We start from the raw sequence: 57,804 nt of genomic DNA on the forward strand, positions 1-57,804 counted from the left end.
CCAGCTCCTGCCCCTCATCCCAGCTCCTGCCCACTAATCCCAGCTCCACTCCCTCATTCCAGCTCCTTCCCCCTCATCCCAACTCCCCTCATGCCAGCTCCCCTCTATCTCAACTCCACTCCCCCGCTATCCCAGCTCCCGCCCCCTCATCCCAGCTCCCGCCCCCTCATCCCAGCTCCTTCCCCCTCATCCCAGCTCCTTCCCCCTCATCCCAGCGCCCACCCCCTCATCCCAGCGCCTACCCCCTCATCCCAGCTCATCCCTCATCCCAGCTCCTTCCCCCTCATCCCAGCTCCTTCCCCCTCATCCCAGCTCCCGCCCCCTCATCCCAGCTCCCACCCCCTCATCCCAGCTCCTACCCCTTCATCCCAGCTCCTACCCCCTCATCCCAGCTCGTCCCTCATCCCAGCTCCAGTCCCTCATCCCAGCTCCTACCCCCTCATCCCAGCTCCTACCCCCTCATCCCAGCTCATGCCCCACATCCCAGCTCTCCTGCCCCTCAGCCCAGCTCCACTTCCTCAACCCAGCTCCTGCCAGCTTGACGCTGGATCACGATGTCCCGTTCCCTCCACCGGCATCAGCTTCATCGGAACGTGCGCCGCGCGCAGTCATAACCCTGTTGGGATGTTATTAGCGGGCCCACCTGCGATGCACAGCCCCCATGGGCAGAGTTCCTGATGGCAGGGCCACGCGTTGTCGGGAGCCTGGCGTGCCGGCTGCAGAGAGAGAGCAGGCATGCGGACAGTGTCCAGCGCCACCATACTCAGCCAAGATCTGTACCACTGGCCAAGGGGGAGGGGGTGGGGGGGCTACTGCCAGTGCTGGAGTGGTGGGGGGGGTGACCAGGAGGTGGGCGGTACGTGGTCCACCACGTCCAGTGCCATCTTCTCCAGCGCGATCTGTGCATGTGTGGGGGTGTAGGCATATGCAAGGCTGCAGCTGGTCAGCCCTGCGCATGAGCAGCACAGGACCCATTGATTCCCCAACCATTTTCCGTGGGTTTTTAATGCAACGCCGGTGCTAGCCCCTCATGGCAGTTTCCCGTCGTGAAACACCACGGGCGAGATTCTCCGCAAATGCGGAGAATCGTAAAGGCTGCCGTGGGACAGGCCCTGACCCACGGCAGACTTCACGCCCACTTCCGGGGCCGATTCTCCCCCCCGGGTGGGGCTAGGATCACGGCGGTCGTCAAGGCCGCACGTCAAGCGTCGCGCTGGCTGACGTGGCCGATGACGTCGGCCGCGCATGCGCAAGTTGGACGCCAACCTGCGCATGCGCAGTTTGCGTCTTTTCCCTCAGCCCGCAAGACGTGGCGGTTTGATCTTGCGGGACGGTGGAGGGAAAAAGAGCGCGTCCGTTATGGACGCACGGCCCCCTTGGCACGGCCGTGGTACTGCCATGCCAATCGGGCCCCCAGATGCCCCAAACGAGCATCTGCCACCCGTTTCACAACAGCAGCGAGCAGGTGTGTTTGCTGCCGTGTTGAAACGGGCGTGATGGGCCAGCCCATCGGCCTCGGAGAATCGTCGCTCGCCGTTAAAAAACGGCGAGCGGCGATTCGTGGCGTGGGTTGGGCGTGGAATTGCACCCTTTGGATTGGCGTCAGCCCTTAGCCTCAGTATGGAGAATCCAGTCCCTTCTGTTTTGGTTCTGGTGATGTAAGAATATCAGGGCATTATCTGGCTAAGATGTGAATAAAAGGCATACATTAAAGATGTAGCAACTGTGTTTTCTTCTGTTACTTTAGAATTCTATTTATAAATAACATGCTTTTATTTAAATCGAAAGCCCGCGGTGTTATGGGTTCAGTTAACCTTCAATGTAGTTATGAAACAGACCAGCAGAAATGATCTACTTCGCAAAACCAATTGCAGTGCATTATTGCAATAAAGTACAGTATTTATTTGCTGAAGAAAATAAATAACCCATTTCACATGGACAGATATTTGTTCAGTCCCGCTGAAAAAGTGCAAACGATTTAATTATGGACATCTGTGGGATTAGGCACATATGGTTTGAAAATTAAATACTAAAACTAGATAATAATTGACATCACAATTCACCAAATCTGGATAAAAATCATGAGAAGATTTGATTAACTTTTCACAACATGTAAATACCTCCTTAACTGTAAATACCTGTCCCTGATTAAAATGGCAGTGTTGAAGATTTAAAAGACCAAACATTGATTCTGTGCAACTGGAAGGTTCCAGAAATAGGGACAACCAAAATCTGTTAAAACCCTTAGATTGGAGTATTCTTTTGTCTGCTTTCAAAAAAGTGTGCCTCAAGCAATACTGTTTCTGAGTCTAATGGAAATGGTGTTTTATTTAAAGCAAATGAGAAACTTGCCCATCGTTGAATGTGCTTGAAGGCATTCCCACCAGTATAGTGGTAATGTGTGAAAGAAAACGGATATTCACAAAGTTTCTATGTACTTCATTAGCTAGCAAAAATGCTAGCTCAATTCAAAATTTACCTGGCCGTTTACCTGCTAAATTTCACATTTTTAAATTAAAAAGTAATTCAAGCAAAACTCCAGTTAATGATTTTTACACCAAATGCTAAAATGTATTTCCACCCCCAAAATGTATTTTATACCCACTCGCGACTGCCAACTGAAAAATCAGAACTTTGACACAAATTTTAGTTTCAAGCATGCATCTTGCATCTTCCCACACCTCCCCAAAATAAATGTATGTAAACAAAAGTAGATTTAAAAAAGAAATGTTCCTTGCATTAAAACAGACAAAAAGCATTGGTAGATGACACAAGTAAAATTATAAACACATTTTGACTCCATTCAAATTTTAAAAATATTTCCTGTGCGGCAATTATGTACACTCCAATGATGAACTTAACTCTCTCTAAAAATAAATTGCTCAGTATTTGCTTATTTGGGATTGGTTACTTGGTTTATCCATGGGTTAGGGCTGTAACGCAAATTCAGTAATCAAGTCCCTGCAAATATACCAAGGGGAGCTGTGCAATTTAGCCTAATTTTTTTTTTTTTTGTTTCAAAAATAAAAGCATTTTGTCCATACACAATTGTACTATTTTCAATGGAATGGTGCAATATTGTTGAGGGGAGAAAATGGTCAGACAAGATCCTGGAAGTAGGACAGTGAGGGATAAATTGTCCAGCATTGAGAGGATAATTCCAAGTCACGAGTCATTTAATGCTGGGCCATACTGGTGTACTAAAAATCAGTTCTCATATGAAGCAATACTCTGACATTAGACCGATTTCCATTTGTTCTAACACAACTTTGTTCTAAAAACAGAAAATGCTGGAAATCCTCAGCAGTTCTGGCAGTTTTGGAGAGAGAGAGAGAGAGAGAGAGAGAAAGTGACAGAGTTAAAGGGAAGTGTCCTTTCACTAGAATATTCTGTCGAGTCTCAGGCCAAACAGCTCCGCTTAAAAAAAAAATCAAGGCCAGGATTTTGCTTTCGTATTAAGAGTCTGTGGCCAATTTCATTAAATCTTATATGGTACAGTACAGAATGTCCCATTAAGTTTATACCAGCCACATAAGCCATCTTGTCTGAAGCCAACCTTCAAAATTGGTAATGGTGAGACGGTTTCAGAATTTGCCTTAATTGGATCAATTCAGACTAAGTGCCGGAGCTGGACATACAAGTGCGAAGATGCTCCTCGACAAATCCGGGAAAGTAGCCTCCTTATTCGCACCCTAACTTAGTACCTTGTGCAAGACCAAAGTGAAGCCAGATAGATGCAATACTTTATTCAATGTCTCCTCACTTTGGTTTTTCAAATGGCTCCTTTCTAAACAGAAGGGTTACTTCACACGTTTCCTCTCATCACTGTTTGCAGCAGAATCATTTTAATTTATATAATTAAAAAATACCAAGAGAAAATATATCCTTAATAGTACCAAGGCACCAGTACAATGAAAGCAGCATTGTTGGGAGATGTTCAGTTTTCTGATATTTCAACCCAGCCATCTTGCACAGTGTTTTATGCTTTTTCCTCCAACTGTGTGAACTTGTGTGCCAAGAAACCAAAGATAATACTTTAATCTTCTTCCTGACATTACAGGAACAGGCAGCAAGTCCACCAGCTCCACAGCTGTGCTTCTGCAATGTGGTGATGGTTCTACACATTTCCTCTTCATCGGTGAAGATACCGTGGCTTTAATGCAACTTTTGGCTTTAAACCAACCTAGCAAGAACAAGATTATATTGTTGTTTAGTCATGTTAACCCCCATGTCAGACTGACTGCTATTAAAACAGAGTGAGACATATTTTGCAAAATATTTCGAAATGACAATCTTACCCTGTGCATCCCCCATCCCCAAGAGTTATGAATCTATGCAAATTGGGTTCATTTGCAACCTCCCCCTCTGTCTCCCACCCTCTTTCATCTTCCTGTCAGGTGGCCTGGTCTCTGGGGGAACCCAATGCTGGCTGGCCCACACTGGGCACCTGTTCGGAGTGTGCAGCAAACTGGCAACATGTTAATACGGTTCTGCTTTCAAATGGACCTGCCTTCATGCTGAAGGCATTGGCCTGTGCTAACTGCATGAATTAAAATTCCCCCAAGACTTTTAACGTTGCAAACAAGTGAATACAGTACACTCTTGGAAGTTGCTATTTAGCTCCTTGAAAGCAAACACTGTATTTCCTAATTGCTGTTTGTTGTACATTGGATTTATCCAGTGATTGTTTTCATCATTTTCACCATTGTGGGAACAATGTATGAAGTTTCCAAACCAGTCCTCACAGATTTAAACAGCTCTCCTTACTTAAAAGCACAAAATAGTTGAAAACATTTTAAATTTAAAAACAGTGATAAATCGATCAGTAAGGGAGCTTCCAAATCAGACATACAAAGAACTAAATAACAGCGTTGGTTATTCATAGAAATCCATAGAATGTACAGTGCAGAAGGAGGCCTTTCAGCCCATCGAGTCTTCACCGGCCCTTGGAACGAGCACCCTACTTAAGGCCACGCCTCCACCCTATCCCTGTAACTCAGTAACCTGATCTAACCTTTTGGACACTAAGGGGCAATTCATCATGGCTAAATCCACCTAACCGGCACATTTTTGGACTGTGGGAGGAAACCAGAGCACCCAGAGGAAACATTTGATGTTCTTCAAAACATTAATTTCCGAGATTCACTCGGAGCGCATGTTAAAGAATACTGAATCTCTTCAGGCTTATGAACTGTCGCCTCTACTTTTCATCACAGCACCAAGAACCCGGGTTCAATTCCGGCCTCGGGTGACTGTGTAGAGTTTGTACTTCCTGTGTCTGCGTGGGTTTCCTCCGGGTGCTCCAGTTTCCTCCCACAGTCCAAAGATGTGTAGGTTAAGTGGGGCAGGTTAGGTGGGGTTACAGGGATAGGGTGGCCGAGTGGTCCTAGGTTGGGTGCTCTTTCAGAGGGTCGGCGCAGACTCAATGGGCCGAATGGCCTCCATCTGCATTATAGGAATGCCATGGTTTAATGAGGTGGTACAGGCAGTGATTTTCATAACTGGAGGTTTACCTGTGCTTGTTTGGAGGATGTAGCTGGAAAACCTGGTTTGACAGGAGGTAGCGGAGGTTGAATTGTTGGTTTTACCACCTGCAAAATAAACAACTTGTTTTTGTCACAAACCACAATCGCTTCCTTTTCTGCTGATCACATCCGCTTCATTCATAGAAAGAATTTAATTGAACACATTTTTTAAAAAAATTAAAATTCAATTAATTGGTATTGAAACTGCAGCATTTTAAACTTTAAATTATTGATTCAGTACAAAATGAATTTTAAGTGTATACTTTGCCTGGCTTGGCTGTGAATGTTACAGACTGCTGACAGGCAATTAAACTGTGTGCATTGTGCAATGTGTGTATGCTGATGAGTTCAACAAGGTCAAGTGCACAAAATTATGCACTAGTTTCACGTGTGAATAGACATAGGGATGCACAAATGCAAAGGGAAAGGTAGAAAGTGGAAGCTAGAGTAGACCATTCGGCCCCTTGAGTCTGCACCGCCATTCAATATGCTCATAACTGAACATCATACCACCCAGGGCTGGATTCTCCGGCCCGCCGCCGGCATTCTCCGTTATGCCAGCCGGTCAATGGGGTTTTCCCATTGTGGGGCAGACCCAGGGCGCCGGCAAAACGGAGCATCACGCCGGCAGAGAATCCAGCCCCCATTCTCTCTCCCCCCATACCCCTCGACACCCCAGTGTCTAGAAATCGATTCCCTTCTGCGCATATGTGCACAGTTTAGATTTAGATTTAGAACAGTACAGCACAGAACAGGCCCTTCGGCCCTCGATGTTGTGCCGAGCAATGATCACCCTACTCAAACTCACGTATCCACCCTATACCCGTAACCCAACAACTCCCCCTTAACCTTACTTTTTAGGACACTACGGGCAATTTAGCATGGCCAATCCACCTAACCCGCACATCTTTGGACTGTGGGAGGAAACCGGAGCACCCGGAGAAACCCACGCACACACGGGGAGGACGTGCAGACTCCGCACAGACAGTGACCCAGCCGGGAACCGAACCTGGGACCCTGGAGCTGTGAAGCATTGATGCTAACCACTATGCTACCGTGCTGCACACAGTTTACTTTTCTTTTGAAGTGTTATCGAATGCACTCGAGCAAAGGGCATTCTGAAAATCTGACGAGACGGAAAATTGACATCTAATTTGAACAACGAATGATTGTCAGCTTGAGACCACTACTGAGGAAACATCACTTGATGGATTTGGGTGTTTGTCAGTTTGACTCTATTTTTGAGGTGATCGTAACCACCTTGAGAATTGTCATTTAAAAAAATAAAATAAACAGGTGACTACATTCAGTTCTCTTTCTGCAGTCCCAGTTTCACAGTGCAATCCTGTGAACAAGCAAACCCGAAGGGAGGAAGCACAGACGATCATTACACATCAGCTTTATAGTTCGAAATGCCTGGCGATAAACCTACCTGTTTATTCTTCTGTTCTGGTGATGGCTTTACTGGAGGAGGCGGAGGTCTGACCTGGAAACAAAAGTCAAACGCATTTAAACACAGGAAGATGACTTGGTTTTAACTGCATAAATGCAACTTGTCTTCCCATCTTAATTTAATTACTTGTTTTGCAGTAGCAAAATTATGACTACAGCTCTTCAGCACTATAATAAATGTTACACCAAAATAAAGAGGCATATAAAGGTTAGACATTGTATTACAGGGTGTGCCCACAGTTTGTAATAGTTCAAGAAAGTGGCTCATAACCACTTTAACAAATGCAATTAGAAGTGTGCTTGCCTCAACACACATTTCCCAAGAATTCATTTCTAAAACTTCAAATGCGTTTTGAAGAATGATGGACAGGAAATGCAGATATACACACAAGGTTATCTTATCATGGATATATGACAGTATACATTTTAATTGTCAGATGTACATCCTGGTATTATTTCCAAGTTTCACTTTTCTTGCGTCTAAAGCAAAATACCAATTTTGAGTTAATTTACTTCAATCCCTGACTAAATGAGAAGGAGAGGCTATACTTTGTAACCAGATACAAGGGGCAGCACGGTGGTTAGCACTGTTGCTTCACAGCGCCAGGGTCCCAGGTTCGATTCCCATCTTGGGTCACTGTCTGTGCAGAGTCTGCACGTTCTCCCAGTGTCTGCGTGGGTTTCCTCCGGGTGCTCCGGTTTCCTCTCACAAGTCCCGAAAGACGGGCTTGTTAGGTAATTTGGACACTCTTAATTCTCCTTCTGTGTATGCGAACAGGCGCGGAGTGTGGCGACTAGGGGAGTTTCACAGTAACCTCATTGCAATGTTAAAGTAAGCCTACTTGTGACAATAATAAAGATTACTATTACTACAAGGAAGTATACCAAAGCATCCTGGCATTATTTGTCCCTCACCCTCGTCTCTTCCTGGCATATTCCCCAACTGGCACAGTGGTTAGCACTGCTGCCTCAACGCCAGGGACCCGGGTTCGATTCCGACTGTGTGGAGTTTGCACGTTCTCCCAGTATTTGCGTGGGTTTCCTCCGGCTGTTCAAGTTTCCTCCCATAGTCCAAAGATGCGCTTAGGTGGATTGGCCATGCTAAAATGCCCCTTAGTGTCCAAAGGTTCAGTGGGCTTATGGGGATAGGGCAGGAGAGTGGGCCTGCGGAGGGCACTCTTCCAGAGAGTCTGTACGGACTCGATGGGACCAATAGCTTCCATCTGAACTAGAGGGATTCTATAAAATTCACCCGTTGGGAAATTTTAGGTTTAAATTCGCGACAATTTTGTGGACAATGCATTGATACACAAGGACACTTGAGAAAAGGTCACATTGAAAGCAAGCAAAAAAAATCACAAGTTAACAATTGTGAATCAGAACTGTTTAATGGAATACCAGGATGTGGTTCATCCCCTGAACTTTGACCTAAACGCAAGGAGCCCAAAATGATTGTGACACTGTCACAATGTAAGAGAGAAAAGCCACCAAAGCGAACACTAATTGGAAACTCTTGTGTTTGAACAAGAAACTGAACGTGTTTTGAGAACGGAATATCATTTTCCCAACCAAGAAATATAGAGGGCGGGATTCTCTCAGCCCGGGGTTGGGCTGGAGAATCTCTGTGACCGGCACCAATCGCACCACGCCGCACCGGCGGAGGCACGCGATTCTCCACAGAATGGTAAATCGGCGCCATTGGCGCAGCACCGGTCGGGGGCCTCTCTACACGGCCCCCCTGTCGATTCTCGGCCGGGGATGGACCGAGCAGCCGTCGGGGAAAAAGCCGAGTCCCACCAGCACCGTCCACATCTGCTCTCAGCTGGCGGGAACTCGGCATGGAAGGGTCGGGGAGCGGCCTGTCAGGGTGGGGCAGGGGAGGCTCCGATGGGGCCTGGCCCGCGATCGGGGCCCACCGATCGGCGGGCCGGCCTCTTTGGCTGGGGGCCTCCTTCCTTCCGCGCCGGCCCCTGCAGCCCTACGCCATGTTGCGCCGGGGCCGGCGTGTTGAAGGGAGCCACTGCGCATGCACGTGTTGTCGCCGGTGCCACTGCGCATGTGCGAATCCCGCAGTGCCCAGTTGGCGTCGGGATCAGCAGCTGGAGCGGCGTGGGTCACTCCAGTGCCGTATTGGTCCCCTGTAGGGGCCAGAATTGCTGATCTTGAGACCTTGTTGACGCCATCGAGAAACGCGACAGCGTTTCCGACGGCGTCAACACTTAGCCTCAGGATCACAGAATCCCGCCCAGAATGTTTAAATGCTTCAAAAATAATTGCAAAGCTGAAAATTGATCATTTATTATAAAAAAAATATAATTTCAGTAAGGTATTGATCAAAGTGATGCAATGAGCCATCATCGTCCAAGGAAGGGATCCATTTGCATCTACCATGAGATACATGTTTATGTTTTCAACGTTTTAGATGACCAGTCACTAAGAGTGAGAGCTGATAACGATAAGAGTGAAGTTAGCTTAAATCTGACTAAAGCGGCAAACAATTTTATATCCCCTTAATCAATTGGGAAGAACTTAATGGAGGAAGGACGGAGAAAGATGTGCAAATTATAATGGGCAAATTCAATGTCAAATTAGTTACAGAAACAAAGAAACCTTCGATTCAGAGAGCAAGAGAAAAAGATAGAAAGGAAAAGGGTGACCAGAGAGGTTAAGTGTCAGTAATAAACAGATATCGTTAGAAGTATTTAGATTGAAATTGGCCCAGCTTAATTTTATGTGGCTCATTTAGGAACGCCACCCTGTTCAAAATATATTTCACTGATCTTGCCACGGGCAAGATGCCCTTTTTGTAAAGCAAGAAGGGGAGAGGCACAATTATGAAAGGAAATTCTGGATTTCTGCTTTTCACCACACATCTGGGTAGCATTTCGGTAGGATTAGTATTGAGTGCTGTTGTCTCAATGCTATTTCATAACAAATCATGAGCCAATATTTTAATTTGAGTTTGTAAAAACATGGAGCTATTTCTTGCCACACAAGTCTGTCATGTTTAAACACACATGACGACATAATTACATTGCCTGTCTGAAAAGGTATTCCGTCTGTTAACTTATTCTGCTGATACTTCACTCATGCACAAGGGACCAAATATTTACAATTTCCTCATTTCTCCCCCCTAATCAGGCCGTGAAACAAGTGGAAGATACATTTAAAACACTCACCGGTACTCGTAGAGGTGGAAATAGTTTGGAAGGAGGGACTGGAGGCGATGCACTCTGTTTCTCCATTTTGTACTAGGGTCAAAAAGAACATTTTAGTTTTCTATTCTAATTTGTACAGAAGATTTTGTTTGACAGAAATTATTGCAATAAACTTGCAAACAAAGTACGATTATGGTCATCAGGAGTCCTCAACTTTGCTGGATTGGGGAGTTTCTACACAGGCAACGTGAATATATGTGCTTGGGGAGTTTCTACACAGGCAACGTGAATAAACGTGCTGATGAATGGATTCTCATGAACCTTCTCCACGAGAGAACGGAGAGTCAGTAGGGAATAGTAAAATTAGAGCTTATTCTAATTGTTTAAACCAGTGTTGAATCCAGGATGCATGATTATCTAGACAAGAGGAAATGTATGTTCACTTAATCTTATTAAATAGACAATACAGATAGCCAAGTGGCCATATGGCAGTAATCTCATTGAGGGATCTAGTTCGTAACAAACTGACAAGAGCAATACACATAATCCAAAAATATTAGGCACTGCGTAGGATAAACGGGACCTCCTCTTATGCAAGGATGAGCCTGATACAGTTTAAGGTGGTGCACAGGGGGCATATGACTTCTTTCAGGGGGTAGCAGATGAGTGCGAGAGGTGTGGATGGGCATCAGCGGCTCACACAGACATGTTTTGGGGTTGTGAAAAATTGGGAAGATTCTGGGCGGGAGTGTTCATGGTCCTAGCCAGGATAGTGGAGGAGTGGACCCGGACCCTTTGGTGGCGATATTTAGGGTTTCAGAGAAGCTGGAGATCATGGAGAGGAGGAAGGCCGATGTCTTGGCCTTCGCCTCTCTTATTGCCCGGCTCCGAATTTTGCTGGAGCGGTGGTCAGCATCGCCACCTGGGGTAACAGCATGGTTGGGTGACCTGTATGACTTCCTGTGGTTAGAGAAGATAAAGTATGAGTTAAGGGGCTCTTTGAGGGGTTTGAGGAAAGGTGGGGATGTTTGTGACCATGTTTGAAGGGCTGTTTGTGGCGGGGGAGGGGGTGAAAAAGGGGAAAATTCTGTACAGACTGGATAGTTGATTGTTGGGAAGTATTTTTCCCAGGTTGTTTATTTGCTGTAACCTGTTTTGATACATGTTTGTAATAAAACAGATTTTTTAACAAACACTATAGATTTGAAATTTGTCAAAATAATTTCTTAATAATGCTGTAAAATTCCTTGGCGATGACTTTGGGCCTTTTGATATTGGCATAAGCGATGATGCTAGAAATCGGAAATAAATTCTGATGAAAGGCCATTCAACCTGAAGCATCAATTCTTTACCCGCAGGTACTGCCTTATCGGTCAAGTATTTCCACCATTTTCTGTTGTTATTGTCGTAAGTTTATGATGATGATGCAATAATGACAGGTTTATATCAAGCAATAGATCATCAACTACTTATCCCTAAAATGAGCCAGTACATACAGAAGGTCGTGCAGGAGAATTTATTATATGTAACATGATCGTACCTGCAGAGGATTTGCTGTAATGTTTGGAGAAAAACTCTTGAGAGGAGCTGGTTTTGGAGGCTACAAGGAAGTAAAGTGAAACAAAAACAATTCAAAGCCCTTTGTTTATATCATCTTCAATATTATCCCACCTTTATTCAGTAGTATTATATCCGACTTATTGAGGCTTCCTTTTCTTGCAATTCTTCTCCCCTCAAATACTTCACTGGTTCCAAAAGCATAGAATCGCTACAGTGTAGGAGGCCATTCAGCCCATCTACACCAATCCTCTGAAAGAGTACCCTTTTTATAAATAAATTTAGAGTACACAATTGATTTTTTTTTTCCAATTAAAGGGGCAATTTAGCTTGGCCAATCCACCTACCCTGCACATCTTTGGGTTGTGGGGGCGAGACCCACACAAATGCGGGGAGAATGTGCAAATTCCACACAGACAGTGACCCAGAGCCGGGATGGAACCTGGGACCTCGGCGCCGTGAGGCAGCAGTGCTAACCACTGCGCCACTGTCCTGACCAAGAGTACCCTTATTTAGGACCACTCCCTTGCTCTATCCCCATAACTCCACCTAACCTGCACCTCTTTGGACACTTAAGGGGCACTTTAGCATGGCCAATCCACCTAACCCATACATTTGGACTGTGGGAGGAAACCGGAGCACCCGGAGGAAACCCACGCACACACGGGGAGGATGTGCAGACCCCACAGAGTTACCCGAGGCCGGAAATGAACCTGGGTCCCCGGTGCTGTGAGGATGTAGTGTTAACCACTGTGCCGCCCCTTTAGATTGTGAAACTAAGTATGCACATACAAACAGTTGTTGTGCTACTACTTTATCGAAGAATGAGCAGAGACAGCTTAATGTTGTCGTTCCAAGATCCATTCACCGGTTCTCGAGAAGCAACTTAAATGACTACACCGACAACACTTAAAAGGGCCCTGTAATCATAGGCAGGATAACAGCCTTAAACCAACAAGTCTTTGCACTAAACTATCCTATTACTCTCATTATTTTCTAATCCAAGCAATAAAATTTATTGTTCTGTGTATTAACCGAAAGCATGATGAAAAATGAAAATCGCTTATTGTCACGAGTAGGCTTCAATGAAGTTACTGTGAAAAGCCCCTAGTCGCCACATTCCGGCGCCTGTTTGGGGAGGCTGGTACGGGAATCGAACCATGCTGCTGGCCTGCTTGAAAAGCCAGCGATTTAGCCCAGTGAGCTAAACCAGCCCCTGATAGAGACTCACGAGACATTTTTATCCCAGGGACTGACTTGTCACCAGAAAACTATAGCTGTGTGACAATGCTACTATCTCAAGATAAATATAGTAAGTAACTGAATGGACATTGCCCTCACTTTCATTTTGTAGAAAACAACATTAGAATATAGCAGGATCGTGACTTAAGTAACATTCTAAAGCAAGAAATGAGAAGAGGGCCCTTTGGCCTATATCTGTTCCTTCTACAGATTCAATATTTCTCCGTGATAAGGTACACGTGTGGCACAATGGACCCGGACCAGGGTAACACCAATTCTGGAAAGAAAATTAGGTGATGGCAAGTTTGCAAATTAAAAGCTCCAGAATTAGAGGATTAAAAGGACAGAAGAAAGTAAAGAATTTGATGACCACTAATTCCATCCCCATCTCTTGCCTTCAGGTGAAATCAGGCGGTTTACTACCTCAATTCCCTATCTGAACGTGATCAGAGCTTCCAACTCTCTGTCCATGTTCAGAAATGCCCCCCCCCCCCCCCCCCCCCCCAATGTTCAGAACTGCCTAATTTCATCCCCTGTATTATCACCTGCCTCCGACCATCTGCTACTGAATCCCTCGTCCAAGTGGACACGATGATGCCAACCTTCTATCTGGCTCCCCATCTTTCCCTCACCATACACTTCACCGAACATTTTGCTGTCCGTATCCTGGATCGCACCATTTCACCCACTGCCCTTGTGCTCTTAGCAACGTTCCAAAATTCTAAATCCTCATCCTGATGTCCAAATCTCACATAGCTTTACGTCCCTGCTCCTTTCGGCCTTCCTCCTATTCTGGACCCGTGTGCATTTGCCTCTTGTTGGAAGCTGTGCAGGCCTCAAACTTTGAAATTCCTTCCCAACACCTTTCTACCTCTCGCTCTCCTCCTGAAGACCCCCCTGAAAACCCACCTCCTTGATCCCCGAAAAGCCTCGGGACGTTTGATTAGATCAAAAGGTACAAAAGAAAAGTTGTTCAAGGTGCTGAATGTAATATCTTGATTTCTATGGTCGAGTGACAGGGGTGGGGGGGGTGTTGTCTTGGCATCTTTGAAACTTGAAGCAAAGAAAGTTCAGAAGAGCAATGCCCAAAATTGAAAGCAGTCGGCAAACAACAGGCTTGAAGAGGTCAAAAAAAGATTGCCCATCAGTAAACAAGTTTTCTCATTTCTTAGGCAGGAATATTTATTTTTTAAAAATACATTTTTATTTATTTTTTTTAAAAGCTTCCTTAGATTTGGAAAAAGTTTTGAGGTACTTGGAAGGGCAACTGAAGGAAGATGTAGAAGAATACGCCATTATAATTAATGCATGTTGTAACTGTGTCATGGAAGTAGATTGACTAAATCTACACGGGCAGCACAAGTGGATAGCACTGTGGCTTCACAGCGCCAGGGTCCCAGGTTTGATTCCCCGCTGGTTCACAGTCTGTGGGGAGTCTGCACATTCTCCCCGTGTCTGCGTGGGTTTCCTCCGGTTTCCTCCCACAGTCCAAAGACGTGTAGGTTAGGTGGATTGGCCATGATAAATTGCCCTCAGTTGCAGGGATAGGGTGGAAGTGAGAGCTTAAGTAGGTCGGTGCAGACTGGATGGGCCGAATGGCCTCCTTCTGCACTGCATGTTCTTTGTTTAAATATGACAAGAGATAGTGACACCAGCCAGATAGGGTTGAAAATATCAAGGTGATGGATTTACCTGAGGTGGTGGCCGGTTGGGTATTACTTTAATCTGCAATCGCTGATCGTTGTCTGAGGTAACAAGTAGTGAATGTTTTACACGTGGGCTCCTGTTGCTAGGATACACGGCTTTAGAGTTGCTTCTGTCCTTTCGTTCAAATATCGGATTCGACAAGCCGTGCGATGATCTAGATTTTGTTGGTCTACAATGAAATTGCAATGAAAAATTCATGACATGACATTTAAATCCAAATTAATCTGAGAGCAGATGGTGAAATTGGAATTCAATTTTTTTTTAAATCTGAAATTAAAATTCTAATGATGACCACTGTTGATTGTTATAAAAACCCATCTGGTTCACGAATGGGAAGGAAATCTGCCGCCCTCACCCGGTCTGGCCTACATGTGACTCCAGATCCATAGCAATGTTGGTTGACTCTTAACTACGCTCTGAAATGGCCAAGCCAGTCACTCAGTTCAAGGACAGTTAGAGATGGGCAATCAATCCTGGCCCATCCAGCGACGCCCACAACTCATGAATGAATTTAAAAAAAAAGAGAATCAACTTTAACTTCCCTCCCCACTACTTTGGGAATGTTGCCATAGCCTAGGCATTTTTGTTGTTGGTTGACTACACTCGCAGGGAGAATCAGCAAGATGTGGGATGCAATTCCAATGGCTGTTTCTTTCAAACAAAGGCATTATTTGTATAATGTATACAAGTTAATACTTTATTTAAAATAGTGGCCAGGTGAATTGATCACGTGCTTACGTCACTGGACATTAACCAACCATCAAATTTATTTTGGTGTTCAAAATATTGTCACGGAAGATCTAGCGTTGTTTAAAACTAGAGGCCACAGCCTCAGAGTGAAGGACGATCCTTTAAAACGGAGATGAGGAGGATTCTTTCCAGCTAGGGGGTGGTGAATCTGTGGAACTCTTTGCCGCAGAAGGCTCTGGAGGCCAATTCACTGAGTGTCTTTAAGACAGAGAAAGATAGGCTCTTGATTAATAAGGGGATCAGGGGTTATGAGGAGAAGGCAGGAGAATGGGGATGAGAAACATATCAGCCATGATTAAGGGCGGAGCAGACTTGATGGGCTGAATGGCCTAATTCTGCTCCTATGTCTTATGGTTTAATATGTCAGCCACATTGGGAAGCCAGATCTGAATAATTGTACGATGAATTGGCAGAAGAATAATTAATAATAGACAACATTCTTGGGCATGCAATCACAATGGTTATCGATGAAAAAAAATTGTGCAGCACAGTTGACTATCGCACAAAGAGGGGAGATCTGATTGTGGTCGGCTAAAACTATTTGAAATAGTCATGACAGGCCAACAGAAAAATAGCAGTAAAGAGCGCCCAATTCATAATTGCCAATTAAGGGGCAATTAAGCATGGACAATCCATCTACCCTGCACATCTTTGGGTTGTGGGGGTGAAACCCACTCAAACGCGGGGAGAATGTGCAAACTCCACACGGACAGGGACCCAGAGCCGGGATCGAAACTGGGACCGAGACGCAGTAAGACAGCAAGCCACCGTGCTGCCCCACCGTGTCAGGATTATAGAGCCCCGCAGAGCCCTGTCAGGGTTATACAGTCTCTCAGAGCCCTGTCAGGGTTATAGAGTCTCTCAGAGCCGTGTCAGGGTTATAGAGTCTCTCAGAGCCGTGTCAGGGTTATAGAGTGTCTCGGAGCCGTGTCAGGGTTATAGAGTCTCTCAGAGCCCTGTCAGGGTTATAGAGTCTCTCCGAGCCGTGTCAGGGTTATAGAGTCTCAGAGCCGTGTCAGGGTTATAGAGTCTCTCCGAGCCCTGTCAGGGTTATAGAGTCTCTCAGAGCCCTGTCAGGGTTATAGAGTCTCTCAGAGCCCTGTCAGGGTTATAGAGTCTCTCAGAGCCCTGTCAGGGTTATAGAGTCTCTCAGAGCCCTGTCAGGGTTATAGAGTCTCTCAGAGCCCTGTCAGGGTTATAGAGTCTCTCAGAGCCCTGTCAGGGTTATAGAGTCTCTCCGAGCCCTGTCAGGGTTATAGAGTCTCTCCGAGCCCTGTCAGGGTTATAGAGTGTCTCAGAGCCCTGTCAGGGTTATAGAGTCTCTCAGAGCCCTGTCAGGGTTATAGAGTCTCTCAGAGCCCTGTCAGGGTTATAGAGTCTCTCAGAGCCCTGTCAGGGTTATAGAGTCTCTCAGAGCCCTGTCAGGGTTATAGAGTCTCTCTGAGCCCTGTCAGGGTTATAGAGTCTCTCCGAGCCCTGTCAGGGTTATAGAGTCTCTCCGAGCCCTGTCAGGGTTATAGAGTCTCTCAGAGCCCTGTCAGGGTTATAGAGTGTCTCAGAGCCGTGTCAGGGTTATAGAGTCTCTCAGAGCCCTGTCAGGGTTAGAGTGTCTCGGAGCCGTGTCAGGGTTATAGAGTCTCTCAGAGCCCTGTCAGGGTTATTTTGTAAATAATTCAAGGCCAATTCTAATAAATCAAAATTTAAATATTGCATTGTTCTTGAATCACAAGAATCTTGTGCTTAGCTCGTTGTGTATGCATTTGACAAAGTACTCACGTTAATGAAAAATGTTACTGCTTTATATTTCTTGGAATTGCCTGAAAGGACAAATCTGGGCAGTTTTAACCACACCTAACTAACTCCTGTGCATTGAATAGAGAGAGGCCCTTGGACAATAAGAGGTGGGATTTACATCAGCAACGTGGCAGGACCCTTTACCTGATAATGTTAGTAACAGCGACTGGTGCAGGGAAATCATCTCATTTAATACTTACATCTTGTTTATATATTTCTTCATTAAGCATCTTTTATAGTACAGGAGTCCAACACTTATTAGGACAAGTAAAATGATGAAAGGAAGGATCAGTGAAAGAATAATGGTTCTGGCAGCACTTCCCACTGAAAGAGAAAAGTGTAAATTAATTAATTTCTGCAGGTACGCAGTCACAGGTTCTGCCGTTTGTGCCGTACAAAGTACTTCAATAACTCTAAACTGATACGAATTGACAAAATCGCTGGAATTCAGGATCGCTTTTTAGCAAATTTGTATACTGGAGTGAGACAGCTAGTCTCACTCTAATAAGCACTCCGATGATCTGCCCAAGGCGTTGGGATCTAACCTCTCTCGCCTTCGAAGATCTCAGACGAGCGCCGTTCAGTACTGGTCAACTTGCTGATCATCCAGTGCAAAGAATTGTCCTCGACTGAGTGTTGCGGACTGGCACATTCCAAGGTCCAGGACTACGTGCTGAGGGACGCACTCAAGCTTGGGGCAGCTGCCGCCAAGGCGCAATGGGGAAAGGCCACTGTGTAAGGTCTTACCAACAAATGTACACCGAGGGGTTGGTAACAGTGTAAAACCCCTCGGTCTGTGTCACTAACACTCCAATGTATAAAAGAAACATGATGATGTAAATATTTAAGAAAGAATTGTAACGTAAAGAGGGATGTGTGTGTAACATCATCCCAATTGAACGGAAGAAAGTCAAGTGAATGTGTAACTTTGATGGAAATGTACAGTCAAGACAATTCGAAATGTTCTGTAATGTTTATTAGAGATTTTATGAATAAAGTATATTTTTTGAAAAAAAGACCGGTCTCCACAAACGGAACAGCACTCGTGGGGGTCTCCCAAGGGATTGGGGGCCCCCCCGGTGCTTGCCCTCTGGGCACAGTGGCATCCTGGCACTGCTGGTGGCAGCCTGGCAATGCCAGCCTGGCCAGCCAGGAACACCCAACTAATCGCACACGCCACGGGACTCTGTTCCCATTTGGGTACTCAATCTTTTAGCCTATAATACATTTTGTTATCGTTAATAATAATTATTATTGCCACAGCAGGCTTACATTAAAACAGCAATGAAGATTAACGCTGCAAATTAAGTTTCTGTGAAAAGACAGAATTATAGACTGGTTACAACAGGAGGCCGCCACTTGGCCCACTGCGTACCAACTAGCTCGGTGAAGGAACCAAGCTGTGAGGAACAAATAATTGGCCGATCGGATAAAATAAATTCAATAATCTCTAGGTGTACAAGTGACTTCTTCAAAATCAAAGATTGCAGTTCGCAGTGGAATGGCAACTAAATGCTGAAAAATAATAACCCTACAACAATATTCACCTAAAAGTAATAGCTTTTACTTTTAGAAGACACCTATTCGGTTTGTCATAGTTTTTAACTGCACGGAGGCCCTTTAGGGCATAAAGCATCTATTTACTCTAATCCAATTTTCCAGCACAGCCTGTAGCTGCTCAAATAAATGTTTCTTAACGTTGCGAGGTTTCCTGCCTCTACCACTCTTTCTGGCAGGGAGTTCCAGATTTCAACCACCCTCTGGGTATAAAAGGTTTTTCTTCAAATCCCCTCTTGCCATGCACCTTAAATCTATGCCCCCCTGGTTATTAACCCCTCCACTAATGGGAAAACGGTCCTTCCTGCCCACCATATCCATTTTATACATCTCAACCTGCACACACACACACCCCCCCCCCCCCCTCCCCCCCCAAGCCTTCTCTGCCTCCCGTCACCTGATAGGTTGGATTCTTACCTGTTGGAAAGCTACCGCTTCGAGAGAGGCAATATGGCGGTTCCCAACCTGGATCACAGTGACATTCTCTTTTGTGGTTACACACCTGAAAAAAATAATTCAAAACGTTACCAACAATCGGGATCTCATCCGAAACAGAACAAATTCATGAAAGTAACTGGCAGCTCAATGTAATACACAAACTCATTAAATGGTGTTCTGTGCAACTTCTCCACGCTTTTCCCGTACAAATCCGTTCCGTCTCAAGTGAATCCCAGATCACAAGTACTCGTGTGAAATAAAACCTCGGAGTGATAGAATGATAACCATGCAGAAAGGAGGCCATTCATCCCATCGGGTCTCTGCTGGCTCAGAGCGGCTGGTACCCACCATCTCCCCCACCCCACCTCCTCTCCCTTGGGCCCCTCATCTTTCCTCCGCACATTTTGCCAATTATCTTACAGCCGTGTCCTCGGTTTCCTTACCCTCTTGCCAGTGGAAATAATTTCTCCTCAACTTCTTTATCCAAACCCCTCTTTATTTTGAACACCTCCATTAAACATCCCCATTAGGCAGTTAATGCGAATCAGCAGCTTGCACGGAAAACACAACAAAGAATTCTACATGAGTCGTACCCCGTGGTTACTGCATTTCCCTGAACAGTTTCTTGATCCATAAAGCTGAACGCTCTGGCAATAGCCACTGTAGCAAACCTGTAAAAAGACAAATCAAATATAGTTTGTACTTAAAACCATGCAAGATCTGAAGAGTCTCAGGCTCAATATCATAAATGAGGTGCCTCAACACTAGAAGGCTTACATTATAACGTAGCAAGAATCACATTTTATCTATATTTTATTAAAACTTTATTTCGCCAAGTTAATGGGGGAAAGTAGAGGTCACGGATAAACCTCCTCCATTTTCTGTAAAGCTTTGTTCTCGGGAAGCTCTGAAGCATTTTACAGAAGTGCAGTAACCGTTGTGATGTAGGCAAATGGGGCAGCCAATGGGCCAAGTGCCAGGCACACTGAATGAATGATCGAATTAATAAACAACCAGTTAAAAGAATTTCTACTGGTGTTGGTTGAGGGAGGAATGTTGGCTAACACACCAGGAGAGTTCCCTGCTCTTCAATTAGTGTCCGCAGCAGGCAGACATGGCCTTGGTTTGAGAGGCCCTTTGAAAGGTGGCACATTGGAATGTGGTGACCACCAGTCTCATTTAAGAGTGTGTCGAGACCCAATCTCGACCAGCGCCCATCTGCCAGGATTGTTCCCCGATCCCACTGCTTTCCTAGTTCTAGGACAAGAAATTCTCTCGGAAAGATCATTCCTGCTCGCATTTCTTACCATCCCATCTCCGCATTTGGTTCCTGAAGAGACCAGTCCAGGGTCAGCAATAAATTCGCTATTTTCACTCGATGTTGCAACCCTACACAATTTGTTCCGGAACAGTGTCAGCTCGTACTTTGCTTGAGTGATGGGAAACAGGTTTCCTCCGACGCAGTGCATTTTACCACATCTGACGTCCCTGCAAAAAAGAACACGTTTGTCATGGAGAATTGAATGGAAAAAGGATGACATCCGAAACTAGAGATAAACGGTCAGAGGGTCCCAGGAGAGATTCCATGACACATGGAAGAAATTCACAAAACCTCTTTGAGGACCTGTTCACGACCAGCAACTAGGGGTGGAGGTGGTGATGGCAGTGGGGGGTGGGGGGAGAGAGAAAGAGATAGGGGCAAACAGGAAGGAGAAGTACTGCCAGGATGAAAGGGAGCTTACGTACAGCAGATGAGAGATGGGGAGGAAGGCTGTTCACCAGAGTGGTCATAGGTAAAACCGAGCAGGCGGACCACCTTAACCTCCCTCAAAAATTCAATTGGTGAACAGGACCTCCCCTCCCCCAATTAAAACAAGTGTAAACATAAAGAATTATAAAGAGTTCTGGCATTGGTTATAAATACAAATGTAAGATAATGTGAGCATGAATCTACCCAATAATATCGAAGATTGTTCAGGTATATCCTAGCCACAATGAATGTAACCTAGCCAAGTACTGTACCATCACCACAAGCAATTGTTGGGCGTCGTCATTAATAACAACATCAAGTGACACCTACTCACTAATTACGAGGTTAGTTTGGTTTCCCATCACATGCAATTATATGTTGCCTATTATGTAATAAAATGCTCCAAGGCACTTCAGAGCAATGTATCAGACAAGGTTTGGCACAGAATTACACAGAGCTTAGGACATGGGAACCTGGGAATGAGGAGCAGAAATAGGCAATTCAGCCCTTTGAGTCTGCTTCGTCATTAAATCAGATTGTGGCTGATCTCAAATCCACCTCCCGACCTGTTCCCCATATCCCTTTTCTGATCAGAAATATATCTATCTTCTTTGTGAAACCATTTAATGACCCTGATTTCACTGCACTATGGGGCAGCAAGTTCCACAAATTCACCACCCTCTGCGAGAAGTCGTCCCTCCTCATTTCAGTTCCAAATCTACCGCCTCACAACCTAGATCTATATACAGAGTGGCAAAAAGTTTGTTTGAAGGCTAGTTTCCAAGAAGCAACTTAAAAGTGTGGGAGAGGCGGTTGGTTTAGGGAAGGAATTCCATGCCTTGGGACCCAAGTAGCCAAAGGCACAGCTACCATTTGCTCCCCCCGTGAAAAGAGTTTGTACTTACTTTCTCCGACAGGCCTCATAACCAGTTTTAGTTGCTTTGCAGTGAACGTATTTATCTCCTCTCATATTCTGTTGGAAGCAGTCATCATGTGCCACCGTTGCACCTGCAGAATATTAGAGAAAAGATTTCTCTCAACTCAGGAGGCATGTTCAGTTTAATCAACGCACCCATAGAAAAAATGTTACAGGAGTTGGCAACTACTGGAAATTATGCAAAGCAGTAAATAACTTAATGAGCAATGGGCATATTATCTCAACGTCTCCACGTTGGCAGCATCTCCATCAGCTTGCTCGAGTCCTTGAATATGGCGCTGGTGAAGGGGTTGTATTACTGCAAACATTAGAATACATTTGATTCACATCACTCTTTGCTATTGTTAATCCGGTTTCAGACTAATTTCATGCTATGGTTTGGAATTTCCTTGAAGATGCTCCCGCTCTGCTGGTGTAATGGCTCCACTGTGCAGGAACAGTGTGAGGTTTCCTCTGCATTCGCAGTGAAATCGTAGCAATAGAGTAGGAGCAATTCAGAGGGCGTTCCACATCTGTGCCGAGTTTGCTTTAGCACTTCCATCTCATTTCAGTGCTTCAACTTTCTTGGTTAAAAATTGTCATTTGAATCCTCTTTAAAAAGTTGCATCTTGTTCAATCATGCCAGAAACGTGTAGGTACACTGTCTAAAACCAACAACTCGGGATCAAGGCCAATTTCAGATCTTGCCAGATTTTGGGTAGGGGATTCAGGGCAAGTGTGGAGTCAAGGGTTGCTCAAAGTACAGGAACGGCAAGCAAATGGAAAAGGATAAACCAGGAAACTAGTCAGGCACTAATGCATAGACTCGCCAAACTGTTATCTCGCAGTTAAAATTGATGCAGGAACATTCTAAAAAGTTAGGTTTTTGGACAATTCCGGTTCTTGGGACAGGCTGATTCGAGATGCTGTATTTGCATACACACCCGGAAAGTATCGGCAGCCATGTCTCTTTTCTCTTGATTAAAGCCATGATGTGGAGATGCCGGCGTTGGACTGGGGTGAGCACATTAAGAAGTCTTACAACACCAGGTTAAAGTCCAACATGATTGTTTCAAGCCTGTGAACCTGAGGAAGGAGCAGTGCTCCAAAAGCTAGTGTTTGAAACAATCATGTTGGACTTTAACCTGGTGTTGTAAGACTTCTTACTGTGTTCTTGATTAAAGGCAGCCGAGGGGGCATCCTAGGGGTATTTAACGATTAACAAAGGTTTTGATAGAGGGGATACGGAGACAATATTTCCTCTTGTGGGGACCAGCATTAACTGGAGATCGTCAATACAAGACGTCTTGTACCCATTGGATAAACAAAGTTCCCTAAAGAGTGGTGATAATGTGGAACTTGCTACCACAGGGATTGGGTGAAGACAATAGTTTAGATGTGCTGGACAAACATAGGAGGGAGAAGGGAATAGACGTTTATGATGATAAAATTAGAGGAGGAAAAATGTGAAAAGGCTCCAGTGGAGCATAAACACCAGCATGGACTGGTCGAGCCGAATGGCGGAGTTCGGTGCCATATATCTGGTGTAATTCCTTTTAACGCTACCTTAGCAACTATCAAGACTGGTTAAATTCTTGAACAACTGTAATAATGTAATCCTTTCTTTTCTAATTGGTCTTTGCAGTTTTCAGAACCTATACATATTCCCACTATTTATACTTAGTAACAAGGTGATTCAATCTTATGGCATTTACAATCTAATGTGCATAAAATTTTAATGCTGGATTAGGGATATTAGAAAGGGATATACAAAATAATGAGGTGCAGAACGGTGAAACTATGGCTGTAGCAACAGGATTTTTGTTCATGTCTGTATGCAATGGCAAATCAGCAACTCCCCAAATAATAAATGAAGGGATGTTGGACCTCAGTTTTTCTTAAAAGAAGTCGATAAGGATGCTAAAGTGAATTATACTATAATTAAAATGGAAAATAAGTGGATGGCATCACAATCTCAGCGAACAATAGGCTGATTTTTCCTTTGAGGACTGACAGGTGGCTCTTTAACGCGAGGGTCACCATACCTCAGGCAAGGGTCAAGGTTGAGAAGGCGGGGGGGAGGCGGGGGCCATTCATGAATAACCTCGACTAGTACGGGAATTGAACCCATGCAGTTGGTGTCACTACGCATCACAAACCAGCTGTCCGGCAAATTGAGCAACCTACCCCATTATATTTAAACATAGTGGGTTGAAATAGCACAATTGTAATGTGACCTCAAACACCAAATTTACTTGGAATAAAAACAGAAAATGCTGGAGACACTCAACGGGTCTGGCAGCATCAGAGGAGCGAGACACGGAGTTCGTGCTTCGAGTCCATGTGGCTCTGCTTCAGAGGTCCATTTATTTGAACCAAATTTATTGGTTTAACAGAAGCAAATATAAAACATTAAAACCACATTAAAAAAAAGTTTAAAATATTTCTCAAAAATCAAACATTTAATTGCTTCCTGATTAGAATTTGTAATCGATGATGGAATGATTAAAATTAGATTTACAAAAAAATAATGCACTTGAGCAGATACATCATGCGCTGCAGCATCATGTGCTGCATCTCAAGTTGGATCATAATGGTCATGGTGTTCAGGCCGGAACGTGGAGCCGAGTCCACAAAAGATCAGCCATGATCTCATTGAATGGCGGAGCAGGCTCGAAGGGCCAGATGGTCTACTCCTGCTCCTAGTTCTTATGTTCTTATAACAGCCAATGTGATGGCTCAGCTACTGGGCTCCAGTGCAGCCTCCTGCACAACGAAAGCTGTCTGCCAAAAAATTATTTAGTCAGGAGCTGTCACATCAAAATATGGAAACAGAACATGGGATCTGAACTGGAGCAGAACATGCCGGGTACTTTTGAGCGTCCGTTTTGGTGATGTCCGATGGAGTGAATTCTTTGTAAAAAGGAAATACCTGCTCCCCATAGGGTAACACAGTGCCGTTGAGGAGTGGGACACTCTCCATTGTAGCAGTAGCCTTGCCCGTTGCTGCAGGGAGAACCATTCATCCTGAAGGCGTCCTCTGAACACTGAGCGCGCACACCATCGCAGTAGTCGGACAGATCACAGTCGTGCTGTGCGGCCCTACATATTTGACCTGCTGGTTTGATCTGAATTAAAACAAGCAAATCGATCACCTTAAGCGCCAATTCACAAACGAAAGGATAAAATCATTAAGTTGAAACACGACAATTATTAAAAAACGGTCAAGATGTAGTAACCTTGCCACAGATTACAAGATCCCGAATCAGAAAAACAATTCTGACATGCTAATGATTCATAAACAAAGAATAATAGACAGCCACCAAAAGCTGTTTGTCTGTTCCATAGACTCTCGCCAATACCCCAGCAGGTTATCCTCATATTAATAAAACTGCATCAAGTTAACACTTACAATCGGTGAATAATCTTAATGCAAATATTGTTTCAGAAACGTGTTCTAAAATCTGCCTTGAGGCCCTGTACATTCACTAATTCATCAAGAAAAAACCTATTAAAAATAGCACAATTTGCACCTGGATCACCGATTGCACTCCGTAGAAACTCGTAGCAATCAATGGTAAAACATTAGAAGGACTCCCTGCTCTTTCTAATTGTGCTAATGCAATCTTCATTCTTCATCTGAACAGGCGGGAGCTGCCTTTAGTTCATGGCTCATCAGAAACAGGGAAACTCCAACTTGCTCAGGTGCTGTGCTAGAACGTCAGTCTGGATTACAGCCTCAAATGTATGGATCAATACTATTACCACGAGCAAGGATAAACATCTGGGACACTTGTATTTATACCTTGCAGTTCTGGCAACATTCTCCACCAGCACATTCCACTCCTTCCTTCAATCTGCAGGTTGTAGCATTACAACAAGGATTGGTACATTCCTGCAAGGGTAAAGATCAGTCACTATTTATACACGTTAATAATCCAAACAAACCTTTCAAACAATTTACTGCCTCTTTGTGCACTTCCAAACCAGAAATCCACTGCGGACATCATGGAAACCCAAAGATTAAAACCAGCCTTCACTTTCTGGCAATTGAAACTGGATCGTTGAAAAAGAGGATTCTCACATTTGGGTGCAACAAACACCATCCAAAATTAGTCCCTTTTCCTTGCGTCATTCTAGTAGGCTGGCTAATTAGGAGTTTCATAGAACATACAGTGCAGAAGGAGGCCATTTGGCCCATCGAGTCTGCACCGACCCACTTAAGCCCTCAATTCCACCCTATCGCTGTAACCAATAACCCCTCCTAAACTTTTTTGGTCTCTAAGCTCAATTTATCATGGCCAATCCACCTAACCTGCACGTCTTTGGACTGTGGGAGGAAACCGGAGCACCCGGATGAAACCCACGCAGACACGGGGAGAACATGCAGACTCCGCACAGACAGTGACCCAGCGGGGAATCGAACCTGGGACCTTGGGTGCTGCGAAGCCTCAGTGCCATCCACTTGTGCTACCGTGCTGCCAGAGTTGGGGAATAGGAGCCCTGCTGCTGATTCTCAATGTTTGATTTTCATTCCACTGATGTTCACAGAACAATCAGTCAAAGTCTTTTTTGAAGACTTATAAACCCTCAAGTTTAAAATGGAAAACCTTGGCAGAATTCCAAGTAGATGGAAAATAAAAACAGTTGCGATGTATAACAGGCTGCCGACCAGCTAGGAGCCTGCTTCACACATTGGCGTGGATCGGTTTCACTCCCATAATGCTTCCAGTATCGTCCAGTCCATTTCAATAGAAGCAGCGCGGAAACATGAGGGTCAGGGGTCTACCTGATTTCTAAGGGACGATCGTCTGGATGGACTCCAACAACCACCTCAACCAGAAACATCTGCTGAAAGTCAGCTGATTCACAGCCCACGTGTCTCTGCCTCTACTGATGGATGGAAAATGGTCGGAGACAGCCTGAAATTTCCCTAAGTGCCTCTCTTGTGGGAGCAGTCTCCTTACCAGGAACATGCTCCTGAAAATCAGCCCTTTATTCTTTCAGCATCCTATTAATTTCTCCATCTAACTCCATTGCAAGGCAATGGAGCAATCAGTCATTTAAAAAGGTCTGGAGACTAAAAGGCTTAATAAATAGAAGTGGGTGGCAGAGAGAAAATTAACTCCAGGAGTACAACAAATTCACAAAGCAGATATATATCTTTTGCATTCAAATTGTACATATGTCACTATTTCAAACAGCAAATGGATCTGACACCAATAAATAGCCATGCGCAAGTTTTTCTATTAATTTCACTCTGCCAAGCGTTTGGATAAGGACAGCTACAGATCTCCCATTTGGAAGCTGGTATTTGAAGAACCGCTGGGAGCTGTGCCGTTTAGATCGATGAGCAACATTTCAAACTCTTCCCCCTAATTAAATAGAGGAGCAACTTTACATTTTGGCGGTCGTGGTCAGGGTGAATTTCGTAAGAAGTCTTACAACACCAGGTTAAAGTCCAACAGGTTTGTTTCAAACACGAGCTTTCGGAGCACGGCTCCTTCTTCTTCACCTGAAGAAGGAGCCGTGCTCCGAAAGCTCGTGTTTGAAACAAACCTGTTGGACTTTAACCTGGTGTTGTAAGACTTCTTACTGTGCTCACCCCAGTCCAACGCCGGCATCTCCACATCATGGGTGAATTTCGGACATGGTATGTTCAGGCCTGAAGCGTAAAGTAGTCTGCTTGCAAACAGCTGGCTTTCCACCCCTCGCACATAATTTTGCTGCATGTGGGAGGGTGTGCATTAGCATCTAGCTTTGGGCATGTGTGCGTTTAGTACCTTGGACCTCATTCTTTAGCAACGCTGCTCTGAAACTGACAGCAAAGTGCTGACTTTTGTTTGTTTCACCAACTGATTTCAATTCCCTTTGAGAAAGTGCCGTTACAGCCAACGGCAGAAGCTTGCCTTAAGAGGCGTTGTGTGGACAAAACCTCTGTGCCATACATCACGTCGATTTGGCAATAGTGGGCTGCTGCTCCCAAAGTTTCCTTCACAGAAAGTTAACTTACCATCTATTACAACAGGGCAAATATTTTAACACTATTTTGCTACAACAAGTAAACCTCCAGGTTAATGAAGAAATTCCCTATTACCGCAACGGTGCCACAGTCGCATTCCTCTCCTCGCTCAAGAAACTGATTTCCACAGACCGGGCTTCCATACAATTCGTCTGCTCCGGGACTGTTCCAAAGGCATTCCGTCATTCCCGATGCCAAGAACTTCTGCAACTCCTGATGACTGCAGCTGCTGAAGCTTTTAGGAAACACAAGCCTAAAAAACAAATAAAGATGCGAGCGGCCAGTAAGATTTTGAGGCTAGATTTACATTACATTTAAAACTTGGCAAATTAGAACCAAAATGAAACTTGGATTGTCACCAGATATGTAGGAGCAGAAGGAGGCCATTTGGCCCATCGAGTCTTCACCGACCCACTTAAGCCCTCACTTCCACCCTATCCCCATAACCCAATAATCCTTTTTGGACACCAAGGGCAATTTAGCATGTCCCACCCACCTAAGCTGCACATCATTGGACTGTGCGGGGAAACCGGAGCACCTGGAGGAAACCCACGCAGACACGAGGAGAACGTGCAGGCTCCACACAGACAGTGACCCAGCGGGGAATCGAACCTAGGACCCTGGCGCTGTGAAGTCGCAGTGCTAACCACTGTGCTACCGTGCTGTCCACTAAATGCAATCATGGCTGATCCTCAACCACTTTCCCGGTTTATCCCCATAACCCTCAATTTTCTTACGGATTAAAAATCCGTCCATCTCAACCTTGAACATAGTTAACGACCCAGCCTTTGCAGCCCTCTGGTAAAATCAGAGCATTCAAATCTATGTCCACCAATGTGAAAACAGCATTTGAGAGAAGATTTATATTACTTCAGAATAACCAAAAGTTAAAGTTTACTATAAGAGTCCAAAAAGTGCATTATTGCTGCTAATCGATGTGACAAACAGCCTGTATAATTGGGGTTTCCTTCTCAAGTTCTCCCTCAGAAAACAAATTTCAAATTGAGCCAACAAAAAATGTCCAGCCTAGAACTTGAAAAACAGTTAGAGAACATGCTGGAACAGCCTCATGTTTGCTGATTATATTGGTGGCAATAATTACTTGATGCTGTTCGGGCACAAAACAGTCCAAACATTTCTATTCTCTCAACCTGATTTAAATCTTGAAATCAAACTTTTGTTTCCTCCAAATATTCATGTCACCCACCACCACCATCACGCTGACTGTGAGGCAACAGGTTCCTTTGTCTGGACTTGTTGTAGCCAGTTACTATCCTTACCCGGTTTTCTCTGCCATGATACAGCCACCATTGTGTTTGCTTGCTCCGCTGCAGCTACATGCGCTGTGATCCTCATCATGGGACATCCCCAAATTGTGACCCATCTCATGGGCAATCGTGGATGCTAATCCTATTGGGTTCCTATTGTGGTCCTATTAGAATGATTAAATCATTACCATCACATCCATGAGTCCAAGTAATGCGATTCGATTAAGGCTACAGGTATTATAGCACTGAATAACAGGTGTTACAAAGATTATATATTCCCAAAAGGTTATCGAAAATGCTGACTAACTAAAACCAGGACAGAAACAGGCCGTTTGGTCCAACAGGTCTATGTTGGTATGTCTACCGCACACTTACTGCTCTAACACTCATTTCCTCTCTCCCACATGTACTCCTCTTCAAATGCTTGTTTTAAAAAAAATAAATTTAGAGTACCCAATTCATTTTTCCAATTAAGGGGCAATTTAGCTTGGCCAATCCACCCAGCCTGTACATCTTTGGGTTGTGGGGGCAAAACCCACGCAGACACGGGGAGAATGTTCAAACTCCATACAGAGAGATCTTTAAATGCTTCTGTATAATCCCTTCAACCACTCCCTGTGGTAGCAAGTTCAACATTTTAACCTCTCTCCGGGTAACAACGTTTCTCCTGAACGTCTTCTTGAATTTATTAGGAACTCTCACATATTCATAACTCCACCGTTCTACTTCCCCCACAAGACTGATGTAGAGATCATCCAACCGGCTAATCTTTTATTGCCCATCATAAAAATCATGCATTCCATCGTGAGGGTCCATTATTACTTAATTCCACTTCATTTTACCCTTAAATGATGTTCTAAAATTACAACTTCGAGGGGGTGGGGGGAAAGAGGGACTTCTCATTCTTTGAAACTGTACTAGGTGGCACAAAAGCAGCAGCATCTATAACTCACCTCATTCACACCACCAGACTGATAGGAACACATGGCAGACTTTGTTGCTAATCCAACAGTTGACCCGTCAAAGCCCATTCCACTGAAAAGATACATGTTCAATGTTAGCCAGAAGAGTTCTTTTGCAAATATTATAGCATTGTGATAACAACAGTTCATTTTTGACGACACAAAAGAGAGCCCAACACATTCTCAGACCCCATGCAACTAATTGAATTATATTACGATCTGCGAACTCAACACTTAAAGCCATCCTCTTCACTGTGAGGACTGAAAACAGAGGCTGTTTAATCAATGGGTAATTTTACTATATGTGCTGCCGAAGTGAGCACTCATAGGTAATTTTAGGCCACAACTATTTTATAAATCAATTCTCGGGGCATGGACAAAACTGGCAAAAAGGGGCATTCGTTACCCCTCCAGAGTTTCGCCTTTCTCCGTGAACCACTGCAGTGACGGGCAGTGTTTGAAAGGGAATTCTACTATTAGCCAGCAATGATAAAAGGGACGGCGCGTCCAAATTGGGAGGCTGTGTGTCTTTGGAAGAGAACTCTGAGCAATACTGTTCCGATGACATTAACACTTTTCCCCTCTCGACAGGGAAGATACTGTTGAAGTTAACTTCGAGTGAATGGATTACAAACTGTAGATCAAACATGGAGGGAGTGCATATTTGAGTGTGGTGACAGAAAGCGCTAATAGCCTGGTCCTGATTTTTCACAAAGTGGTGGTGGATGCACCTATCCAGCAAGTGCTGCGCATTCCATCAACTCCAGCCCTGTAGATGGATGGACAGGCTTTGGGGGATTTCCCCCCCCCCCCCTGCTCTTGTAGATTTTGCTTTGAAATGGCTTATCCAGTGAAACACCTGGTCAACATTGGTCTCTAAAACATTCATAGAGGAAGGGATTCAGCAATGCCAGTGCCTATGAAAATGAAGAGGAAGTGGTTGAGTTTTCCCTTTCAGCTGGCCATCGCTGGTGCTGATACAGAGTGAACGTTAGCTATAACACATCAAACCCATGCCTGGATGGTATCCAAGTCCATCAAACCCATGCCTGGATGGTATCCAAGTCCATCAAACCCATGCCTGGGTGGTATCCAAGTCCATCAAACCAATGCCTGGATGGTATCCAAGTCCATCAAACCAATGCCTGGATGGTATCCAAGTCCATCAAACCAATGCCTGGGTGGTATCCAAGTCCATCAAACCAATGCCTGGATGGTATCCAGGTGCTGCCATAGGTTGGCATAATGGTGCCTCATTATCAAAGGAGTAGAGAGTTGACCTGAAATGTTACTGTGGTATAATCAATGAATAGACCCCTGGCATTAATTCAAGTACAGGGGACCGGTCGGAGTCACTGATGAAGCAATTGAAGATGTGTGGACAGAGGACAGTTCCCCATGGAATATTACACAGGTATGATATGAACCATCGATTGACTAAATCGTTACAATTTGTGGTAGCATGGCCCCTTTAAGAGAGGTGTCACAGACCTCGCCACCAGCTCGGGGGCAATTGCGCACGCGTGTGTGAACCCCAGCCAAAGGAGAGTTTGATCTGGATGAAAGGGCCATTCAAAGTTTCAAGAATGCCTGAAAAAGCAATTTGATAAACCACTTCGCCAGAGGTTGGCTAATTTATTTATTGTATAACTGAACGCAATTGGGCGGCATAGTGGCGCAGTGCTTAGCGCTGCTGTCTCACGGCGCTGAGGTCCCAGGTTCGATTTCGGCCCCGGGTCACTGCCCATGTGGTGTTTGCACCTTCTCCCCGTGTCTGCATGGGTCTCACCCCCACAACCCAAAATGACATGCAGATAGATGAATTGGTCACACTAAATTGTCCCTTCATTGGAAAACCCGATTGGATCTTGTATTCCCAAATTTGGCGGGGAGGCTGGAGGCAAGCCAGGCTGCCCAGTAGAGAGTCAGTTTTCACAGCAAAGAGGTGACAGGTTGTCCTGGGCGGGAGCCCCAGTTTTGGTCAGAAACTTCTGTCAGTTCGCCTTGGTTGGAAGGATGGGTTGTGGCCCAATCAGGGTTGATGTCTTATGGGTCAATGTTAACCGGAAGACCATCAAAAAGGACGTTAGCCAACTGGAGAGTTTAGGGGTGGCGACCCCCAAGATGGAGTCGACAAGTCCAGTGAGCACTGTGAATACTCCTGTAACTCGGTCCAGCTGAGGGGAGCCATGGACTCCCATTTCTATCCTAAGGCGGCATCAACTGTGGAGCACTCGATCCCGAAGAGAGAATGCGGAGCCTGTGGCTGGGCTAGGCGATTCGGGAGGACCCGGAGGTCTCCAAACCGAACAGGCTTTTTGATGGATTATTTCCTTGGTGGCCCCTGTTAAACATTGTACTTTTGTACAGAGTTTTGGGTTGTGTGTTGAGGGACTTAATGGGGGAGGGATATAGGAGCGTGGTCCCTTTAAGGGGGAGGGCCAGGCTACATGGACCACATGACTGTCTTGTGGCCAATCGCGCAGGGAGATGCAAACCTCGGCCAAATGGGAGTTTGCACAGGGCCCTGGGTGCAGGCGGTGTGGATCAGGGTGCTGAAGTATAAAGACCTGTTGTATATTGTTCTGTGCCGGTTATCCAACTGTGATGTGGAGATGCCGGCGTTGGACTGGGGTGAGTACAGTAAGAAGTCTTACAACACCAGGTTAAAGTCCAACAGGTTTGTTTCAAACACGAGTTTTCGGAGCGAGGAAGGAGCTGCGCTCCGAAAGCTCGTGTTTGAAACAAACCTGTTGGACTTTAACCTGGTGTTGTAAGACTTCTTACGGTTATCCAACTGCCTTTGATCAATAAACCCCTGTGTTTATTACTGGAAGCCTCCAGTGTCTGTCTCGAGACATCATGATTTCCAAAGGGATCTCAGAAATACATTACACGAACAAACATTTCTTCCTCGGAGTTTGGTGTTCCCGACAGGTACGTACGTGACAAACTGTGCATTATCGTGCTTCTTCTTCAACAGGAGCTCCTTTCCACGCCATTTAAGGAAGTTATCCAGAGTTGTATCAGGATTTGAGCTGACGGCAATCTTATCTGAACGTGTCCACACATCTAACCCGACCAACGCGACGCGGATATTTAACGATTTGTACAACTGACAAAAAAAAAAAGTGTAAAACAAAAATCAGAATGGACAGATTTTAAAAGAGACCATCAAATTTACTGAAGTTTTTGTTCTTCTGAATAAAACATATACATATGAATTAGAAGCAGTGGCAAGGCCATTCTGTCCCTCTAGTTTGCTCCGGCATTCAATAAGATCACAGCTAATTTGATGGGTGTCCTCAACTCCACATTCCGCCTACACACAATAACCTCTTGACTCCTCAGTCAAGAATCTCTTCTCTTGAACTAGTCACTGACCCTACCTCTACCACTCAATGGGAATGAGTTCCAAAGATTCACAACCCTCAAAAAGTGTCTTCCCATCTCTTGTCTTAAATGGGAAACCCCCCTTTTAAAAAAAAACCGGTGCCCCCTAATCCATCCTGTCAAGTACCCTCAGAATCTTCCCTGTGTCAATAAGATCTCCTCTCAATGTTCTAAACTCCAATGGATACAGACAAAAAAAATAAAAGTTTCTTAGTATCTTTTAATTACATGGGATTCAGAGTCAAAGAGTTACATTCCATTAATTTCACGTTATGAAACAGGCTCCTCTTCCCAGTCCAACATTGGGCCTCAGCCTCAAGAGAAGTCAAAGAGTTAAAGATGCCGACATCACCACCAAGTTCTTCTCTTTCCTGAAGCCAACGATCAGTAATACAGGTGGTCTATCTGAGTGACGCTATCCACTTTATACCGCGTTGCAACCACTTTTAACTGGATCAAAATCGTCTAAATGTGTTTCACATGAAAGCCTTGCAGTCAAAAAGGGTAGATTTTCATTTATCGTTTCCAATTCTTTTTAGATGCCCAACGTGATCTTCATAGATAAGCACCACTTATCCATTTATGGGTGACTTACTCCATTATTTGCCTTTTCATGAAATGTTAGCATATTTGAAATCAAACTATCTTCTCTTCCTTGATCTTCTCTGAAAAGGATCAGAAGTTTCCTAAGGGGTCCCGCCCCACCCAATCAGTAACCTACATTGCTCTTTCAGACAATGGGCCGTATTTTCCTGCCTCTCACAACATATTTTTCAGCGGCAGAGGCAACCCGCCATTGGCCACTGGTGGGACCGTCCAATGCCACCCAGGCTTCACCATCGGCGGGCCCGGAAAACCCCACTGGCGGCCAATGGCGGGAAAATTCCTCCCAGTGATCAGACTGGCATATTTACAGTATTCAATCCCCCTTTTCAGACTTCACCATGTGCAAGAGCATCTCGTTTCTCTTTGACTTCGCTTTTCATGCCCCAGAAAATAAAACAAACATTAATTACCTTGTCTACATGGTTCACTACCTCCATCATGCGCTGGCGTATTGTTAGGAAATTTCTGTTGAATCTCTCATACTGAAATGAAAAATATTCAAATGATTAACAGCTATATAAACCAAATTGTTGCTCAAGCCTACCTGTGAAAAGAATACCCATCGGGACCCACACGTAGTCTAAAATTGGATTATCTTTTCTTCCCACCAATTAATATAAACGCTTACTGACATATGACCCTTTTGTCTCTGCTTTCATGATCCCAGGGAGATCGGGTGCGATCTAACATAAAAACAGAGTCCATTCTGGGCGGGTTTGAGGGGACAAGGACCAGAAACAACCTGCTATCCAACAGCAATCTGCTTTGTTTTCCAGCCCTCAGCAGGAGTCCCCACCCCCCATGCTCGTCAGTGCAGGACACCATTTTGAAATGGCACCCCAGTCTCGAGGCCCCCCAGCCCTACCCCAGACCTCACCCCAGTCTCAAGGCCCCCAACCCTACCACCAGGCCTCACCCCGGTCTCGAGGCCCCCCAACCCTACCACCAGACCTCACCCCAGTCTCGAGGCCCCCCCAACCCTACCCCCAGATCCCACCCCAATTTCAAGGCCCCCCAACCCTACCCCCAGGCCTCTCCAACACTTGTTTAAAGGGGTCCTTCAGCTTCCCCCACCTCACAAGGGCAGGGCACCTTGGGCTTGATCCCCAGCATGGACAAAATGGCACCCTGTCCCCCTGCCCAGAAGCCCCCCCCCCCCTCCCCCCAAAGAGCCATTCGGCCTGGTCCACATTCATGGAGACCTATGCTAAATTACGCTCACCTGGGGTCTTCGAGGAAAAGGCATTCAACTCCAACGCTTTGGGTAGATCTGGCAAGTGCATATTAAAGAGGGACTAGCTGCTCACTTTAAAATGCAAATTTGCCAAATACAGATCCCGCCCATCGTTGATGGGATCCAGATTGCGACATTGCATGAGATCTCGTTAGATCTTGAGAGCGTAACGAGCTGGGTGAAAAATTACCGGCTGCTTCACGCCCAGAGTCGGGCATGGCGTGGCCGAATAGGTTGCGCCCAGAGTCTGTGAGTGCTTATAGCCAAGGAGCAGGTTTAATATAATACGATTTTCCAAGTCAACAATATACATATGTACAACACATACAAATAGGAAAACTCGAAACACAGCCAACCCTGGGACTCAAACTAATAATAGCTGCTTCAGAGGGTTGTAACATTATGTGAGGTTATTGAGTGGTCTTCAATATGGATTGACAGATTTTATAACCAGTTGTTATATTACACCAAGGTTAAAACCCACCGATGTGCAACTGTTTATGTGCCACTATTTGATCATTAGAAATATAATACAACAGAGAAAACTAAGACACGCACAGTAATGTGTCTGCTCTTTGAAATCAGATATTAAACAATTTGGCGAGTTAATAAAATTCAAAGCAACTTGTAAAAAAAAAAGTAACTCGTTGAAGAAACATCTTATTTCATTTTAAGGTTGGGCCTACCTCAGCATTGTCAACAACCAAGTAAAGTTCCACAAATCGGGAGCTTTGTGAAGCTTGTGCAAATCTCTAAAAAGGGGAAGGAATAGACAATTTGAATGTAGTTATTAACATGGAATGCAAGAACCAACACGTTAACATGTATCCAAATGTTTAAATATTTAAAAGCATCACAAACGTTCACAGGAGTGTTATACCCTGACAGGAGGTTGGTAAACTGCAGCCATTTTGGGTCCATTGTCATAAAGTGTAAAGTTGCGCGCGCTGCACGATCCCCGTTTAAGTCTCAGGTGCTGCTGTCTGTACAACGCGTGTTCTCCAGTTTGAGTTCCTTCCAGTGGTTCAATTAAGTAGACATTACTCCCAGCTGTGAGGACGCCCCTGGAAAGCAACATTAACAAACACATTAATCCCAACTCAAAGATTGCTTGCCTTGATCCATAAAGGATGTTCAAATTTCACAGATGTTCGAGAGGGAGTTGGGGGGGGGGGGGGAGAAATCCAGGAGGAATACTTTTTATTCACAATGCTGCCCCCTTTTTTTCTTCTACAAAAGTAAGAAATCAGTAATTTACCTGGCATGGGAACGTTAAGTCTCCCTCTCTTCTTTCACATGCTGTGGGCCATGCAGCTAGGCCAGAACTTATTCCCCATCCCGAATTACCCTCGAGACCCAGAAGGAAAAACAGTGAAACGGAGAGAGAAGAATACTGGTTCTAACTGTTTATTCCATCTGGGGGAAGTGGTGACGAGCTGCCTGCTTGAACCGCTGCAGTTCACGTGGTGTCGGTACATCCACCGTGCTCTCAGGGAGGAAGTTCCAAGGTTTTGGCCCAGCGACAGCGAAGGAACGGGGATATAATTCCAAGTCGGGATGGCGTGTGACGCGGAGGGGAACTCGCAGGAGGTGGCGTTCCCAAGCGTCAGCTGCCCATCTCCGTCTAGGTGCAAGAGGTCATGGATTTGGAAGATGCTGAAGTAGCCTTCGTGAGCTGCTGTAGTGCATCTTGCAGACGGTATACACGGCTGCCACTGTGCGTGGGTGGTGGAGGGAGTGAATATTGAAGGTGTTGGATGGATGGATGGATGGATGGATGGAAGGGGTGCCCACCCCTCCTTGAGAAAGACAACTGGTAAATCCGGACCTGGGCCCTCGGGAGGCCATATTCGGTGTGTTGGACCAGCCGTGGTTGGAAATGGGCATGGAGGCAGATGCTGTAGCCTTCGCCCCATTGAGCCCAAAGGCAGATCCTGTTAGGGTGGAGATCAACCTCTTCACCCTGTGCCCTGGCTTGGCGGGGGGGACCTGCTGGAATTCTTGATTTATTTATTATGCACTTTTGAGAATTGGATCTTATTGAACATTAGCGGGGGGGGGGGGGGGGACTGCATGTGTTAATGGTGAGATTGTATGTGTTATGGGCGATTCCTTTTTGTCATTTGTTCATGTTAACATGCGGGCTTACGTCCGGGGTTTGGTGGGAGGATGGGACCGTTGTTATTGATATGGAGATTGACATTACATTCGTTACTGATTATTGTTTATTGTTGGGTGTAAATTTGGGAGCAAATGTGAAAAAGGAGAATTTAAAAATATTTAAGAGAAAGACAACTGATGAAAAATAATATTTGGTGCATGTTTTTCAACCTGAAAGCAACATTTTAAGCAGACATTTCTTATTTAAAACTATTTTCAGGTTCCCCCTCATCCAGTCACGCTGCGGAGTCACAATTCTTATGCCCGCTTAGTGCAAGATCATTGGAAAATTCTCTTCAGCACAGCTGCCAATCACTGGTTTTATGACAACTTTGACATAGATTCATCCAGACTCGAAAGGTTCGCTCTGTCTCTCTTCACCGATGCTGTCAGACCTGCTGAGATTGTCCAGCATTTTCAGTTTTTGTGCAACTAAATATAGCTTAAATCCAAATGAATTATAGCTTCTTTTGTGGGTGCTAATTCATTATTTCGCTGCCTTCCTCGAGCAGTTTTATTGTTCAGTCTGCAGTGTTGTGAATCAATGATTCTTTTCAGACAATTTCCATTGTTCACTGTCGAATGGCTTTGGCCAAGTTCCACATTTGGTGGCCATTTCCTCGTGCTAAATGTACTGTACCTTGTACAGACTGATCCATTACTCCATGTATATTAATCCATCATTTCTCAACTGTAAATCGGAGGTTGTTAATCTACACCATTTCACAATGTTTAAAAAAGAGAATCAAGCCGCTTTGTACTTTTACCTCAAGACTTTCCTCCCCACAGATTATACAAGTGTCAGTTCAGCTCCCACTGATCGTCTGTCATTAATTACATTTAACTACCACTGTTGGAAGTGGATCTCATGGTTCTTGGCCTGCCTTTAAGACGGAGCATCCTTTTGGTTAGATCTTTCCATTAGAGACGGGGAACACCCATCTTAACTCACTATCGCAAGTGGGCCCAAGGCTCTGCTAACATGCGCTGAATGGAAAGCTATGAGGGAAATGATGGATGGGCTGAACAAGATTTCTGGTGTCAACTCGGTTCTTGGGAGGAAGTAGTAGAGGGATAATTAATGGTCTCTTATCTCAGGAAAGATATACTGGCATTGGACGCTGTCCAGAGAAGGTAAACTTGGTTGATCTTGGGTACGGAGGGGCTTTCTTTTGAGGGGAGATTGGGTCTGTACTCATTACAGTTAAGAACAATGGGAGGCGACCTTATTGAGATATATAGGATCCTCAGGGAACTTGAGCTGTACTGTTCTTTGTTGGTCCTTTGTTGTTGTTGACAGGGTAGATGCGGAGAGATTATTTCCCCTTGTAGGAAAGTCAAAGATCTATGGCACCAGAGGGCATACGAGTAAGAGGTTGTCCATTTTAAACAGATGAGCAGGAATTTCTTCTCCGAGGGGATTGAATCTGTGGAATCCTTTACCGCAGAGGGTTATAGAGACTTGGCATGCAAGTACGTTCAAGGCAGAGATAGACAAATTGTTAATCACTCAAGGAATTAAGAGCGATGGGGATCAGACGGGGAAGTGAAATTATCATAGAATTTACAGTGCAGAAGGAGGCCATTCGGCCCATCGAGTCTGCACCGGCTCTTGGAAAGAGCACCCTACCCAAGGTCAACACCTCCACCTTATCCCCATAACCCAGTAACCCCACCCACTAAGGGCAATTTATCATGGCCAATATATATCAGTCATGATCTCATTGAATAGCGGAGCAGGCTCGATGGGCCGAATGGCCTACTTCTGCTCCTACATCCTGTGGTCTCATAATTATCAATAATAAAGGCAGATTAAAGGAAGGAGAGAGCTATTACATACCTGAGTCCAGTACAGGTGCTGATACTAGCAGAGGAATCATTGATGCCTTCAATCACACCATGATAATTACAATGATCCTGTGACAAATCACACCATTTCAAATTAAAATAACAGAATGTCGAGATATAAAACACTTTAATTACACAAACCATTTTTTTTATTAAATAGATGGCAGACAAATACCAGAAATGGTGTTTCCACTACTTCCGTTCCATTTTCCAAGTAATGGGTTTCAGAATAATGCTTGACCAGTAGACCCCTGTTGAAGCAGAAAATAAATGAATTGGAGCTGGACTGAGGGGTGTCAACAAGAGCTTGAGAGTTGATGCAGCTCGACACAACCTCGCACCCGTACCATTGTGAAATGAAGCCTCGTTGACTTCTACACTAACTCAATTCTGTAAAATCCTTCCTCCCGCCAGGCATCGCCTAATCACTAGCCTTTATTCTCATCGACTTTACAATTCAGAAGGAGGCCATTCAGCCCATCGGGTCTGCACCGGCCCTTGGAAAGAGCACCCTACCCAAGCCCACACTTCCACCCTATCCCCGTAACCCAGCAACCCCACCCAACCTTTTTGTTCAGTAAGGGCAATTTATCATGGCCAATCCACCTAATTCGCACATCTTGGAACTGCGGGAGGAAACCGGAGCATCCGGAGGAAACCCACGCACACATGGGGAGAACGTGCAGACTCCGCACAGAGTGACCCAAGCGGGAATCGAACCTGGGACCCTGGAGCTGTGAAGCAACTGTGCTGACCACTATGCTACCGTGCTGCCAATTTTTACATAATTGAATGCAACCAATCTACTTAGCAGACCCAGGCACATTAAAAATTTAGAAGCTTAATTCCATTCTTAATTATTATAGGAACTGCACTCTTTCTGGCTATCTGATCAGCTCAAAGAATTAAACTTTATTAATTCAGCTTGAGCAGGTTAAAACTTGTGCATAAAGTTTATTCATCTATTAGCAGAGTCTGTGGAATTTGCATTGCAGACTCAGGCAATGGTAGCGGGCGACTCGAGACGGGTGGAACAGTTTTATGTGAGCAGAGGATCGGAGGGTGGACCAGATAGTCAGGCCTGAAGATGACAGATAAGGCCCAGATAAGGACTTCCACAGCAGATGAAATGAGGGAAGGATGGGGGTGAGAAATGCTGAAGAGGTGGAATTAGGTGGTCTCAATAATGGAGAGCCTACAGTGGGTTGTAAAGTTGGCTCAGAGCCGAATAAGACGCCATGGTGGTGAACAATCAACCGGAGACTTAACCCAGGAAGGGTGATGGATTCTGCAGCAAGGGTATGGAGTTTCTGGTGGAAGCCAAATTGATGATTTCGGACACCTCGCTGTTTGAGTGGAGAGAGAAACCTACACGACAAAAGTCTGACAACGTGGATTGGAGGAGTGAGGAGCACTGGATGTGCTCTCTGCATCTTTTTGTGCCCCATTCTCCCAGTGATCCCATGCTTTTTCATCCCCTCGCCATAGGTTTGCCTCGCTCCATTTCTTCCCAATTGGCTGAATATTTATGGGAGTCAGTATGTCCTGTGTCTCAAGTGTCATTTTCCCAATCTCCTGCTGTCATTGCTCTGTACAAATTTCATTGTCTGTGTTCCACCCTTTCCTGACATTATATTGCGAGATACAGGCACTTCATGCAGTCAGAGGTTCCTCCTTCTCTGTTACTTTAACAGAAGTGTTTAAAGTGAATGAGTTAATGACACTGCTGAGAAATAGCCTCAGGGCCTCGGGTCTTGTTCTCAGAATCACTCCCAATTAGTTTACCATCATCACATTTCCTGTGGTTTTATAAAAAAAAACTGCCTTCCTTTATACAAGACTGCTATCTCCGAAAAACATTACAGTCAACTAACAAAAATTGTTTTGCACTTTCCATATTTAACAAGCATGTATTTTTTGACAAGCCCAGAGATATATTTGCGCTGGAATAGGTCACAAAAAATAAAATTAAGTAAGACATTAGTAACATGGTCGAGACCAGCATGATCTTTTACTTGTTGCATTCTCCCCAAGCTGTTTCACAAGGACCTGGTATACTATCTAGCCAGTGCAAAAGCCGTTAATTTAAACGGTACATAACCGTGGTCATATTCATTTCATTCATGCACTACATCCCGGAGTTAAAGCAGTGGTTTGCAGTCGCATGCGCTACCACCAGTGGAGTCAAGTCGCCAGAACTGAGAATAGGACTAGTTTATATTTAAATGCAATCTTTATTTCAAAAGTTATGCTGCGCCACTTCATGTTTGAGATTAAAATGGCTGCTCCATTAATCCACACTGCCGAGTAGGAACCAACAGAAAGTTGAAGTGGAAAATTAATTTAATTACGGAACACCAGTACACAATGGGAGGACAGGGGTTTCCACACAAGACAGCTTTGAGCCCATGACCACGGTGCGTACACCAATGTGCTCTCCCTAGTTTTTACAGTTCCTTAAACACCGGCCGTGACTACATTGCAATCCCAGTGCTGGACATACCTCAATACAAACAAAATCTCTGGCTTGCAAAGGGATGACACTGACCCTTTTAAAACAGTAACACAATAAAGTGACTTTATAGCAATAATTTTTTTTAAAAAAGGCCTGCTCTCCAAAATCAACTGGAGAAGAAAGCGGTACTGTTTTTAAAAAAGGAAGTCACAACCTTACCCATTTTTTTCGAGATGAACAATGAGTTCCTTCCCTTCCACATTTACGGAATAGGTGATTTTTTCTGGATGGACGATCTGAATAATGGGGAGGGGGGGGGAAAAGAGAGAAAACCAATATTGTTCTGATAATCAAGACCACGTTGGGCAAGAGGTTCTCTGGAATACCTACACCAAGCAGAGGCTTCCTCTGTTCAATATTTATAATGTAACACAGAGAGAAAGGGTATGTCTAAGTAACTACAAAAATAGGTTATCTCAAATGCTTTCACAACATAAATAATTACTTACTTCAAGATCACCTGGCCCATTTCATTTCAGTGTGAGGTTGTCCTTTAATATCTTTTTTAAGGTTAAAGCACAATCTAACTTGGCTGAATTTTATTTATGAACTCATTGAAACTGTTTCACAACCACATCAGGTGTGAATGGACAGTACCGCCTTTTTCAGACAGCTCTGGGAATACACCATCAGAACTTAATAGTTTTCAGCATTCAACCGCGCCCCTGCCATTTCCCAGCATCTTGAGTCAGCCTGGCTCAGTGGTAATGTTCTTGGAGCCAGAAGGTCACAGGTTCAGGTCCTGCTCCAGATGTTGACATCAATGGCCGACGCTTGGCAGTGCTGAGGGAATCCTGCATTGTCTTTCAGATGACGGACTGCCCGGCCGGTTTTGTTTATGGTTCACCCATTCTCGGGATGTGGGCATCGCTGTCAAAGGTGGCATTGGTCAGACAACCCAGTTTCCTGCCACGGATTAACGAGCGGTTTGCCAGCTCACTTCAGAACCACACTGGTGTGGGGCTGGAGTTAGGGTCGCCAGTCCGAGCCAAGATGGCAGCTTGCCTTCCCCCAAGTGTCAACAGTGAGGCAGTCGGGGGGGGGGGGGGGGGGGGGGGGGGTGCTTAACGACAATCCAAAACCTTCATGGTCACTTATATTGATAGCAGATGTTAAAAGGAAAATTGAATTCAATGCCTAAACCCGTATTCAGAGCATAGTCCAGGGCTTCAGCTGAGCTGCTTAACTGGGGCCTGTCAGCTCTCTCAAGCGATCAGAAAAAGTCCTACGGTACTAATTTGACGAAAAGTGTTTATCCAATTGCACTGCCCCATGTTTACGCCTCAAATGACATCACAAGAAAAACACATGGTCACGTGACTCATTGCCAACTATGGGATCTTGCTCCGTGCAGATTGGCTTCTATGTTTCCGAAATTAGATTATAAGAAATAGGAGGAATATGGGCAGCATGGTGGCACAGTGGTTAGCACCGCTGCCTCACAGCGCCGAGGAACTGGGTTCAATCCCGGCTCTGGGTCACTGTCCGTATGGAGTTTGCACATTCTCGCTGTGTCTGCGTGGGTTTCACCCCCACAACCCAAATATGCGCAGGGTAGGTGGATTGGCCACGCTAAATTGCCCCTTAAATTGGGTACTAAATTTATTGTCAAAAAGAAATAGGAGGAATAGCCATTCAGCCCATCCAAGACCGTTCAGCCATCCAATAAGATGACAGCCTTTTGACTCTTACCTTCAATGACGTAGCGTCCATTCCAACAATGATGCTTCAAAACTACTTCATTGGTTTTAAGGCACCTTTGGGATGTTCTTAGATGATGAAGAGCCCAAGTCAATCTCAGTGCCCCGACCCAAAGCCCGGCCCTTTGATCAGGCACTGTGCCTTTGAATGAGACCGCCTACCCTGCGAGTACACAAGCAACCTCGCACAGGCTTGCTTGCTGTGCTCCCTGCATGGTGTGCCACCCACCACTGGGTCAATACCAGCATTGGTGGAAGGAAACCCTGAAGTGGGCATTAATTGGTGGCGGGGGTAGGGAGGCTGCCCACAGGGTTTCCCGGACTTGGATCTGGATAGAGGCAGAAATGTGACCGGGGTTCCCAGCTGCCCACTCTCCCATCAGATTAATAACCCCCCCCCCCCCCAATCAAACTCGCCATGGTGGTGGGCCGGGGGGGGGGGGGGCGCTACAAAATTCTGCCCCATATTTATTTGCTTTAAAATTCATAGGGTCTCTACACTGCAGAAGGAAGCCATTTGGCCCATCGGGTCTGTACCAACCATCGGAAAGAGAACCCGACCTCGGCCCACTCCCCCACCCCATCTCCGCAACCCGACCTAACCTACTGGACACCAGAGGGCAATTTAGTATGGTCAATCCACCTTATCTGCACATCTATGGAGGAAACCAGAGCACCCGGAGGAAACCCACACAGACACGGGGGAGAAAGTGCAAACTCCACAGTCACCCGAGGCCGGAATTAAATCCTGGTCCCTGGTTATGTGAGGCAGCAGTGCTAACCATTGTGCCGTTTAACATGATCATCTGTCTGCATTGCCCTGAAGATTCATATTTTAATGCCATTTGCAATTTTCTGACTTTGCATCCATGACACACACCTTTTCTATATTTATAAAAACAGTGGTTCCAATAGTGACCCCTGTGGGACACCACTCTTTACAACGCTTCAGACACACCACATTTGTGAACCATTATTCATTCTGCCCTTTGGCCAACCTCCCATTTACTTTTTAAACTCATTCATAGGATGTGGGCATTGCTGGCAAAGCCAACAATGATTGGTCATCCATGGTTGCCAAAAGAGAAGCAGGTCCTTGTGGAGAAGGTCCTCCCACAGCTTCTCCTCCAGCAGCTTTGGTACAGCGGAGTGGTTTTTGCTAGGCCACTTCCAAGGGTAAAGATTCACCCACATTGCTAGTGGTCTGGACTGTCAGTGGTCGGACACGATAAGGATGTTACATTTCCTTCCTCAAAAGCCATCAGCGAATCTAATGATTTTTAATGACATCCCCATAGTTACATGGTCACTATTGCTGATGCCAGCATTTTAGTCTAAATTTAACAAAATGTAATGGACTGAATGAGGTAGGGTTTGAACAAATCCCCAGATCGTTAGCCCAGGCCCCGGGATGACTAGTCTGGGAATATATAAACTTACTTTCATTTCATCAACAAGCCTCATGAACAGTACTTTATTAAGTTACTTTATTTCCTATAACATTTGTCAAGGGATTTGGGGTTACTTGTGCATGAAACATAAAGCAGCAGGTAATCAGGAAGGCTAATGGAACGTTGCTCCTTATTTCAAGGGACTTGGAATACAAGAACTGTGCAAGGTACTGGTGAGATCATATCTGGAATACTAAGAGCAGTTTTGGTCCCTTAAGGAAAGATATTATTTCATGAGTTCAGTGAAGGTTCACTAGAACGATACCTGATATGGAGGTATGGTTTTATAAGCAAATGTTAAACAGGTTGGCACTCTACTCATTGAAATTTAGATGATTGAGCAGTCATCTAATTGAAACATAGAGCATTTGTAAGGGGATTGACGGGGTAAATGCTGGGGGGGGGGGGGGGGGAGATAGTCTAGGACTAGAAGTCACAGTCTCAGATTAAAGGGGTGCCCATTTCAGACTGAGATGAAGAGGAATTTCTTCTTCCAGAGGGTTGTGTCTCTTTGGAACTCCTTGTCAGAAGAGAGCTGTCGGGGCAGAATCCTTGTGTACATTGAAGGCTATTGGTAGATTCTGGATCAGGAAGGGAATCAAGGGTTACAGGGAAAGGGCAGGAGATTGGACACGAGGAACGTCGGACACGAGGAACGTCAGATCAGCCATAATCCTAATTAATGGCAGAATGGACGAGAGGGGCTGAAGGGCTATCTCCTATTTTTTTTTTTTTAAAACAGTCTTTATAAGTCTGGTGTTGGATGCCTAAAGCCCTGTTTTTCCAGGTAAATGTATATTTGACTCTATTATGGATTCTTTACCAGCATGGTTCATTGTTACATTTTGAGTGCCTCCGCTACACTGGTAACTTTCCTGGCCCCCAGCAAAACTTCCATATAGATACATAGAAGATGGAGCAAGAGGAGGCCTTTTGGCCCTTCAAGCCTGCTCCACCATGACCTTGACTTATCATCCAACTCAATAGCCTAATCCTGCTTTCTCCCCATAACCTTTGATCCCATTTGCCCCGTGCTATATGCAGCCGCCTCTTGAATATATTCAAAGTTTTAGCATCAACTATTTCCTGTGGTAATGAATTCCACAGGCTCACCACTCTTTGGGTGAAGAAATGTCTCCTTATCCCGGTCCAAAATGGTTTATCCTGAATCCTCAGGCTGTGACCCCTGGTTCTGGACACAGCCATCATTGGGAACATCTTCCCTTCATCTACCCTGTCTAGTGCTGTTAGAATTTTATAAAGACTATGAGAGTCCCCATTCATTCTTCAGAACTCCAGCGAGAACAATCCTAACCTAGTCGATCTCTCCTCATATGACAGTCCCACCATCCCTGGAATCAGTCTGGTAAACCTTTGCTGCACTCTCTCGAGAGCAAGAACATCCTTCCTCAGAGAAGGAGACCAAAACTGCTCACAATACTCCAAGTGTGTCCTCACCAAGGCCCTGTACAATTGCAGCAACACATCCCTGCTTCTATACTCGAAACCTCATGCAATGAAGGCCAACATACCATTAACCTTCTTCACCTGCATGCTTGTCTTCAGTGACTGGTGCACAAGGACACCCAGGTCCCGCTGCACACTCCCGCCTCCTAATTTACAACCGTTCAGGTAGTAATCTGCCTTCCTGATTTTGCTTCCAAATTATGCTGCATCTGCCATTGATTTTCCCACTCGCCCAACCTGCCAAGATCATGCTGAAGGATCTCTGCATCCTTGTCCCAGTTTACCCTCCCACCCAACTTGGTGTCATCTGTAAACTTTGAGATGTTATATTTTGTTCCCTCATCCAAATCATTAATATCCAAAGGTATTATAACGATTGTGGTCGAAACCCTCTTATTTGCCTGGCCACTTCACGGCTATTGGGGCTGCTATCTGTCCACTTGCAATTCAACCAATTCTGTGTTATCCAAGTGTAGGAAATTTCATGGTATCAACATGTATTTTACTGAGAGTTCAATGCTGTACAACTGAATGGCCCAGACAGCAATGTTTGGATACATGTAACCTCAACAGCAGAGTTATCAGCACCTTCCCCGCCCCCGCCAAACTCAGGACACCAGAGGGCATTTACATTGAGAAAAGCTAACAGCACAGACCGCAAGTCAAACTCGAGATTTAGTCTCCATGTCTTGGCTACTCAATGCCTTAACCAGCTGCTCCATACTCTATTAGCTAACAGTGTTAATGCCTGCCCAGTTCTACCCAGTAAGAAGTCTTACAACACCAGGTTAAAGTCCAACAGGTTTGTTTCAAACACAAGCTTTCGGAGCACTGCTCCTTCCTCATTTCTACCCACACACTGCTGTTATTATTCCAGCCCCTCGCTAACTCTGGAATTCCCCTAATCGATTCACTGGGGCCAAACCATTTCCTATTCTGTAATCAATCACTTGAACATTTCCCACTTGCTTATAACCCAGTCGTTCAGGAAAAAAAAAAGCACACATTTGCTGTAAACAGGGTGATGTACTCTGCTCCCACCTTCGATGGAGACAAGTCTCTCTTGTTGAGAATGGTGCTCATTAAACGAGGTTTCACTACTTCATATTTCTCTACTTCAGGAAGCGAGTTAGACCAGAGAGGATAGGCAGCTGTTGGGATAAAGCAAGTCAGCAAGGTTAAAGCAAGTCAGCAAGGTTAAAGCAAATCAGCAAGGTTAGGAACAAGCACAGACTTTGTCATTTCAAATAACCAACACTGACAATGTCCATTGAAAAGGAACAAGACGTTATTACCACCGGGGTTTACTTAACAATTAAGATCTGTGCAGATGTGCAATTGTCATTACAGCCTGTGGATTTAAAACTATAACATCAGTATAAAATTCTGAAACAAGATAAAACGGGCAGTTGTGTGTGTCCCATTAACTTGCCCGCCCTCCAATAAAGTTTGGAGCATTTTAAAACATTCAATTGATAAGCTAACAGATATGCCAAAGGCATGTTTAATTGGGAGTTGGTCAAAGATAGTGCGTTCATTGTTTCGAATTCCAATAGGTTTGGTTTTTTTTTAAAGTGAGAGGTATTCGGGATATGTTGGAGGAATCCGAGTAAAGGATGGAGTCGAGATTTGTTGTCTCAATCCTGTCAACCAAATGGTAAAAGGGTTTTAAAAAGAAAAAAATCTGAACTCTATCTATGTTCAATGCACTGCACTCGTGAATAAGGCGAGGATGTAAACTTACCACACGTTCTGCCTACAATCAACAAGCCAAATGTAACAGAAATCCAGTGCATTCTGTCCTGGGGGCTCGCCCTGTCGGATGCAGTCCTCTGTATCAGTGACCAGCAAGCAGGCTGTGCTGAATGTAGTCACTACACTGAGAGTGACTCATTATCACAAACCCCGCCTGTTACTGCCATTGCACAAGCCTCCAGCCAATCGACACCAATTAGTCACAAAATAGGGGGAAGTTAGAGTTAAAACTGCGTAGCTTCGCCTTTTGGAAGATGCACCTCTTGAATTATTACCTTTCATCTGAAACATGCTCAGGGATAATGGCTTTGAATTGTGGGAGGGGAGCCTCCGGGAGATGTGTCTGGAGGATGGAGCAGTTCAGCCAGGTTAGATTTGGGCTGGGAGAGGAGAAGGGCAAGGACCCGGAAGTCTGAGTCAAGAATGAAACAGCAGCAACAAGACCGTGACGCCACCCCCTTTCCTGAAACAGCATCCTCAGTATCGAGAAAGTCAGGGAATAGGAATCTCTGTCCACTTTCCTTCCTGATCAACTCCATCGATCTTGCAGGGGGAGGGGGGGGGAGGGGGGGAAGGTGCAATACATTCTTCTGGTCAGTAAGCTGTTGTGCCAATCCTGATTTATTAGAATGAACAGGTTTTCCTTCTGCACAATCTCTTTCATTGCTTTCAGTTTGAGAACATCACTAAAAAATAATTTTAAAATCGACCCCCTTTGAGCTTGCACTCAGATTGGAAAGTATGGGAGGTATGGCTCATTGTTAGAGGGGTCCCACAGATTCAAGAGCCCCAGAACACTCATGATCGCTGGATGTGTAACTTCCCAAGAATGAGAGCAGGTTTTAAATCTTAGTTTGACTCTCGCGCGCCTCCTAGTGGCGGTGGGTTATAGGACAATCTGAGAACAGTTTTGCTGACAGTGTGATAGCAGCATTGCCTCCACCCCGGATAGGGCATTGTAGACAGGTCACAAATCCACCCCAGCCAGAACAGGGATCAAACCTCCTGCTGGTGACACCAGTCCCATTCATTCCAGCCATCCCCTGGAGCTCTGTTAGTCCGAGAACTATGGACAGTGATGCCGGAGGCTCCAGTTTTCGTTCCGGGGCTGAACGGGCGTCACGGTGGCACAGTGGTTATTAGCACTGCTGCCTCACAGCATCAGGGACCGACCTTGGCTGACTGTGTGGAGTTTGCCCTTTCTCCCCGTGTCTGCGTGGGTTTCCTCCGGGTGCTCCGGTTTCCTCCCACAGTCCAAAGATGAGCAGGTTGGATGGATTAGCCATGCTTAAATTACCCCTTAGTGTCCAAAGGTTAGATGGGGTTGCGGGATAGGGTGGGGGAGTGGGCCGAGGTGTGGTGCTCTTTCGGAGGGTCGGTGCAGACTCGATGGGCCGAATAGCCTCCTTCTGCACTGTATGGATTCTATGACCAAGTATGGAGTATTAACTGTTGACTATGATGACAGAGTGCTCTTTTGGCAGGTCGATACAAACTTGATGGGCCGAATTGCCTCCTTCTGCACTGTAGGGATTCTACCACCTGCACTATTGGCATGCATATTAGAAGGATTGACAAGCTGATAATCAGCCTAAAATAAAAACAGAAAATGCTGGATAAACTCCGCAGATCTGGGAGCAACAGTTAATGTTTTGAGTCCGATATGACTCTTCTACTGATTATCAGCCTGTTGGGCCACATTATGAATACTCCTTACTTGGTCATCAGATCTACCCTGGGCTTATGGCTCAGAGACATGGACAATACCACAGCTCCGTAAGAGCTCCTATGGACAAAGCATGAGAAAGATAAAATAGAGAAATGGAATAAATGACTAATAAAACAGCTGGAAATGGCAGATAGAACTGACTGAAAAATTGAGTCTTGGCATAAAAACAGGAAATTCAGGAAACAGTCCACGAATCAGTGAGGAGCGAGTTTCTCTCTCCATAGATGCTGCCTGGCCTGCTGAGTGTTCCCAGCATTTTCCTGCTTTTATTCCAAGAGTTCCAGCATCCACAGTCTCCTGCTTTTCCAGGACGATGCCGGTTATATACCTACGTGCCGTCTGTCCACTCAGCTCTAAGTCACTTTGCCAAGAGGGTGGGACAAGCGGAGACAATCAATCATTTCAAAAGGAAATTGGATAGATACAGGATGGGGGAAGAAAGTCAGGGCTACAGCGATCGAGCAGGGTGGCATCATGCCAGTCTTGGCAGAAACAGCTGAGAATGATCCTTTGAATGCGGAGGCTGGTGCAGTGGAAAGTGAAGACAAGGGGTTCATGGTTCTGGAAGGGAGGGGATGGTGTGAGGGTAGAGGTGTGGGAGATGGGTCGGGAATGGGTCGGACACAGTTGAGTGCCCGTCAACCACAATTGGTGGGAGGAATCCTCGGTTCAAGAAAAAAAGATCATCCTCCACCATTTTGGACAACTGATGTCACCACTAAACAGATCTTCCACTCACCCCATTACGGTCAGCATTCTGCAGGGACCACTCCCTCTGTCACTCCCTGGTCCACTACTCCATTGTCCCCAACTCCACCCCCTTCCCATGACACCTTCCCTTGCAAATGCAGAAGGTGCCCCTTTGCCTTCTCCCTCTTCCATTGTCCAAGACCCTTAAACAGTCCTTCCAGGTGAAGTAGCAGTTCACTTGCACCTCCTTCAATTTGTTCTACTGTATTGCCTGTTCCCAATGCGGGCTCCTCCACAGCAGGGAGTCTAATCGCAGATTAGGTGACCATTCTGCGGAACACCTTCGCTCAGTCTGCAAGCATGATCCTGGCCTCCCTGTCGCTTGCCATTTAAACTCACCATCTTGCTCTCATACCCACAGGTCCATCCTTAGCCAACTGCGATGCTCCAGTGAAGCCCATTGCAAACTGGAGGAGCGGTACCTCATTGTCCGATATGGCGCTTTACAGCCTTCTGGACTTAACATTGAGTTCAGACCATGAACTCTCTCCTCCATCTTGACCCCCTTTAAAAATAACATTTTATGTCCCAACGTAACCCACCCCTCGCTCCACCCCACCCACCACAGGACCATCTGTCACTTGTTCTTAAGTTTTGCTTTTGTTCTGCTATTAACACATTCTGCTGGTTTTATCGATATGCCACTATCAGCACCTTCTTTAGTCTTTAACACTATCTTTAACACTCCCTTTGCCTTGTGACCACAACATGTTTGTCAAATCTCTCCACGTTCCTGCTTACTCTGCTCCACCTCCTCTTAATCAGTACAAAATTCATCACATTTCTCCCTCTCTTTCGTTCTGTAGAAGAGTCATGCGGACTCGAAACATTAACTCTGTTTCTCTCTCCACAGATGCTGCCAGACCTGGTAAGTTTATCCAGTGTTTTCTGTTTCATTTTAGTAAGTCTAGCTTGAGAAGGGAACACTATGATGTAAAGGAACACCAGGCGCAAATTGCCAGTATGAAGAACAAAGTCTTGGAAAAACAACTCCACAGTTAAGAATATCACTAATGATTACTATTGATTAATTATTTGACTTAATCAAAGCACAATCACACTTAATTTTAAGTCAAGATCTACCAAATTAAGGTTAATGTGCAGGTTCAGTCGGCAGTTAAGAAGGCAAATGCAATGTTAGCATTCATGTCAAGAGGGCTAGAATACAAGACCAGGGATGTACGTCTGAGGCTGTAGAAAGCTCTGGTCAGACCCCATTTGGAGTATTGGGAGCAGTTTTGGGCCCCATATCTAAGGAAGGACGTGCTGGCCTTGGAAAGAGTCTAGAGGAGGTTCACAAGAATGATCCCTGGAATGAAGAACTTGTTGAATGAGGAACGGTTGAGGACTCTGAGTCTGTACTTGTTGGAATTTAGAAGGATGAGGGGGGATCTTATTGAAACTTACAGGATACTGCGAGTCCTGGATAGAGTGGACATGGAGAGGATGTTTCCACTTGTCGGAAAAACTAGAACCAGAGGACACCACCTCAGACTAAAGGGGCGATCTTTTAAAACTGAGATGAGGAGGAATATCTTCAGCCAGAGGGTGGTGAATCTGTGGAACTCTTTGCCACAGAAGTTTGTGGAGGCAAAATCACTGAGTGTCTTTAAGACAGAGATAGATAGGTTCTTGATCAATAAGAGGATCAGGGGTTATGGGGAGAAGGCAGGAGAATGTGGATGAAAAAATATCAGCCATGATTGAATGGTGGAGAAGACTCGATGGGCCAAGTGGCCTAATTCTGCTCCTATGTCTTATGGTCTTCTGATCTAAGTAACTTAAAATATTCAATACAGGTACCGTTAAAATCAAGAACAAAAATAGAAAATTACAAAAATTAGAGGACTCGAGCCTTCTCCCCTTCTGTGCTCAAACAAATCTATGATTTTATACTCTATTCCCCCTCCCCGGCAGACAAAATGATTCATCCCCTGCATTTAGTGGACGAGTCGCTTTAACTTCCTCCCCCAGTGTATCATTCCAACAGGAAATCTAATGACTCTTTCGATGTCATCACTTTCTTACGCTTAGATTCAAGGGTCACATATAAAGATCAGCGGCCTGGCCAAATTTCTGACTGATTGGCATCAGCTGCGGAACCGTACTTTGTACCAGTCAACACTTTCAGGAGAGAAAACCGTGCATCATTCAAAGAATAAAAATTGCATCTTATTTGCGGAGTTGAAGCTAGGCTACTTCTGACGGGATTTCCTTGGTGGTTGAGCCGAGGTTTCAGCAAGTACGCTTCAGTAATTGCGTCTCACCAGCTTCCGGGAAGGAAGTGGTCAACGTAGTAATTGCATCGGACCTGGTCACACATCAGGCACTATGAACATAAATGGACGCCTGGCAATGCCATTGACTGTAATGGTGGACCCACCTGTAAACCTCCAGAAAGGAAGGCAGCCTTTTCAACAATACTACCAGGAATCACGAAAAAAAACCCCACTGCTTGGCGAAAGTTAAGTCCAATCATATTTCTATATTTCACGGACAGTGAGATAGAAAGGGCCATAACATAAGACTTGCAAATGCTTTTGCTGTTTCAATTCAGGACTCTATTTAAAGTATTGGTGGAAGAATATTGACCCAAATGATGCACTCGTTAGAATGTTATTTACCTCGGGCAGTACACTTATCAATGTACTTGTTGCAAACGTAAAATCAATAAACGTCTTCATTACAAGGGTAGTCAAGTGTTTTACTCACACATCCAATGCAAAATGTGCACACCTTTAACAATAATCTGTTAACTCAATCAGCGGTGAAACCCGTACAGTGTACGTTGACGTAACTACCTCATCCCACTGCCACTTATTGGCTGCATTTATTTATTTATAATCTGCACCGTTAAATTATATGTGCAAACATCCACAAAGGCACCTTGTACAATGAGGTCTGTTAAGGTCCAAACATCTGTCAGGTTCCCGGACCAGAAACCCAATCACTTAAAAAATAAATTATACTGTGAGGAAAGTATACTTTGCTCCAGGAGTGATTTCACTTAGGTATATTTTATATTCAAACAAAGTTTATTCTTAAATACATTAACATGACAGAAAGAGCTTTTCAACAAAGAATTTAAGAACAAAAGCTTTTCAACCAAGAATTTAAACAATTCTTAAAATAAAAGGAAGCCCTTTTTACTACTAACTTATAATTTCTGTAGCTCCACTGATGTAAAGGCCAAAAGCCACTTATAAATAAAGTTAGAAAAGACAGGGTTATTTGCTGTACATTTGTATAGAGATTTCTTGAACTCATGATTTCTGAACTCAGGCTTTAAAAAATATTACTGCAACATTTTAAAAATGCAATATGTATTTATATATATTATATACCAATTTCTTACATTCACCATAGGTCCATTGCACTGTTGATGCTGAATGTAAGTTACTTGAATGAAAATTATGATTCCCAAAATGGGGCATCTGGGATCCATCGTTTAATCTGCCGTAATTTATTCTTACCAAATATAGGCGCCATCAGCTTGGACTGGCCGTACTACAAATATAATTGGATTATATTCTAGCTATATTGAAGAACTAAGGATGATTCTGATTGAGAAAAGATTTTGAGGTTCCCCAGTTGGTAAGTTGTTAAATGCACCACCCAGTTCAGAACTGATATTCAGATCACAGGGTCCTCATGTTTGATTCACAGTTTGCACCATGTTAGTTGATGCCAGTCTGATTAACAATAGATACATTATTACAGGGCTCAGTGCTCCTGGGTAAGGTAAGAAAATTAGAAAGGTCCCTTTCTCTTGCTTGCAATCCACTGATGTTGGTAAAAGTTAATGCACGCCCCAATATCAGGGAAGATTGAGGATTGAGCTTTGCGACCATGCCCTCCACCTAAGGAAGACCGACTGTCTGGCCTCATCCATGATTGATTGCTAAGGGCAAGGGACTTCAGGTGACTCTTAGAATCATGTTCAGGCACAGGCCATCGCCTTCTGGAAAAAAGGCACAAAATTTGAATTACTATTTTTAAATTTGGCTTAAATAACTATTTTGGGTTGATTTAAATTACTATTTTTAAGTTGATTTAAATTACTATTTTAATTTCAATTAAATAACTATTTTTAATTTGTTGTCAGATCAAGAGGGATAAATACTCAGTTTAAAAAAAAAATAATTTAATTCAATAATATATGGGGATTGGATTTAATCTGACACAAAAACATCTTTCTAAAGTTAAATTTCAAAGGTTTAATTTAAAGGAATAAATCATGCAGGACAGCTCCAAGGCGTGGTCTGCTCCTCTTGCTCTATCTGGCAGGCTGGGGACAGTTCCAGTCCCCTGGGTCAGGATGTGTGCAGGACGTGTCTCCAGTTACAGCTCCTGGAAGCTCGAGTTTCAGAGCTGGAGCGGCAGCCAGAGACGCTGTGGAGCATCCGCGAGTCGGAGAGTATCGTGGATAGCACGTATAGAGAGGTGGTCACACCGCAGGCTCAGACTCTGCAGGCAGGAAGGGAATGGGTGACCACCAGACAGAGCAAGAGAGCAATGCAGATAGTGCAGGAATCTCCTATGGCCATTCCGCTGCAGAACAGATGTACCATTTTGATACTGTTGAGGCGAATGGCCTCTCAGGGAAAAACAGCAACAGCCAAACTCGTGGCACCATGGTTGGTTCTGCTGCAGAGGGGAGGAGTAATAAGTGTGACAGTGCAATAGTTATAGGGGATTCAATTGTAAGAGGAATAGACAGGCATTTCTATGGTCGCAAACGAGACTCCAGGATGGTATGTTGCCTCCCTGGTGCTAGAGTCAAGAATGACTCGGAGCAGGTACAGGACATTCTGGAGGGGGAGGGTAAACAGCCAGTGGTCGTGGTACACATCGGTACAAACGACATAGGTAAAAAAAGGGATGAGGTCCTAAAAGCAGAATACAGGGAGCTAGGAAGGAAGTTTAGAAATCGGACCTCAAAGGTAGTGATCTCAGGTTTACTACTGGTTCCACGTGCTAGTCAGAGTAGAAATGACAGGATATATAGGATGAATACGTGGCTGAAGAGATGGTGTCAGGGGGAGGGTTTCAGATTCCTGGGCATTGGGACCGGTTCTGGGGGAGGTGGGACCTGTACAAACTGGACGGTTTATACCTGGGCAGGACTGGAAATGATGTCCTATTTGCTAGAGTGGTTGGGGAGGGTTTAAACTAATATGCCAGGGGGATGGGAACCTACGCAAGGAGTCAGAAAAAGAGGGAGCAAGGACAAAAGCAAAAGGTAGAAAAGTGAATAAGAAAAATGATAGGTGGAGAAACCAAGAACAAAATTCAAACAGGGCAGTAGAGAAAAATATTGGGAGCAATACAAGCATTGTGAAAAAGACAAACTTAAAGGCTCTGTGCCTTAATGCACGAAGCATTTGCAATAAAGTGGATGAACTAATCGCGCAGATAGATGTGAATGGGTATGATATAATTGGGATTACGGAGACATGGCTGCAGGGATGGGAATTGAATGTCCCAGGGCAGCGGCGTGCAGAGGGGGGGGGGGGGGGGGGGGGGGGGCGACGGTGCGTTGGCCCCGGGCATCCATTGGATGGGGGCATCAGCAGATCTTCCTCAAGGCTCCCCTTCCTCCCAGCTGCCTTGTCTTTGTTTGAGAGAGAGAGAAAGAGAGAGAGAGAGAGATTGTGGGGACAGACAGAGAGAGAGAGAGACAGAGAGAGGGAGTCCCGTCCGTCCTCTGGCTGAGAGCAGGGCTCTGGTGAGTATATTGCAATCTGCCTAAACCCAGGAATATTGCCTGGTTAGAATGCAGAGGGAAATGCTGGGATTCCCGGGTGGGAGATGTGTCTGGATTTGTCTATTTCTGGTTCAGCCTCTGTGATTTCAGGTCAGTTTCACAACAACAGGAAAAACGCGCGGAGAGAGAGGGAAAAACTTTTGGCAAAGTTTTGGAAACTTTTTTGCGTCCGTTTCTGTGCATTTCTCCCTCTCCTCTCTCACTTTCCCTCTCTCTCTCTCTCTCCCTGGCCGCATGCCTCCCCTCCCTCTCTCTCTCCTTTAACCTGGGGTTGTGAATTTTGTCCTAATCATCTTTTGGCCAGAATGTGCCCATCGCTGAGCCCGGGGCTTGGAGAGTTTTAACTGTTGTTGGATGTTTGAACCATCCTGTTAGAAGGTCCGGGGCTGGGAGGGAGGGAGAGAGAGTGAGTGTGGAAGAGGAGGAGGGGCAGGGTTTTGCGCTGTGAATTATAAAGGCACCTTTCCTAATCCTGGGGAGAAACAACCTTTTGAAGAGTCTGAGGAAATAAGCAGGAATTTGGATTAATTCTGCCTCCCCACCCCCTGGGCCTCTTTCCCCTCCCTCCCCCTTTCTCCTCTCTCTCTCACATTCTCTTCATCCTGCCCTTTGTTCCAGAGCTATTTGATCCCCCTGTGCACTGGCACAGATTTACAGTGCGGTTTAGGTTCTGTGTTTACCCCAGGTGTGGGGGCGGGGAAAAGAGGGAGGGTTTAGCATTCCTCAGGGGCACTGCATTGAACCACCCCCACCCCCCTCCCAAATCATCCTCCATCTAACCTCATCCACGTGGAGGGGAGGGGGTGATCTTCTATAATGCACCAATATAATTGTTCTTGCGTTTGGGTCTGGGCATCAGGTACTAGCTAGTTGCCTTGGGAGGCATCACATCAGAGCCCCTGTCCACCCACCCCCCCCAGGCCCGCAAGTTTCTCCTTCCTGGAGTTTCCAGCCAGAGATGTCTTTGAGTTTGTCCACACCAGGACCGTGAAGCCACAGCCACAGGTCATGTATCCCTCCCCAATTATTTTGCTCCCAATATACAATCAACGTGAAACAAATAATGGGTGAAGGTCACAGGATGGCAGAAGACTGACATCCACTAATGAAAAATAAAAGTTGCACTCGGTACTTGTTGGAATTGTTTGGCATGTCGCTGCTTGTTCCCGGCCTTTCAATTTCCATTTTCAAGTCATGAAGAGCTAGATGGGGAAGAGTTTGTAATCCACCATCCCTCCATTTAATTTCCTGTCAGCCTAATCAGGTTGCTTTCACCCACAGCTGCCTTGGTGGTTTGCTTTGCAATGTTTCTGGAAGAGTGGGGAGGGAGG

At 45.0% G+C, this 57,804-nt stretch overlaps 1 protein-coding gene across 1 annotated transcript; it reads right to left on the reverse strand.

The window, feature by feature from the left end:
- Positions 1–1,868: 1,868 nt before the first annotated feature.
- Positions 1,869–48,401, reverse strand: adam8a (ADAM metallopeptidase domain 8a). The gene is made up of 25 exons (XM_038782939.1): positions 48,217–48,401; positions 47,514–47,623; positions 42,014–42,090; positions 39,515–39,590; positions 39,332–39,408; positions 36,212–36,395; positions 36,018–36,083; positions 34,508–34,579; positions 33,044–33,213; positions 30,090–30,171; positions 29,149–29,300; positions 27,944–28,121; positions 25,652–25,741; positions 24,779–24,974; positions 21,836–21,938; positions 20,488–20,668; positions 19,774–19,851; positions 19,160–19,244; positions 17,386–17,509; positions 14,627–14,810; positions 11,676–11,735; positions 10,157–10,228; positions 6,958–7,011; positions 5,514–5,591; positions 1,869–4,183 (listed from the first exon to the last, which is right to left on the reverse strand). Exons 1-25 carry the CDS (start codon positions 48,266–48,268, stop codon positions 4,133–4,135), a joined length of 2,652 nt encoding a protein of 883 aa, XP_038638867.1. The 5' UTR covers positions 48,269–48,401; the 3' UTR covers positions 1,869–4,132.
- Between the last annotated feature and the right edge of the window lie 9,403 nt (positions 48,402–57,804).

The sequence above is a fragment of the Scyliorhinus canicula genome, chromosome 22, assembly GCF_902713615.1.
Source record: "Scyliorhinus canicula chromosome 22, sScyCan1.1, whole genome shotgun sequence".
NCBI classification, from domain to species: domain Eukaryota; kingdom Metazoa; phylum Chordata; class Chondrichthyes; order Carcharhiniformes; family Scyliorhinidae; genus Scyliorhinus; species Scyliorhinus canicula.

What these genes read in the sequence shown, in the direction of transcription:
- adam8a (XM_038782939.1), bottom strand. Translation starts at nt 48,268, where the DNA reads ATGCACTGGATTTCTGTTACATTTGGCTTGTTGATTGTAGGCAGAACG. An exon ending in TGTTACCCTATGGGGAGCAG is followed by an intron (nt 21,939 to 24,778) that starts GTATTTCCTTTT and finishes AATATTCTGCAG; the next exon opens with GTGCAACGGTGGCACATGAT. An exon ending in CATCCTCCAAACAAGCACAG is followed by an intron (nt 4,184 to 5,513) that starts GTAAACCTCCAG and finishes TGTTCTTGCTAG; the next exon opens with GTTGGTTTAAAGCCAAAAGT.